Below are 72,089 nucleotides of genomic sequence, written 5' to 3' on the forward strand. Positions count from 1 at the left end.
TTCATGAACCAATTGGATTTCTACAGAAATCTGGCAGCTTCACAGTTATGGTTATCAGATTTTTTAAAAAGTGAATTAAAATTCTCAAACTGCCATAGGTGGAATTTGAAAACATTCTCTGGATTATCAGTCCAGGCTCCTGGATTACCAGTTCGGTAACATAAATATCTTCTACTTCCTTATACTATCACACACTATACCAGAACCATAGTTGATGGTGTAACTTCCATTCAATTAGCCTCTTAGGGTTGCATGGCTTTGAAGAACGAGGTTTAGGATCAACAAAGAGTGAAGTTAACCAAAAGGAACCATTTAGCCCCTCGAGGTTGTTTCACCATTCAATTAGGTCATGACTGATCTGTGTCTGAGATCCATTCCAAACTCACCTTTGCCCAGCAAACCCGTTTAAAGCTGAGGGACTAGATTTATTTCTAAGAGTGGAGTACATGAAAAAGGTGCTAATGCTAACATCAGGCAGTTTGAAAGGATTCAGACAGGAATTTAATGTCAATGCATCCAGAGGAATGGATGCTAGGAATCATGTGATGAGTAACTCACCTCCTGACTCCCCAAAGCCTGTCCACCATCTACAAGGCACAAGTCAGGAGTGTGATAGAATACTCCCCACTTGCCTGGATGAGTACAGCTCCTACAAAACTGAAGAAGCTTGACACCATCCAGGGCAAAGCAGACTGCTTGATTGGCACCACATCCACAAACATTCACTCCCTCCACCACCGATGCACAGTGGCAGCAGTGTGTACCATCTACAAGATGCACTGCAGGAACTTATCAAGGCTCCTTAGACAGCATCTTCCAAATCCACAACCGCTACCATCTAGAAGGACAAGGGCAGCAGATCGATGGAAACACCACCATCTGGAAGTTCCCCTCCAAGTCACACACCATCCTGACTTGGAAATATATCGCCGTTCCTTCACTGTCGCTGGGTCAAAATCCTGGAACTCTCTCCTTAACAGCACTGTGGGTGTACCTACACCACATGGACTGCAGCAGTTCAGGAAGGCAGCTCACCACCACCTTCTCAAGGGCAATTAGGGATGGGCAATAAATGCTGGGCCAGCCAGTGAAGCCCACATCTCATGAATGAATAAAAAGAAGGAAATTATTGGGCCTATTTTTCCCTTGTTTGAAAAAAAGTCTTAAAACAGACTTGCATTTATATAGTGCCTTTCATGACCTCAGGTTGCCTCAAAGTGCTTCAAAGCCAATGAAGTGACTTTGAAGTTTTATCACCGTTGTGCTGTAGGAAACACAGCACATTGTGCACTCAAGCCCAACCATCTTCATCTGCTTCATCAATGACCTTCCCTCCATCATACAGTCAGAAGTGAAAATGTTTACTGATGATTGTACAATGTTTACCATTCGCGGCTGACTCCTAAGTTACTGAAGCAGTCCATGCCAATATGCATCAAGACCTGGACAACATTCAGGCTTGTGCTGATAACTGGTAAGTAATATCCGTGCCATACAAGTGCTAGGCAATGACAATCTCCAACAAGAGAGAATCTAACCATCTCCCCTTGACACTCAATGGCATTGCCATCGCTGAATTCCCCCATTATCAATGTTCTGGGGGTTACCACTGATGCCTGAAACTGTACCGGACCAGCCATATAAATACTGTGGCTACAAGAGCAGGTCAGAGGCTGGGAATTCTGCAGCGAGTAACTCACCTCCTGACTCCCGAAAGCCTGTCCACCATCTACAAAGCACTGGTCAGGAATGTGATGGAATACTCTCCACTTGCAAGGATGAGTGTAGCTCCAACACTCAAGTGACTTGGTATTATCCAGGAAAAAGCAACCCGCTTGATTGGCACCCACTCCCCATTCACCACCATCAACATTCACTCCCTTCAACACCAATGGACAGTAGCAGCAGTGTGTAACACCTACAAGATGCACTGCAGGGAATTCATCAAGGCTTCTTTGACAGTACCTTCCAAACCTGCAACCTTTACCATCTGGAAGGACAAGGACAGCAGACATATAGGAATACCACCACCTGAAAACTCCCTTCTAAGCCAAACACCATCCTGACACGTGAAATATATTGTTCTTTCACTGTCGCTCGGTCAAAATCCTGGAACTCCCTCCCTAAAAGCACTGGAGGTGTACCTACACCACATGGACTGCAGTGGCTCAAGAGAGAGAGAATCACCTCCTCAAGGGCAACAAAAAAAAACACAGCAAGCTGCCACAAATAACAATGTGATGAAGACCAGATAATTTGTTTTCTTAGTGATGTTTATTGAGAATTACACATTGTCCCAGGATACCAGGGGGAGGACTCCTCTGCTCCTCTCTGAAATAATGGCTGTGGGATCCTTTACATCTACCCAAAGGTCAGATGGAGCTTTGGTTTATCATCTTATCTGAAATGTGGATGTGCTCTAGCGGTGCAGAACCTTGCATGCTGAGAAATACATTGTGGGAAAAGATGGAGGCAGCTCAATTTCCTGGTGTATGCTTCTCAGAAGTGAGTCTCATTGCATATTACACGTACTACAATCTCGCCACCGAAAAGAGGTTTGTTTCCCCAAGTTTCCAAACGCCTTCCTGTAGTGCCAAGAGCCAGATGTTTTGGTACAACAATGGCAGATTTGGGAATGTTCCATCAACCACCACCTGGCTTTTGAGAAAGAATTTGTGGTGCCATCTGATGAAATGCCCTGGGGTGTTTTCTTTTATCAAAGATGCTATATAAAATGCAAGTTGTTTTTGTTGATGATGAGAAACCACTTGTTCACTCAATTTTTCTTCTGTCTTTGTTTTTCTCCCTTTAAGATACCCCCAGGGGAAATTCAACTTGGGAAGGGGGCTCAAAATGGACATAAACTCGTTATACAACCACAACTGCCCTCCCCCCCCCACCCCACCCAAACACACACACACACATGGACAATCTCCTGAAGCCTCATTCCAGCTACAGTTCTAGATCATCAGAACCCCTCAGATATCCTGTCCAACTGACCAGCCTTCATTTGAGAGCCTTAACAATGGACATGGCTGGGTTATTGCAATATATAGGGAGGGTGGGGTAGTGTTGGGCGGAGTATATATGTAGGGCATCATATCCATGCCTGATCCCCCAGCTCAGACCAATGGACCTTAATTGTACTCTCCTCACCATTTACATACCAAAAGGTTGGAACCAGGACTTTCCTGGTCTATTCAGCTCAAAGCCTTTACATCCCTGATTCGATATCATTGCCTAAATCAGTCAGATGAGTTAGGAGATTCACTCCTAACCTGTTCTAAAAGTGTGTCAATGGCTGTTTATGTGTGTTTATGGTACCAGATTAGCAAAACAAAGGTTAAATTATAATGGCCTGTTGCACAGACTAGGCTTGTATTCCTTGGAAGATGAAGATGTTTAAGGTGATTGAATATGGTCAGTAGAGAGAAACTGTTTCCTCTGGTAGGTGGAGTCCAGAAAAAAGGGGGAGCACAATCTTAAAACTAGAGCTAGGTCTTTTAAGGGTGACATGACGAAAGACTTCTTCATTCAAAAGATAGTGGAAATCTGAAACTCTCGAAGATCCATCAATGCTGGAGATAAATTGAAAATTTCATGTCTGAGATAGAGTTTTGATGGGTAAGGATATGAATGGATATGAAACCAAGATGGCCAAATGGAGTTAAAATAAAGATTAGTCATGATCCAATTGAAGGGTGTAACAGACTCAAAGGGCTGAATGACCTCCTACTGCTCCTATGAAAGTGTGTTTGTATGCTTTTATATTCTTCTGATCCTATGTTTCTATAACCTATGTTCTTATGCACATCAAGTTCAAATTCCACCAGGGCCTGTTATGCATTCCCTGCTTTGAATCAGCTCGGCTTTCAGCCCATTTCTAGCTTGAAGTTCCTGAAAGCAGGCTTTGGAGGAGCAGTCTGGAAAATTTGCAGTTTGGGAGTGGAACGTTTAGGCCACTGTATTCATTTCCTTTTTAAAGAAAAATGGGCACTTATGAGTTAAATTGTGTTAGCAGCTCTTTGAAAACATACAAAGAGACAGAATTATCACAAGTGCTTTAAGTGTGCACACACCAATAATCACACAGCCACATGACAAATCACTAGTGTGGTTACCCATCTGTTGAGTCAGTGCTAGGGGGAATATTATAATCAAGTTCAGAGACTCCGTGCGGAGGTGAGAAACAAAGACCAACCATTCAACTTGATTGCCATTCAACAAGCTCCAGTCATCCCAAAGTGATTGGGAATTGGGTGTAATCAGGAATGGACTGAGCTGCAATGCCCCACATTTGAACAACCTACTCATTCTCATTAGCAAAACCAGCTTCAGAGTAGGAAATCAGAGGCAGGGAACAAAACGAACTAGAATCTAAACGAGAAAGGAAACACAATGGGGAGGAATCGGGAAGCTAATTTGACGTGTGTAGAGGCCAGAAACGTAAAGCCTAATCTCAGTTCAATTGCTCACATCAATATGATGCACAACGAATCAGGTGGTGCTTGGGTGAGGATTTGCTGAGGAAGTCTCTCCTCGTGCTTGCAGTATTTGAGTTCTGGCAGTTTTGAATTTTCCATCATCCATGCCACATCCACAACACAGTGCCAGTTATCCTCCCCACACTGGGACAGATTCTCTTGGCCCTTTGGGTCTATAAGATCACCCGGATGCAGCCAACACGGGAAAATTGAGCGCAGGCCTGCCTGATTTAATGAACCTTGCTAAGGATGAGCACTCCTTTCTGCCAGATCTTCCTGAAATCCCAAAGCATGGGTGACCCAATAGACGCCAACACAGGACCAGGAAAAACCTGCTTCTTATTTTTCCCCCATTTACAAGTGAGGGCCTAAAGAATGAACCATCACAGTACCATTATGTGTGTGTGCGTTTGTGTGTGTGTATGTGTGTGTGCCTATGTTTAATTCTGAGAGGGAGACAAGTGGCATTTGGTGAATTGATACAAGACATGATGTTGAATTTCAGTGGATTCTAACTTCAGGAACAGTCAAAAAAATAAAACTTTAACAATTTGTACCATTTATTACTACGGTGTCTTGCCTGTTCATTCCAGCAAAAACCACAAAGAGGATCAGGGAACCTGTAACTCCTCCAGCTGAAAGATGATAGACCCTCACTTAAGACTAGATGATCTCCTATGACTGCTCACAACTGTCAATCTAATAAAGATATGGTTACTGCATTACTCATTGATCACCTGTGGCATTGCTCATGGAGAGTTCATGAAAATGACTGAAGTCCGATGGCCAAGGTGTAACAGAAAGTAATTGTGATATTTATAGGAAGTGTGTGCTTTACACAAAGCTTTTGAATATCTTGTAGATATTACTATACCGTTTTTATCTCCTGCTATTCCATCATGCATTCGCTTGTATCGCATATTTTATAATTTAATAAATGGGAAGAAAATCTTGAACCCTTTCCTCCCATTTTATGTTCTATTTCTCAAGAATGATACTTGAACTGAGAGTTCATAACTATCAGGAAAGCTAGGACAGGCTAAAACAGAGAAATTGAGATGTGGCCAGATAGAAATCTTTAAAATAGTGGGGAGGTTCAACTGGATAGATGCAAAGAAGATGTTTCCACTTGTGGGTGAGCTCTAAATGAAGGGCCATAAATAGTCAATAATAAATCCAATAGGGAAGGCAGGAGAAACTTCTTCACTCAGGGAGCAGCAAGGATGGGGAGCTCACTACCACAGGGTGTAGTTGAGGTGAATAGTATAGTTCTATTTAAGGGTAAGCCAGACAAACACATGAGGGAGAAATAAATAGAAGGACCTAGTGATGGAGTTAGATTAGGTAAGATGGGAGGAGGCTCATTGGGAACATAAATGCTAATATCGACCAATGACCAAATGCCCTGTTTCTGTCCTGTAATTGCGATATAATTGGATATTACCCAAGAGGAATTAGATGAATCTGTTCCATGATGTCACCCTGTTAGATCCATGTCATGTGATAACCAGGGACCAATGGAAGATGGGATATTTCTCGTTTCCACAGACCAATCGCAGTGCTTAAACAAGCATTATCATGGATGCAGTTTCATTGCCAGGGACCAACGGAGCCATCACTTTGTAAACTTATTCAATTGCTATCTGCCTCTGGCCCACCTTTTGGTCCTGAGTCAAATCGCAAAAACAATCAGCTCATTCACATGCTTGGCAGAAGCCAAAGAGATTGATCGGATGTGCCACAAATGGAATGGTGCTCAGGTCACTATTAACCAAATGGATGGGTTAAAAGCATCACTTAGGAGTTCAAAGATCACATAATCAGCATTGATCAATGGGATAGGTAGAAAGTCTCACTCCTGGGGTGAGAGCAGATGATTATTATTGGTAAATCAGATTGTTTAAAATGAACACACAACCAGCTCTTTTAAATTGTGCAGATAAACTTGCCTTCACAGTGATGGCAAATGTTCATGTTGGCATTAAAACACTTTTTACTTGTAGCTAACAGTGTCAGCATCAAGCATGGCTAAGTCAGATGTACTACAGCCAGATGCAGATAAATGCTCCATTATCCTGGCCCATCTGGACCCCTTCACTTCAACTGCTAACAAGTATTGTCTGTCGCATTGGAGTAACATACTTCTGTTATTCTCAACAAAAAACTATGTGGCATTGTTTCATTGTTGAAAATTTTCTACCTCCCTCTCTTCTTTCCCCTTATCTATACTACTCTGTTAGAAATGAATTTGGAAAAATGAAAATCAATGACAAAATTAATGATGCATTCTTAATGGGAATCAAATGATTAGCAATTCCAATTTCAACCATGCCAATTACTACACAGAGTCACTATAAAGATTTAATGGTGGCCTGCTGGGGCCTCTTGTCAAATCCGTAGGGAATTGTGATTGATGACATTAATCAATAGACTGCCTCATGCAATTACATCACGAACGGCAATGCCTGCCACACAATTACATCATCAACAAATGACTTCAGGCACAAGTACATCATCAAAAGTGACACCTAGCAAGATTAAACAATCCATAGGTGCCTCCTTGCACAATTACATCATCAAGACGTGACTCTGGCACTTTGACATCATCAACAGGTGACCTGTAACACTATTGTCAGCATCTTCATCAAGTGCCTTTTCTTACTATGACATCATCAACAGTTATACTCCCATACTGATGCGCTATTACATCATCAATATGTGCCCTCTCAGACTCTCACACTATTGCATCATCAACAGGTGACCTGTTGCACTATTACAACATATGTAACATCTCTGCCTCTTGTAGGCTTGCCCTGGGATTCTCGGCATTCCCTTAGGGGGAAGAGCAAGACTTCCATGTGTAATCGGCATCGCTGATATCGAGAGGTGAAGGCATCATACCCAGCCTTCTGCATCCCTTCCTTTAGATTGTGGTCCTGGGCTACACAATCATAGGGGCATTCTAGAACATGGTGTTGTTGCTGGAGGTTGCACCAAGAGTTCCCTCAGAATGGAGAGTCTGAGAGGGTTCAACAGAAAACTGAAGACATGCTCAAAACCAATTCCTAGGTTGAGAACAGTGAAAAGGCCCCCAGTTTTGGAGAGCTCACTTGTGGTGGTATACTCTGGCTTCTCCATCAGAAGGTTATGAGTTCAAGCCCCAATCCAACGATTTGTGCACATAATCCAGGCAATGTTGAGTGTTGGCTGTACTGTCAGAGTTGAAGTCTTTTGGATGAGATCTTTGTCCTGTCTGGAAATATGAGATCCAACACCACTATTCAAAGGAGAGTAGTGTGTTCGCTCTGGCCATTTATTTACCCTTCAATTATTAAAATCATTAAAAATGGCAGAATATCTAAACATTTATCTCTCTGCAGTTTGTGGGAGCTTGCTGGGTGCAAATTTCTACTGTGAAATATTGGTTTCATTTCAAAACTAGTTCAGTGACTCTCAATGCCCTGAGATCATGAACTGGTATGTATATATGCAAGTTCTTTCTTCAAAATAAGATGACTCAGAATTATTGAAGAATATTGGATATCAAAGACAAAAGCAAAGAGCAAACTGCAGCAATACACTGAATCTAACCTACTACAGTCAGAAAGCAAGCTAGTCAAGACCTGGGATCGAATAGAGAGGAGTAGAGGTTGCCCATGATCTCTGTGATAGGTCCAGTGTTTTTTTTTCTCTGTGGGCAGATGAGCTAACATGGGTTTGTCTTCATCTGTGTTAATCTCATAACCTGGCCTCAGAGAGGGGAGGGGAAATATCAGTGAGTTCCCAATTCTGATTATCGTTCAGTATAGATCATCAGAGCAGAATGAGGTTTGCCTGTGATTTCCCCGTTGGCAAATAGTACAGGCGGTCTGTTTGTACTGTTCATGAGGAAATGGTCCGAAAATAGCTGTCGGTGGAAACCATCACATTACAAGAATGAGATCTTCATAGATACATTCTGTGACAGGGCACTATATTACTTAAGCACTCGAGTGGTTAACCGTTTCGTCAATTACTCAAGTGATGTAATTGGTGAAATCCAGTTAATTTGACCATGGCAGCTCTCACCATCACTGACTGAGAGCACTAATAATTGTCCTCTCTCCCCAAGTCTCAGATGTATGCTAAAGGGACAAGGAATCAGCTGCATAATAATCTACTGCCTAACTGACATAGACACTAACGTGCAGATAAGGGATCTCAATAAATCTAAATATCGAGTATTAATTGGTAAAATAAATTCTGCTTATTACTTACGAGTTAGTCTGGCAATAGAACAAGAGAAAACATTTCAATTATAGCTGTGTTCAAATGTTTTAAACAGATCTTAGCAAAACCATCTTTGATATCTGATATTCTTCAATAAAAATAAAATAATGTCGTTTCTGAGACATCTTATTTTGAAGAAAGAACTTGCATATATACCAGTTCATGATCTCAGGGCATTGCTGGCAAGGCAAGCATTTATTGCCCATCCTTAATAAATGTGAAGTTGCCTTCTTGAAACCACTGCAGTCATCTCTGTAGGCATGCAACAGTGCAGTTAGGGAGGGAGTTCCAAATTTTTGACCCAGCGACAATGGAGGAATGGCGATATATTTCCAAGCCAGGATAGAGAATGACTTAGAGGGGAACTTGTAGGTGGTGGTGTTCCCATGCATCTGCTGCCCTTATCCTTCAAGGTGGCAGAAGTAGGTAAAGAGCAGGTTATCACAGGTAAAGAGCAGATAAGGATTATGACACAAAACAAAAACAGAATTACCTGGAAAAACTCAGCAGGTCTGGCAGCATCGGCGGAGAAGAAAAGAGTTGACGTTTCGAGTCCTCATGACCCTTCGACAGAACTTGAGTTCGAGTCCAAGAAAGAGTTGAAATATAAGCTGGTTTAAGGTGTGTGTGTGGGGGGGCGGAGAGATAGAGAGAGAGAGGTGGAGGGGGGGTGTGTTTGTAGGGATAAACAAGCAGTGATAGAAGCAGATCATCAAAAGATGTCAACGACAATAGTACAATAGAACACATAGGTGTTAAAGTTAAAGTTGGTGATATTATCTAAATGAATGTGCTAATTAAGAAGGATGGTAGGACACTCAAGGTATAGCTCTAGTGGGGTTTTTTTTTTTAAATAATGGAAATAGGTGGGAAAAGGAAAATCTTTATAATTTATTGGAAAAAAAAAGGAAGGGGGAAACAGAAAGGGGGTGGGGATGGGGGAGGGAGCTCACGACCTAAAGTTGTTGAATTCAATATTCAGTCCGGAAGGCTGTAAAGTCCCTAGTCGGAAGATGAGGTGTTGTTCCTCCAGTTTGCGTTGGGCTTCACTGGAACAATGCAGCAAGCCAAGGACAAACATGTGGGCAAGAGAGCAGGGTGGAGTGTTAAAATAGCAAGCGACAGGGAGGTTTGGGTCATTCTTGCGGACAGACCGCAGGTGTTCTGCAAAGCGGTCGCCCAGTTTAAGTTTGGTCTCTCCAATGTAGAGGAGACCACATTGGGAGCAACGAATGCAGTAGACTAAGTTGGGGGAAATGCAAGTGAAATGCTGCTTCACTTGAAAGGAGTGTTTGGGTCCTTGGACGGTGAGGAGAGAGGAAGTGAAGGGGCAGGTGTTGCATCTTTTGCGTGGGCATGGGGTGGTGCCATAGGAGGGGGTTGAGGAGTAGGGGGTGATGGAGGAGTGGACCAGGGTGTCCCGGAGGGAGCGATCCCTACGGAATGCCGATAAGGGGGGTGAAGGGAAGATGTGTTTGGTGGGAGCATCATGCTGGAGTTGGCGGAAATGGCGGAGGATGATCCTTTGAATGCGGAGGCTGGTGGGGTGATAAGTGAGGACAAGGGGGACCCTATCATGTTTCTGGGAGGGAGGAGAAGGCGTGAGGGCGGATGCGCGGGAGATGGGCCGGACACGGTTGAGGGCCCTGTCAACGACCGTGGGTGGAAAACCTCGGTTAAGGAAGAAGGAGGACATGTCAGAGGAACTGTTTTTGAAGGTAGCATCATCGGAACAGATGCGACGGAGGCGAAGGAACTGAGAGAATGGGATGGAGTCCTTACAGGAAGCGGGGTGTGAGGAGCTGTAGTCGAGATAGCTGTGAGAGTCGGTGGGTTTGTAATGGATATTGGTGGACAGTCTATCACCAGAGATTGAGACAGAGAGGTCAAGGAAGGGAAGGGAAATGTCAGAGATGGACCACGTGAAAATTCTACATTCAAAAACAGTTCCTCTGACATGTCCTCCTTCTTCCTTAACCGAGGTTTTCCACCCACGGTCGTTGACAGGGCCCTCAACCGTGTCCGGCCCATCTCCCGCGCATCCGCCCTCACGCCTTCTCCTCCCTCCCAGAAACATGATAGGGTCCCCCTTGTCCTCACTTATCACCCCACCAGCCTCCGCATTCAAAGGATCATCCTCCGCCATTTCCGCCAACTCCAGCATGATGCCACCACCAAACACATCTTCCCTTCACCCCCCTTATTGGCATTCCGTAGGGATCGCTCCCTCCTGGACACCCTGGTCCACTCCTCCATCACACCCTACTCCTCAACCCCCTCCTATGGCACCACCCCATGCCCACGCAAAAGATGCAACACCTGCCCCTTCACTTCCTCTCTCCTCACCGTCCAAGGACCCAAACACTCCTTTCAAGTGAAGCGGCATTTCACTTGCATTTCCCCCAACTTAGTCTACTGCATTCGTTGCTCCCAATGTGGTCTCCTCTACATTGGAGAGACCAAAAGTAAACTGGGCGACCGCTTTGCAGAACACCTGCGGTCTGTCCGCAAGAATGACCCAAACCTCCCTGTCGCTTGCCATTTTAACACTCCACCCTGCTCTCTTGCCCACATGTCTGTCCTTGGCTTGCTGCATTGTTCCAGTGAAGCCCAACGCAAACTGGAGGAACAACACCTCATCTTCCGACTAGGGACTTTACAGCCTTCCGGACTGAATATTGAATTCAACAACTTTAGGTCGTGAGTCCCCTCCCCCATCCCCACCCCCTTTCTGTTTCCCCCTTCCTTTTTTTTTCCAATAAATTATAAAGATTTTCCTTTTCCCACCTATTTCCATTATTTAAAAAAAAAAACCCCACTAGAGCTATACCTTGAGTGCCCTACCATCCATTCTTAGTTAGCACATTCGTTTAGATAACATCACCAACTTTAACTTTAACACCTATGTGTTCTTTTGTACTATTGTCGTTGACATCTTTTGATGATCTGCTTCTATCACTGCTTGTTTGTCCCTACAACCACACCCCCCCCTCCACCTCTCTCTCTCTCTATCTCTCCGCCCCCCCCCACACACACCTTAAACCAGCTTATATTTCAACTCTTTCTTGGACTCGAACTCAAGTTCTGTCGAAGGGTCATGAGGACTCGAAACGTCAACTCTTTTCTTCTCCGCCAATGCTGCCAGACCTACTGAGTTTTTCCAGGTAATTCTGTTTTTGTTTTGGATTTCCAGCATCCGCAGTTTTTTTGTTTTTTTCTCAAGGATAATGACACCATGTTTAGAAAGAAAGGCTTGCATTTACATGTCACTTTTCACAATGCCAAGACGCTCAAATAAATTTGCAGGATTAAAATATAGTTATAATGAAGAAAATGTGGCAACCAACTGGCCGACAATATTAATGAGGTAAATAACCAGACAATCTGTTTTGTAATGATGATGGCTGAGGTGTAAATATTGGCCAGCACAAGAGAATTACCTTAGCTATTCTGAGAAATAGTAGTGTAGGCTCTTTAAAGTCTAACAGAGGGGAGGGGCGGGCTGGGAGGAGGTGGGGGGTTGGTGGGGGGTGGGGGTGCCGGGGTGGGGGGGTGTGGGGGGAGGGTGCAGATGGGACCTCGGTTTGACATCTCAACTAAAAGACAGCACCTGTGGCTGCGCAGCACTTTCTCAATACTGCTCTTTGACATGACACACATATCCCACACTCACATGCACATAAACGTGCACACACACACACAACATATTATACAGTATTATATGGCTGATGATAATGCCATTGTATGTCAAGGGGAGGTAGGTAGGTTTTCCCTTAGAGTTAGAAAGATAGAAACATGGAAATATTTACTGCACAGAAGGAGGGCATTCAGCCCATTTTGTTTATGCTGGCCTAAAAAAGTCCTAATCCATTTAATCCCACCTTCCAGTTCTCGGTTCGAAACTCTATGGTTAGGGCACTTCAACTGCATTTCCAAGTGTCCCTACCACTCTTCAATACCACTATTCCACCCACCTCCCCATTATGGAGTATAAAATCCAAACCCACACGCAGTGAGTTCCAGGCCCTCACCAACCTCTGGGTGAAAAAGATACACCTCAACTCCCCTCTAATACTTCCACCATTATATTAAATCAATGCTACCTGATTATTGCCTTTTCTGCTAAGGGAAATAGGTCCTTCCTATCCACTCCAAACTAGATCCTTCATAATTAGATACACCTCAATTAAATCCCCTCAGTCTCCTCTGTTCCAAAAGAAAACAACACCAGACTATCCAATCTTTCCTCATGGCTAAAATTCTCCATTCCTGACAAAGCCCTTATTAATCTGTAATGCACCCTCTCTAGTATGATCACATTCTTCTTATAATGTGGTAACCAGAACTGTACACAGCATTCTAGAGCAGTCTGGCTAGAGTTTTATACTGTTGCAGCATAACTTCCCTGCTATTATCCTTTAAACCTCGGCCAATAAAGGAAAGTATCCCTTATGCCTTCTTGACCATCTTATCTACCTGTCCAGCTCCTGTCAGGGATCTGTCCACGTGCACTCCAAGGTCCCTCTGTTCTTCTATGCTTTTCGGAATCCTACCTTTTATTGTGTAATCCCTTGTCTTGTTTGTCCTCCTTAAATGTGTTACCTCAGACTTCTGTGGATTGAATTCCATTTGCCGGTTTTTTCCCACCTGACCATTCCATTGATATCTTCCTGCAGTCTACAGGTTTCTTCTTCACTATCAACTATACAGCCAATTTTCATGACATCTGTAACCTTCTTAATCAACCCGTCTATATTTAAGTCTAAATCATTGATAACATGATCACTACCATTATAATACTCTCCCACTGAGACCCCTTACAACTGCCCAGATTCATTGCAAAAACTATGCCCAGAATTGCGTCTTCTTGTTAGGCTTGCTATGTACTGGCTAAAAAGGTGTTCTTCACATCCCCAGATCTCTTGGCCGAAACCTTAAACCTGTGTTCCCTAGTCCTTGTATTGTCAGCTAATCAGCAAAGCTTCTATTTGTTCACCTCCTCTAAACCTGTCATAATCTTGTACACTTCCATCACATCTCCCTTCAATCTCCTTTGTTCCAAGAAGAACAAACCCAGCTTCTCCAACCTAACCTTTAGTTAAAATCCCCATTCATTCTGGTTAATCTCCTCTGCACCCTCTCAAAGGCCCTCACATCCTTCTGTGGGATCGGAATCCCCTCCAATTATTTTTATTCATTCATGAGATGTAGGCGTTGCTGGCTAGGCCAGCATTTATTGCCCATCCCTAATTACCCTTGAGAACTGAGTGGCTTGCTAGGCCATTTCAGAGTTAACCACATTGCTGTAGGTCTGAAGTCACATGTAGGCCAGACCAGGTAAGGATGGCAGATTTCCTTCCCTAAAAGACAAAAGTGAACCAATTGACAATTGTTTCATGGCCATCATTAGACTTTTAATTCCAGATTTTTTTTAATTGAATTCAAATTTCACCATCTGCCATGGTAGGATTCAAACCCTGGTCCCCAGAGAATTACCCTGGGTACCTGGGCTACTAGACAATAACACTATGCCACCCACCTCCCCATTATGGAGTATAAAATCCAAACCCACAGACATGCTTCGACCTCATGTTTATTACCACAACATAGAAACCAAACTGCAGCCAGTAGCACAGGGCTAGGCAATAAAGGGTTAATTCGAACATTTAGTGAAAGACAGTGGCTCATCAAAAGGGTTTGGACATTGACTGATTGCTATCATGGGGCAATGGTAGGAGTGAAATGCCGCCTGCCATTGAAAAATGCAATTAAGAGACTGATCCCAATACATTGATATTCAAACCTTCATTGACCTTGAAGTCAGATGCTGTAACTGCTTTGCTTCAAAACAGCAGGGAATGGTTTAAACAATGTGAGAGTTGATATATTCGCCTGGGATATATTTTCCATGGAAAGACTATTGTTTCAACCAGCATGAGCAGATCATATTTGTTTGGACTATGCATAGTATAAACTAAGAGTGCTAACTACTGGATATTGAAACAAGCTGGCCAGGCCAGCAGCGGAAATGGTAAAACTGGAGACTGAAATCGTAGGACTTTATTGTTTTCTGCAGGTGGTCAAGGAAGCTGGTCAAGTCTGGCCAACTCCACCGAGGGACAATACCAACCGAGGGGTGATTGTAAATATTAAATTAGGATATAAAGATAAGTATTAAGTTAGGAGCAAGGTTTAGCCTCTGATGGGACAGGGTTCAGGGTAATTATAATTGTAACCGCATTTCATAATTGCCCTTTGCTGAGGACTGTGTGTAATTCAATAAAGCAATCGTGAATTATCAGAAGAAACTTGTCTTGCTGGTCATTCTGTTCAAGCCATACACTTGTGAATCTGATGTCACGAACTTGAGTGTGGGGAGGTCCTCTGAAGGAGGAAAGGGGGGCACCCCTTACACTTCCATGGCGACCAGAACTGGATGCAATGCTCTAATTATGGCCTAACCAGAGCTTTATAAAGGTTCAGAATAACTTCCTTTCTTTTGTACACAACGTCTCTATTTATGAAGCCCAAGATCCCGTAAGCTTTTCATCATACTCTCTCAACATGTCCTGCCACCTTGGAAGATCTATGCACATGAACCCCCAGAACCCTGTACACTATTTAGAATCTGCCATTAGGTATATATTGCCTCTCCCTAACCCCTCTTTCAAAACCTATCACCTCACACTTCTCTGTATTAAGTTCCATCTACCAATTGACTGCCCATTCTGCTAGCTTACCCATGTCCTGTTTTAAAGTGAATCTTCTCAAGGTTAGGGATGGACAGTAAATACTAGCCTTTCCTGTGATGCTCATATCCCATGAATGAAAATAAAGCTATGGGTTGTAGGGCAAGTCCTGCTGGATCAGTGGGTTGGAAGTATCATTCCAACACTGGCAGACTGTATGAAAGGGTTAATATTGCCCATTAACAACAGGCCAGTGACTGATTGCAAATAGAAATAAATGGTTGAATGAGTTGTCAACATCAGGGGCAAGCTAAGAGAGACATGTATGATTAAAATGACACAGATTAGAAACCTATTTTCTTTTAGTTTTTCTGTGACTGTTACATTTAACCCATTCGTGTGACATTCCTCAAAATGGCATCTTAACATAGTCATTAACCAGCTTATTTTAAATAGGTCAAATCCTCCCTTTTTCTGTAATTCCCTCCATTCATTCACGTGTGCTGTGCCTGAAGGTAGCTCCTTGGCTCATTGTCTGCCTCTGCTTCATCCTGAGCCATTTGCTTGGTTGTTTTTCAGTGGTGGCTTGCCAATGTCTTCAACTCTCAGGAGCAGGGCAAGGAGGCAGGTCCTAACTCTACCTCAGCACAGAGTCACAGAGTCATTTACAGCACAGAAGGAGGCCATTCGGCCCATCGAGTCTATGCTGGCTCCCTGCAAAGACATCCATTCAGTCCCACGCTCCTGATTGATCTCTGTAGCCTTGAAAGTTTCATTGCTTCAAGTGCCCATCCAATTTCCTTTTGAAATCGTTAATTGTTTCTGCTTCCACCACCCTCATGGGCAGAGAGTTCCAGGCCGTTACCATTCGCTGTGTAAGAAAGTTCTTCCTCACATTTGCCCTGCACCTTTTGCCCAAAATCTTAAATCTGTGTCTCCTAGTCTGTGTACCATTAGTTAATGGGAAGAGCTTTTCCTTTTTCACCTTGTCTGGGCCTAACATATCTTGTTCACCTCTATCAAATCCCTCCTCAATCTCCTTTGTTCCAAGCTGGAACAACTCCAGCCTTTCCAGCCTAGCCTTGTAACCAAAAGCCCCAATCCGTAGAAGTATTCTGCAAAATCTGCTCTGCACCATTTCAAGGCAGGGAGATGGGATCCTGACAGGAGGTTCAGCAGGGGGAGATGCACAGCCAAAATTAAAAGAAAGAGCAACTGAGTCTGGAAGGCATAGAAATTATAGGCCAGTTAAGGCACAAGGGAGTTTGGGAAGGTTGGAAAATATTTATTTTAACAGAAGGAGTCTAACAAATAAGGCAGATGAGTTGAGGGCACAAGTTAACACATGGAAGTATGATATCATTGCTGTCACAGAGACATGGTTGAGAGAGCGGCAGGATTGGCAGCTCAATATTCCAGGATATAGGGTCTTTAGCTGAGACAGGGAAGGAGGTAAAAGAAGAGGGGGTATTGCAATATTGATCAAGGAATCAATAACAGTAGTAAGGAGGGATGACATCTTAGAACACTCCTCAAATGAAGCCATGTAGGTAGAATTGGAAAATAAAAAAGGAGCAAACACATTGCTGGGTGTGTACTATAGGCCCCCAAATAGTCAGACAGAAATAGAAATGGAGATATGTAGGTAAATTTCAGAGAAGTGTAAAAATAATAGGGTAGTAATAATGGGGCATTTCAACTTCCACAACATTAACTGGGTTAGTCATAGTGTGATAGGTTTAGAGGGAGCGGAATTCTTAAAATGCATCCACGAGAGCTTTTTAAGCCAGTACGTAGAAGGTCCTACAAGAGATGGAGCGGTCCTGGACTTAATTTTAGGGAATGAAGCAAGTGGGGGAGGTATCAGTGAGGGAGCATTTTGCAGATAGTGATCATAACTGCATTAGATTCAAGGTTGGAATGGAAAAGGACAAGGATGGGCCAAAAATCAGAGTTCTAAATTGGGGGAAGGCCGATTTTAATAAGATCAGATATGATTTGGCCAGAGTGGACTGGGAGCAGCTACTTTTAGGTAAATCTGCATCAGAGCAATGGGGCTCATTCAAGAAGGAAATAAGGAGAGTTCAGGGCCAACATATTCTGGTAAAGACAAAGGGCAACCAACAAATCCAGGGAACCTTGGAGGTTGAGGAATATACGGCATTGGATAAAGAGAAAAAAGGAGGCTTATGGCAGATACCGAGGGCTCAAAACAATGGAAGCCCCAGAGGAGTATAGAAAGAATAGGGGGGAACTTAAGAAGGAAATTAGGAGTGCAAAAAGGGGGCATGAAAAAACATTAGCAGGTCAAATTAAGGAAAATTCAAAGTTATTTTACAAGTACATTAAGAGTAAGAGGGTAACTAGGGAAAGAGTAAGGCCCATAAAGGACCATAGCTGTAATTTGTATGTGGAGCCAGAAGATGTAGGTAGGGTTCTAAATGATTACTTTGTTCATAAGTGAGAGGGATGATGTGTGTATGGAAATCAGGCAGAAGGACTGTGATAGTATTAAAGAAATTAACAAAGAAAGGGAGGAGGTTCTAAGTGGCCTGACAGGCTTAAAAGTAGATAAATCTCCAGGCCCGGATGAAATGTATTCCAGGCTGTTCAGTGAGGAAAGGGAGGAGATAGCAGGGGCGCTGGCAATAATTTTCAATACCTCTCTGGCCGCAGAAGAAGTGCCAGAGGACTGGAGGGCAGCCAATGTGGTACCATTATTCAAGAAGGGAGGAAGGGATAGACCAGGGAACTACAGGCCAGTAAGTCTAACCTCAGTGGTGGAGAAACTATTGGAAGCAATTCTGAGGGACAGAATTAATCTACACTTGGAGAGGCAGGGATTAATCAAGGACAGTCTGCATGGTTTTATTAAGGAGAGGTCGTGTCTGACCAATTTGATTGAATTTTTTGAAGGTGTGTAGATAAGGGCAATGCATTTGACGTAGTCTACTTGGACTTCAGCAAGGCTGAGATCCCGCATGAAAGACTTATAATGAAGGTAAGAGCCCATGGGATCCAAGGCAATTTGGCAAATTGAATCCAGAATTGGCTGAGTGGCAGGAAGCAGTGGCTGAAGGGTGTTTTTGTGACTGGATGCCTGTGTCCAGTGGGGTTCCACAGGGTTGGGTTCCTTGCTGTTTGTGGTATATATAAATGATTTAACTTGAATGTAGGAGGGTTGATTAGTAAGTTTGCAGATGAAACAAAAATTGGAGGGGTGGTAAATAGTGAGGAGGATAGCCTTAGATTACAGGTGGATATAGACGGGCTGGTCAGATGGGCTGATCAGTGGCAAATGGAATTTAATCCGGATAAGTGTGGGGTGATGCACTTGGGCAGGACAAACAAGGTACAGGAATACACGATGAATGGTAGGACCCTGGGAAGTACCGAGGCTCAGAGGGACCTTGGTGTACGTGTCCACTGGTCCCTTAAGATAGCGGGACAGGTAGATGAGGCGGTTAAGAAGACATATGGGATACTTGCCTTTATTAGCCGAGGCTTAGAATATAAGAACAGAAAGGTTATGCTGGAACTGTATAAAACGCTGGTTAGGCCACAGCTAGAGTATTGCATGCAGCCCTGGAATCCGCATTATAGGAAGGATGTGATTACACTAGAGAGAGTGCAGAGGAGATTTACCAGGATGTTGCCTGGGCTGGAGAGTTTTAGTTATGAGGAGAGATTGGATAGACTGGGGTTATTTTCCCTGGAGCAGAGGAGGTTGAGAGACAACATGATTGAGGTGTATAAAATTGAGGGGCATAGATAGGGTAGAGAGGAAGGAATTTTTCCCCTTGGTAGAGGGATCAATAACCAGGGAACATAGATTTAAGGTAAGGGGTAGGAGGTTTAGAGGGGATGTGAGAAAGAATTTTTTCACCCAGAGAGTGGTGGGAATCTGAAACTGCCTGAAAGGATTGTAGAGGCAAAAACCCTAATAACATTTAAGAAGCGTTTAGATGTGCACTTGCAATGCCATGGCATACAAAGTTTTGGGCCTAGTGCTGGAAAATGGGATTAGAATAGTTAGGTACTTGTTTGACTGGCGCAGACTCGATGGGTCCAAGGGCCTTTTTCTGTGCTGTAGACCTCTACAACTCTATGACTCTACGACCTTCACATCTTTCCTAAAGTGTGGTGACCAGAACTGGACACAATAATCTCATTGGATCCTAACCAGAGATTTATAAAGGTTCCACATTACTTCCTTACTTTTGTACTCAATGCCTCTATTATGAAGACTAAGGCTCATGTGTTTTGCTAATCACTCTCTTAATGTGTTCTGCCACCTTCAAAAATTGATTCACGTGTACCCCTGTCAGCAACCCCGCAACACCCCAACAACTCCCTCACTGCTTGTCTCTACTCCCGAGTTTGGTATCATCATCAAATCTTGAAATTTTACTCCGAATTCCAACGTCCAAATCATTTCTATATAGTAAAAACAGCAGTGGTCCCAGCTGTGAACCATGGGAAACACCTCTGTCTACCATCCTCTAGTCTGCAAAGTAAACATTTAACACAGTTCACTGCTTGCTATCCTTAAGCGAATTTTTTCATCCAATGGGACACTGACTGTCCTATTCCAGAAACCAGCCTTTTATGTGGTACCTTGTCAAATGCATTCTTAAAATTCATATTGCCAACAGCCATTTAATTCCCTTCATCAATCTTCTATGTTACATCATCAAAAATTCCATTAGATTAGTCAAGCACAATCTGCCTTCGATAAACCTGTGTTGGCTCTCCTTAATTAACTTAATCCTCTCCAAGCGCCTGTTGATATTTTCCCCTGATTATGCATTCTAAAATCTTACTTACCGCCGATATGAAACTAACTGACCTTCAGTTACAAGGACTGTCCTTACACCCATTCTTGGAGAAGGGTGTCACAATTGCCACTCTCCAATCCCCTGGCACTTCACTCATATCAAGGGAAGATCGAAAGATTAAGGCAAGCCGTCCTTCTATCTCCATCCCCACTTCCTTTAGCAGCCTGGGATGCAAGCCTTAATACCAGATGACTTGTCTATCCTAAACGTAGCCAATTTTCAATTTAATTTTTACACTACCCATTCAACTCTTTCCCCTTCCAGCCTTACAAGCCTCTGAAATATCTCAGCTCCTACAATTCTTGACTCTTCCACATCCCCGACTTTAACTATTCCAGCATTAGTGGCATGCTTTCAGCTGTCTAGGCCCTGATGTCTGTAAGTCCCTCCCTAAACCTCTCTTTCTCCCATTAAGACACTGTTAAAACTTCCCTTTAACCTCACTTTTGGCCGCCTGCCCTAATGTCTCCTTATGTGGCTCGATGTCAAATTTTGTTTGATAAAGCTTCTGTGAAGTACTTTAGAATTAGAAGCACTGTATAAATACAAATTACTGCTGCTAAAATAATACAAAGGGAAATTTCATGCGACTGCTTTAATCATTTGATTGATATCAGTCCCCAATCAATTCTATGCTAGGTTACCGTTTAGTGATACACAGTGAAATAATATTCAAAAATCAAGATGAATAATGGTAAGACCGAATAAGTGACATTTGGCACGGCTGACTGATTTAGCTGGGCGTCTTGCTTTGTACATCAGCTGAAGGAGACCCCACACAGCAGCCACCAGTGTGTATCTTACTGGGACCTCTTGGTGGGGGAGGCAAAGGGTTAAAAGAGACAGCCAGTACAGTGTAACCAACAGGAGAGAAACAACCCTCCTAGTGATTAATGTAGTGACGGAGCAATCAGAAAGGGCGAGTTACCACAGAGGGCGCGTCCTTCTGTTTTTAGCACCAATGAGCAGGAGCAAGGAGAAGGCGGGACAGATAAGAGATGCGGTTGCCAGGCGAGGTTGAGGGAGCAACTATGCACAGATCCAACTGATAGAAGATGGGTACAGAAAAAGCAGTTCATTTTACCAATTTAATTTGATGATTGTTTTTTTTTTCCTGTTCAGCCTCTGTTCCAACGATTACGAGGCTTCCAGCATCTTTTTAAAATTTTGTTTTAGCACACAGACCATGGCTACTGAAAAAGCAGGTAAAATTGTTTTCCCTTATACTAGTGACGCTGGCTCTGTTACAAACCCAAATTAATCTTCTTGCTTTGGATGTGCTGCTGGGCTTAGCGGAGTGGGGAGATGTATGTTGAATTATTACAGGAAGACTCCTAATTATGTGGCAGTTTAAAAATGCGACCTGTCAGTCAAAGCAACGCGGTGTTCATCGTATTATAATCGCAATTACCGTTAACGCTTTGATATAAAGAATTAGTGCGCTGATGTTCTGGGATTAGCAGGATATGTGCTTTCCCCGCTGTGCAGTCACTACTTTTCCTGTTTTGTTTCTTTTGTATTGACATTTGGGCCACAACCTGGCTGTTTACGTCCAGAGGGAAGTTCTTCAGAGCCACACTAACTCCTGGTGCTTTGCCAGAATACCAGGCTCCTGTCCACCCTTATGCTTTCTCTGTGTCTTCGCTTTGGATGCACTGGGCGAGGAAGCACTTCCCCATGACCTGCTGTGAGAAAGGGGGTGGACAGGATCCCTGTGCATCTTTGCCCCGGCCTCCCTCCCAGCTCTGACATTCTATCAAACACTCCCAAGCAAAGGGATCTTCATCATCTCTCCCCCTGCCAGCAGTAATGGGATAGGACAGCCCTGGTTAAGGAGCAGGGCCAGCCTCCCCCCTTCCTCCTTTAGTTCATTTCAGTTATTTGCTTGTTTGCCAATGAACCGGGGCCTTAACCATCTCTGTGGCCTCGCTGCCTCAAGCGAAGCTTTATTCTCAGATTCATTGAAATCTGGCCCACCGAAATGGATGAGCATCTCTGATATAAAACAGACAAAGGATCATTACTCAAGCAATATGTGGAGTTTAGTTGCAGGACATGGGTGGTAAGGGATTTAAATCCACTTGTTCGTACATTTAGGTTCCTGATTTTGTGATTTTATTTTGCACTGCAGCTCCGTGCTCGCACTGTTGTTAAATCCGGCAGGCAATGGGTTTTTTTTTTCAAATAATGGAAATATAACGGTACAGGCCAGGCATCTGCATTTTGATGCAGGGGTGCAGTCATGTAGAAACATGCCAGAAGCTACAATCAGTCTGACGTGGGGGGATACGCAGAGCCCATGTGAGTAACAGCTCTCCCGCAAATGGATGGGCTTCGTGAGGGGGAGGACCGTGATGTTCAGAGCCAGAGGCAAACTTCAGCCAGATATGCATCAGGAGATGTGGTGCAGGGAGAGAGAGCGACTTTAGATAAATACAGAAAGAGACATAATGCAGAGAGAGAGAGATTTTAGATAGATACAGATTTATATGCTGCAGGGAGAGAATGACTTTAGATGCAGAAAGATATACTGCCGAAAGAAAAAGATAAAAGATGCAAATAGCAGAGAGACTTTAGATGTAATAGGAGAAAGGTCGACAGGCTAGGTAAATAACAGGTAAGGTATATTGCAGATAGAGAGAGTCTAGGTAGATAGAGAGGGGCACACTATAGAGAGAGGGAGAGTTAAAGAAACAGGTATTTATTGCACAGAGTGAGAAAGGGACTTTCATTAGATACAGCTAGAGAAACACTGTGGACCAGAGACAGACAGACCTTTTAGAGATGTAAATAGGGATTTGCTGCTATATGACAGACACATTTTATACCAATGCAGTTGGGGATATTCTGCAGAAAGGCAGGGATAGAAAGGTTGAAAGTTCTGATAGATACAGATATGTCCATATTGTCGGGAGACCGTTGGGGTCTTGAGCAGTATGGGTGCTAGCTAGCAACAGGTTCTCTTTTACCATTGAAATGAAGAATCAGTGCGGAAAAGGCATATCTTGTGCAAAGAGAGAGGGATGAAAATGATTTTACAGACAGAAGAGGAAAGAAAAAATTCTGATCAATACTGATAGTTGTATACTGCACAAAGCCAAAGGCAGAGACAATCTAATAAGAGACAAGAGGCAAACTTCCAGTGGAAACTTCCAGTGGATTAGGATTGATATTTGCTGGAGAAATAGAGAAAGGAACTTCATTTGGATCCAATTTGATACCTATATATCCAGAGACAAAGAAATAGACTCAAGAGAGATACAGGTCTCTACACCCTGCAGAAAAGCAGATATCAATAACATTATACAGCACCAGAAGGCCATTTGTCCTGGCATGCCTGTGCTGGCTTTTTGAACAAGCTGTCCAATTCGTCCAAGCCTCCCACTCTTTCACCGTAACCCTGAAAATGTTTCCTTTTCAATCATTTATCCAATTTTATTTTGAAAGCTACTATTGAATCTGCTTCCACTGCACTATCAGGCCGTGCATTCCAGGCCACAACTCACTACGTAAAAGAAAATATTCTCCTCATTTCCCCTCTGGCTCTTGATAAGAGAGAGAGACATTTCAGGTGGATGTGCTTTGCAGAGTGAAAGAGAAGCAGAGAGAAAAGTGCTGATTTTCAATTCCCAGGCTTAATGCTGGTGTTGTGGATTGACTACTTGTAGAAATTTCCTGATTATTGGTTTACATTCATTTCAGCCACAATGAGCTTTGGATGGTTTCAGTCATGGGTGGGTGATCAGTGATGCCATATTTATAACTGGGCAGTACATTGAAAAGTTACCCAAGACAGAGAGAGACACATTTAGCTACAGGCTTTATATAAATACAGACAGGCTCCAGGCACACTTGAATTAGTTGATTGAAATGGGCACATGTATAATTGTATCTTTTAGTGCAACATACAGGTGCACAATGCTGCAGAGCTTTCAAATTGTCAACTGAAATGTTGAAGCCAAATTTTAACCCCCTCTTATTTCCCATGATTTTGTATTGAAATGACGGGAGGATTTACACCAGTCTGCTGTGTCCACCCATAGAATGGCAAAAACCATGCATCGGTTGTTTAATAGGTCAGGGCCTTCAGCCTCACTTGGCTCTCATTCATGAATCAGTTCACCATGTTGGGAATCACAGGATTGTCGAAAGGAAATCTTTACTTGCAGTTGGTACGGTCATTTCCAATGAGATTTTAAAACAAAGCCTCGTCTGCCTTCAGGGGTGGATGTAAAAGATCCCACGGCCACCATTCAAAGAAGAGCAAGGACGATCTCTCAGCTGTTCTGACCTATATTTACCCCTTAAACAGCATCCCCCAAAAAATCAGATTACCACCTTGTGCACAGCAAACTACACAAACAGCAGAGTGGCTGCTGCATTTTCCACATTACAAAAATGACTACACTTGTTATTTGCAATTTGCTTTGGGACATCCTGATGTCGGGAACAACACTGGAAAAGCAACTCTTTCTTTATCAATGAATGTTACATTTTCCTTTTTTTTAGTTGTGCCAATATAAATTAAATATTTTTCTAATGGAACTATTTCACCAGTGTATTTGCAGGCACAATTCCATCCACTTCACAATGTTTTAATGACCATGCATCCAAAATAATTTTGAAGCAACAAGTTTAGGAACCAATGAGATGAACTTATGATATTTCTCAATTAGGGATGAAGGTGCAACTTGTGACAAACGTATTAGCTGTTCAAGCCCCTTTACGGAGACTTCAGCATGTAATCCAGGCTGACATTCCTGGTGTAGCACTGAGGTAGTGCAACATTGTCAGAGGTACCATACTTCGTATAAGGCATTAAACCAAGAACTCATCTGCCCTCTCAGGTGGTACACTTCAAAAGTACCTTACAGGCTGTAAAGCACTTTAGGAGGGTTATGAAAGGTTGCTGAAGATGCTATATAAATGCTAGTTCTTTCTTTCTTAGATATAGATAAACAACTCCATTGATTTGCTGTGGTGTTGATACACATACACAACCAGGGATACCCAGGATTGAAGTAAACATATCTTGACCACATCTCCAATGGTTTATTCAGGGTGATATACTGGAAACTGCAACAACACCGTGTAAATCGGGAACCAGGCTAAAATGCTGTTACCATGTTGGCATCATCATAACAACAGCAATTCATCAGTAAGATGAAATATGGTAGGAGAGACAGTATCCCCATTCTTGCTATCTCTCTTGTAGGATCCTACAGAATAAAAAGGAGGCCATTTGGTCCATTACATGTGCAATGGCTCTTTCAATGGACTATCCCAATTAGTTTGCATAGTCCTTCAATTCCCCTTTGAAAGATTTAGGAATGTTTTATGATGTTAATGGCATGATTTAAATTCAAGCTTTTGTTGTTGATTGCATATGGAACCGGTAACAAGGTCCCCATGAAGATACTAACCCTATTTCAAAGTGCATTAATGCTTCGATTAAGATTGCTGTGAGGGCTTGATGTGAGTGACTGACACTAATTTCTTTGAATGACACAGAGACCCATCTGGAGCATTTGTACAAATGTAGAGGAATAGGTAAAGAATAGTTGGAACAATAAGAAGAATGAACAAAAGAGAGAAATACATGAATAGATGTGGTTGGGTGGTAAGGTGCAAGGCAGGTAATAAATCAGTTAAGACCTCAGTTGCAGTTCAGTGCACAGTTTTGGTTTCTATATTGAGGAAAGGATATCAAGACCATGGAGATTCACAAGGATGATAAACAGAACTTGGAAGATTTACTAATCCGGAAAGACTGGATAAGCTCTCTCCCTAGAAAAGATAAAACTTGGAGAAGACATGGAGAAAATTTTTCCGCCTGTGGCAGAATCCAAAACTACAGACCATCAACATAAAACAACCTCCAGAAAATTCAATAGTGAATTCAGGAGAAACTTCTTAATTCAGTAAGTTGTTAGAACGTTAAACTCGCTACAACATGGAGTAGTTGAGGTGAATAGCATGGATGGGTTTAAAGAGAGGATTGATAACCACATGACGGTGCAAGGAATAAAAAGGTATGTTGATAGAGTTAAATGAAATAAGGTAGGAGGAGGCTCACAAGGATTTTAAACAGCAGCATGGGACAGTTGGGCCTGTTTCTGTGCTGTAGATTCTTTGGAGGACATTACAGAGGAAGGAATAATTGGAATAAAACGTTTGTCCAAGTGTGCATCTTGACTGCTGCCTAAAAGCACAGGAATTACCATAATAGTTCAGCAAACCTCATGAGGAGCCCATTGTTCAGGTCTAATTTCAGCTCTGTGCTAATTCTCTCAAGATCAGATCTGTCACTGGCATATCAGAAAGCTGGACTGGTACAGCCTGTTCCATCTCAACAACCAAGATCTCCTCCATTAGGAATATGCATCGGGTATTGACCTCATCCCCACACTTACACCATAAGCATGCCTGGACAGACACGGAAATCTCCATGTCATGCTCAATGCTATAACAGTGACTTTTTTTTAAAAAAGGTTGGGACTTTGGAGAGGAGTAGGAGAGGAGGCTTTAACTTGGCATTTAATCGCACACTGACCTGGGTCCTGAATGTGGGTCAATGTTTTCTTCTCTAGCCCTGAGCTCCCACTGTTTAATTAGCACCAAGATCCAGCTACTCAAAAAAGTCAACGCACAGGAAATGTATTCATGAAGACTTGTTTGAATTCACAGCTAATGGCACCTAGTGTCCCAAAGAAATAGTTTAAAGTTATGGAATTGTAGCAAAAAAGCTTATTTCATAATGAATGGAAGATATAAAATGTATATAAGATTTGAATGGCATCATTTGTTGACCTGTTCCCTGTATTGCTTAACGTTTTGAACTTCCAAATGACTGAATGCATCTTGTACAGTGTGTGTGTGGATAGCTAATCTTCTAACTAACCTAAGCCATATATGCAAAATTGTCTAATTAGCATCATGAGCTAATATATCAGACCTAATAACCTAAAAAATTTACTCTTATTATTTGGTAAAGTATTGATGAAAATCTAGGACAAGATTACAAATTCAATACCCCTGCAACACTCAACATCGTCAAGTGTTGCACTAATAGTGAAGGCGGTTCATGGCCTTATATATAGTCCAGTTTAAAAACAATTGGCTTGAGATGTCATTTGTGATGCCTGATAGAATTATTGACCTGTAATTCACTGACAGACATTCGAGAACTGGACCTAATATTCTAGTTGTGATCGAACCTGCGCTTTACAAAATATCAGCATTACCTCCCTGCTATTATACACAATATCTCCTATTGATGAAGCCCAAGATTCCATATGCTTTGCTAACTACTCTCTCAATATGTTTTGTCATTTTCAAGGATTTGTGCACATTGACACCAGGCCCCTTTGTCTTGAGGGAAATAAACTTGCAGGGCTATAGTGATAGAGCTCTGTGCTAATTGTCTCATTATCGGATCTGTCACTAACATATCAGGGAGATGGGCAGGTTCTGTGCAGCCTGCTCCATCTCAACATCCAAGATCTCCCCCATTAGGAATATGCATCAGGTATTGACCCCCCCCCCCCCAACCCCCCCCCCCCCCCCCCCACACACACACACACACTTGCACCATAAGCATGTCTCGATTGCTGTACAGAGAGCCTGCATGGGTTCAATGGCCAAATGGCCATCTTCTATGCCATGATGATTCTATGACTCTAGGCAGATTTGAGGGGAGATCTAATTGAATAATTTAAAATGGTTAGAAAAGGTGGGAAGTGAACCCTTCCCCTTTTAGAATTCAAGAGATCCAAGAAACCTTCTTTCCAGAAATGGTTGTGAGAGTGGAACAGGATCTCAGAGGAATTCCTAGAGACCTTAGTCATGGGACAGAAATGTGTCTCTGGCAGCAGGGCAAAGTGATCATTATTGAATCGACCGCTCATCGTATGCCTGATATCCAACTCCATTGTCATTGCTCAAACCGAACACCGGAAATGGGAATGCAAATGATTCATTCCAAGACAGATTCCAACCACTGTAAGCCCATTCTGCTGATGAATGAGGCTATATTTAAACTTGTCAAAAAAACTCACATCTCATGTCGTATGTGAGCAATGCAGCTTTGTAAAATCAGTCCTTAAGACTTCAAGTCAGTGAGAGTTTGTGAATGGTAGGTAAATCCTTACTTTGGAAGTGGGATTATAGAGGCACATGGAGGAAAGATAGGGAAGCAATATTCAAACAGTAACAGTGCCATGTCTAACAAAATGGGAGAGCACTGCTATAGCTTGGGTAACCTATATCTGCTCCTGTGTTCCCAATAGACTGTGGACTAAAAATTCACCTTGGGCAGTAATACAACATGGGTGGTTTGACAAATGATTCATTATAATGCTTTGAATCATGGTGACCACAGTCAACTCTTGCATCTGGGTCAAAAGGACTGTGGTGTGAAGTCCCACTCCACTCATTGAATCTAGGGAGACACTCCCACTGTCATACTGAGGGAGTGCTACACTGTCAGAAGTGCTTTTTTTTGGGGTGAAAAATCAAACTGAGGGTCCAGGCTTCCCTACCAGCTGGACATTAAAGATTCCATATCATTATTGCAAAGTTGAGGAAGGGGAAGGGATTTTAACTACCCAAATATTAACTGGGATAGTTTCAGTGTGCAAGGTAGGGAGGGAACAAAATTCTTAAGTTGCATCCAGGAGAACTTTTTTAGCCAGTACGTAGAAAGCCCAACAAGAGAGAGGGCAGTTCTGGACCTAATATTCGGAAATAAGCCTGGGAAGGTAGAAGGCATGTCAGTAGAGGAGCACTTTGGAGATAGTGACCATAACTCAATTAGATTTAGGTTAGTTATGGAAAGGTATAAGGTTGGGCTGGGAATAAAAGTTCTAAACTGGGGAAAGGCTAATTTTACTAAGATGAGATACGATTTGGCCCAAGTGGACCGGGAGCAGCTACTTGCAGATAAAACTGTATCAGAGCAGTGGGAAGCATTCAAGGAGATAACAGCGAGAGTACAGGGCAAATATCTTCCCGTAAAGACAAAGGGGGGAACCAAATCTGGAGAACGCTGGATGTCATGCAACATAAAGGTTAGGATTAAGGAAAAAAGAGAAGCTTATGGCAGATACCTAGGGCTCAATACGGGAGAGTCCTGAGAGGAGTATAGAAAGTGCAGAGGGGAACTTAAAAAGGAAATTAGGAAAGCTAAGAGAGTGCATGAGAAAGGATTGGTGGGTAGAATGAAAGAAAACCCAAAGGGGTTTTTAAAGTATATAACGAGCAAGAGAATAATTAGAGAAAGAGTAGGGCCAATTAGGGACCATAGAGGTAATGTGTGTGTGGACCCAGAAGACGTGGGTACAGTCCTCAATGAATACTTTGCGTTGGCCTCCACAATGGAGGTGTAGACATAGATTGGAGGACTGTGAAATATTAGAGGAAATTAACATAGAGGGAGAGAGAGGAGGTACTAGCAGGTTTAGTGGCCTTAAATTGGATAAATCCACAGGCCCAGATGAGATGTATCCCAGGTGTTGAGGGAAGCAAGGGAAGAAATATCAGGAGCCCTAGCAGTAATTATCAAAACCTACCTGGCCACAGGTGAGGTGCCAGAGGACTAGAGGACTTCTAAGATTGTCCCATTATTTAAAAAATGGAGGAAGAGATAGACCAGGAAATTACAGGCCAGCCAGTCTAACCTCGATGATGGGGAAGTTATTAGAAAGTATTCTGAGGGACAGAATATATCTGCACTTGGAGAGACATGGATTAATCAGGGATAGTCAGCATGGATTTGTAGTATTGTTGTTGACATCTTTTGATGATCTGCTTCTATCACTGCTTGTTTGTCGCTACAACCACACCAACCCCCTCCACCTCTCTGTCTCTCTATCTCTCCGCCCCCCACACACACACCTTAAACCAGCTTATATTTCAGCTCTTTCCTGGACTCGAACTCAAGTTCTGTCGAAGGGTCATGAGGACTCGAAACGTCAACTCTTTTCTTCTCCACCGATGCTGCCAGACCTGCTGAGTTTTTCCAGGTAATTCTGTTTTTGTTTTGGATTTGTTAAGGGAAGGTCATGTTTTGCAAATTTGATTGAATTTTTTGAAGAGGTAACCAGGAGCTTTGATGAGGGTAATGCATTTGATGAGGGTAATGCATCTGATGTGGTCTACATGGACTTTAGCATGGCTTTTGATAAGGTCACTCATGGCAGACTGGTCAAGAAAATAAGAGCCCATGGAATCCAAGGCAATGTGGCATGTTGGATCCAAAATTGCCTGAGAGGCAGGAAGCAGAAGATGAAGGCAAAGGGATGTTTCTGTGATTGGAAGTCCATTTCTAGTGGGGTTCCACAGGGCTCGGTGCTGGGGTCCTTGCTGTTTGTGGTGTACATAAATGACTTGGACTTAAATGTAGGGGACATGATCAAGAAGTTCGCGGATGATACGAAAATTGTCAGGGTGGTCAATAATGAGGAGGATAGCCGTAAACTGCAGGAGGATGTCAGTGAACTGGTCAGGTGGGCAGAGCAGTGGCAAATGGAATTCAATCGGAAAAGTGTGAAATAATGCACTTGGGGAGGGCTAACAAGGCAAAGGATTACACTGTGAATGGTAGGACCCTGGAAAGTACTGAAGGTCAGATGGACCTTGGTGTGCATATCCATAGATCCCTGAAAGTAGCAGGGCAGGTAGATAAGGTGGTTAAGAAGGCATATAGGATACTTGCCTTTATTAGCTGAGGCATGAGGGAGATAAGGCTGGAATTGTATAAAGCACTGGTTAGGCCACAACTAGAGTACTGCATACAGTTCTGGTCAACGCGTTGTAGGAAGGATGTGATTGCGTTGGAGAGGGTGCAGAGGAGATTTACCAGGACGCTGCCTGGGCTGGAAGGTCTGAGCCAGGAGAAAAAATTCGAAGAGTTAAAAAGTATTTAGATATTCACTTGTGTTGCCATAGCCTCCAGAGCTATGGGCCAAGCGTTGGAAAATGGGATTAGTGTAGTTGGATCTTTGTTGACTGGCATGGACATGATGGGCCAAATGGTCTCCTTCTGTGCTGTAAACGTCTGAGTCTATGAGCCTAATATTCATCCCTCAACCAATATCACTAAAAACAGATTATTTGACCATTGCGTTATTGCTGAGTTCAAATTGACTGCTGCGTTTTGACTACAATAATTTGTACTTATATAACACCTTTAACATTGTAACATGTCGCAAGGCACTTAATTGTTCTAGTTAGAATAATGACTACATTTCAAAAGTACTTAATTGACTGTGAAGTGCTGTAGATGTCCTGTGATTGTGAAAGGTGTTATATAAATGCACATTTAAAGGTTAAAGGTTATCATCGGCTGCTTCCAATTTCAAAGTGACATCAAAATAAGCACTCAAATAAAATAAATAAGCATCAAATCTGCTCACATAGCGTAATAGTGTAAAATTGACAGAGCTTACTAGCAAACAAATGGTTCATTCCTTCTTGTAAGGAACTTGATCTGGAGCCTCACTAATTATCCCACAAGTGGGCGAGAAAGCTAATGACAGATTTTTACAGTTTTATTTTTGTTGTTGGTAGGCTTCATTTAACACTGAACAAACTGAGTTCATGTTACATTCTATAAAATTGTATGAAATGTATGAAAATGGGTTGCTCTGTTTTTCCCATTTTTTTTGGCTTCATGTCTTGAGGGCACTGCTTAATGCTGAAAGCAGCTCCACAGGTCACTGCCATCCTAAAATGGTAAACTCTTTGTGTTTGGTCCTTCACACTGAGTGTCACAGTGTCACGGTGAATGAGGTCATTCTTAGTTCATCTATCCAAGAAAATGCTTGTTACACAGAAGCCTTTCAATAACCTCAGGACATCTCAAAGCACAGCCACTTTTCTAGTGTAGTCACTGCTATAAGAAACATAGCAGTCAATTTGCAAGCTCCCATAAACAGCAGAGTAATGATCAGAAGACTTTTTTTTAAATGATATTCATTGAGGGATAAACATTGGCTTGGACAGCAGGGAAAACTCCCCTGCTGTCCTTTGAAAATTCATTCACAGGCCATGGACATCACTCAGAATGCCAGCATTTATTGCCCATGCGGGGCTATGTGGCTTGCTAGGGCCATATAAGAGTCAATCACATTGCTGTGGTTTCAGAATCATACATAGGCCAGCCCAGTATATTCTCCTTCCCTAAAGGCCGTTAGTAATGCCAGATGGGTTTTTGCAGCAATTGTTTCATTAGACTTTTAATTCAGATTTTTATTGGATTCAAATCCCCCACCCCAATGCTCCCCAAAGCATTATGATAAAAGCAACAAGCTGTGGATGCTGGAAATCCAAAACAAAAATAAAAATACCTGGAAAAACTCAGCAAAAACTTTACGAACCCAAGTCCCCAAAGCATTACACTAGGTTTCTGAATTAAAAGTCCAGTGACAATACCACTATGCTACTACCTCCCCACAACTGTAGGATCTTTTACTTTCTGAAAGAGCAGATGGTACCTTGCTTTAACATCTCTGAAAGACAGCACCTCTGACAGTGAGGCACACACTCTCAGTAGTGCACTGGAAGTGACAACCTAGATTTAAAACAAGCAGAGGTAAGACCTACAGGGTCCCTTCCCTTCACTGCGCCACCTTCACATTGTCCAACAGGCTGTTAAAGAACTGTAAGGGTTTTAACCTCCACTGTAAAAGCAGAAAGTGCTGGAACTTCAGCAGGTCTGGCAGCAACTGTGGAGAGGGAGCTTTGAAAAAAAAAGTCCCATTCAATTCAAAATATTCTCATGTTGGCAGATTTCCTTTCCTAAAGGACGTTAATGAACCAGTTGAGTTTCTATCAATAATAATAAAAACAAAAAAACTGCGGATGCTGGAAATCCAAAACAAAAACAGAATTACCTGGAAAAACTCAGCAGGTCTGGCAGCATCGGCGGAGAAGAAAAGAGTTGACGTTTCGAGTCCTCATGACCCTTCGACAGAAGGGTCATGAGGACTCGAAACGTCAACTCTTTTCTTCTCCGCCGATGCTGCCAGACCTGCTGAGTTTTTCCAGGAGTTTCTATCAATGATAGTTTCATGGTCACCATTACTGAGGCTAGCTTTCAATATCAGACAGCTTTTTTGGATTAATTAAATTTAAATTCCACCAACTACCGTGGTGGGTTGCCCCCGCCCGAGCATCAGTCTGGGCCTCTGGAATACAATTTCAGTGGCATTGCTGCTACACTGCTATCTTACCCATCATCAGTATCCTGGGTGTCATTATTGACCAGAAACTGAACTGGACTAGCCATATTAATACTGTGGCGGCAAGAGCAGGCCAGAGGCTGGGAATTCTGCGGCAAGTAACTCACCTCCTGACTCCCCAAAACCAGTTCACCATCTACAAGGCACAGGTCAGGAGTGTGATGGAATACTCTCCACTTGCCTGGATGAGTGCAGCTCCCACAATGCTCAAGAAGCTTGACACCATCCAGGACAAAGCGATCTGCTTGATTAGCACCACATCCACCACCTTGAGCGTCAACTCCCTCCAACACTGATGTACAGTTTGTGTGATATACAAGATGCATTGTGATAACTCTCCAAGGATCCTTTGACAGCCCCTTCCAAACCCATGACCTCTACCATCTAGAAAGCCAAAGGTAGCAAAGACATGGAAACATCGCCACCTGCAAGTTCCTCTTCAATCCATATACAAGCTGACTTGGAACTACATCACTGCTCCTTTATTGCTGCTGGGCCAAAGCCCTGAAACTCCGTTTCTAATGGCACCTACACCAAATAGACTGCAGTGGTTCAAGAAAGTGGCTCACCATTACCTTCTCAAGGAGGACTAGGGATAGACAACAAATGCTGGCCTTGCCAGCAATTTGCGCATCCCACAAATGAATAAAAATTGCTGATTAGAAATTTAGAATTAATGGAATTCATGAAATTAATATACACATTGATACAGTGGAATGTTGATAATGCAGCATTAAAGAATGCACATTTCTATATAAAATATCTTTTGCCAAGTGAAGGGGGAATAATAGGGAGCGAATGTGAGTTATGACAGGATTCATCCTCTTGTGTGATAAGCGGACTGAATGTGCACCAGCTGCCATGTGGCTGCAGTGTGAGGCCTCCCTGGTTTTCTCAGAAGGTGATGGCAGTGCCTGCTGTTAGTGGAAATTAGCCAGCAATGCAGAGAGGTGATAATTGATTAGAGGATCTTGTATCCAGAGAGGAGCTGTGGGAGATGACTGGCTGAACCATAATCTAATTACTTCCCTGTTGGGTTCCAAAACACACACACAACATACGGAGCAGTGAACTCCAACGCACTTGAAGATCCCTTTTTAAATGATAATATTTATTGATCATTCCAAAACAAAACTGTATTTCTGTCCACCAACCATCTTTGTTTGTCTTTCTGACATGAATATGTTTGTCTACATAGAAAGAAATGCTTGCATTTCTAAGGCACCTTTTACATTCATTTGACATTCAAAGTGCTTTTCAGCCAATGCAGCACTCTTGAACTGTAGACTTTGTTGTAATGTAGGGAACACAGCCATTTGTTTGCTGACAGTAAACTCATACGAACAGCAATGTCACAATAACCAGAAGATCTGTTTTTGTGATATTGATTGAGGGTAAAAATTGACCAGGACACCGAGGAAAACTCCCCTGTTCTTATCCGAAATAGGTTGTAGAAAGAAATTTATAGAAGTTTACAGCAGGGAAGGAGGCCATTCGGTCCATCATGTCCATGCAACCAACAAGTAGCCATCCAGCCTAATCCCACTTCCTAAGTGCATATGCAAGTACTTTTTGTCTGTTGTGAGGAATCCTGCCTCTACCACCCTTTCAGGCAGTGAGTTCCAGATCCCCACCCACTCTGGGTGAAAAGAAATTCCTTTCCATTTCCTTCTTAACCTCCTAAATCTACAGTCCACTGGCTATGGACCCCTCAACTATGGGGAATAGGGCTTTCTATCCACTCTATCGAGACTCCTCATAATTTAATACCCTTCAAATAAATCTCTCCTCAGCTTCTTCTGTTCCAAAGAAAATAACCCCAGCCTATCCAATATTTCCTCATAACTAAAATTCTCCAATCCAGGTGATATCCTCCATAAATTTCCTCTGTTCTCTCTCTAGTACAATCACACCTCTCCTGTAGTGTAGTGACCAGAACTGCACACAGTCCGTCAGCTATGGCCAAACTAGTGTCACCTCCCTTTTATATTCTATGCCCACTTAATAAAGGCATGTATCCCACATGCCTTTGTGACCACCTTCTCAGGAAGTATCATGGAGCTTTGACATCCACCTGAAGAAAAAGACTGGTCTTCAGTTTAAAGTTTCATCTAACAGAGGGCACCCATAGCTGTGCAACACCAAAGTACCCAGTACTGGACTGGGAGGATCAGCAATGCAGGGGCACACGTTGACCTGTGCAAGTGGCCTGAAGACGGTGAGGGTTGAGGATGCAGTCTCCAGAGGAGGTGAGGGCAGGTGGAAGTGTGAGGGTGTGTGTGAGAGAGTGAGTGGTGATGTCACTGGACTTGGCAGTGAGTGAGGTGCCAGTGAATGTGCGATAGCTTTGTGAGTGTGTAGGTTTAGAGTGATGAGATGATTGCTTTACCCTGGTTACATGGATGAGATCATACATCTTTTTGCACTGGAAGGCCAACCTCTTGTGTTCCTGTGTTCAAGAATAGAGGAGCCTCAGCTCTTGACCTTGTCCAACAGGTACTTGCTCCCTGTGTGGATGAGGAACAGGGCTGTAGGGAAGATGAGCCAGCTGACCACGGCACTGTGGCACAGGAGGCCATTCAAGAGGGGGGAGCAAAACGACAAAAAGTAGTTGTAGGGGATTCTATAATTAGGGGAATTGATAGCTTCCTTTGTAAGCAGGATCGAGAGTCCCGCATGGTATGTTGCCTGCCCGGTGCCAGGGTGAGGGACATCTCTGACCGGCTTGAAAGGATATTGGAGAGGGAGGGGGAGGATCCAGTCGTTGTGGTCCACGTCGGGACAAGTAAAATAGGTAAGACTAGGAAAGAGGACCTGTTTGGGGATTATCAGGAACTAGGAACTAAATTAAAGAACAGGTCCTCAAGGGTAATAATCTGTGGATTATTACCCGAGCCACGTGCAAATTGGCATAGGGACGCGAGAATAAGGGAAGTAAACACATGGCTGAAGGAGAGCTGCGGGAAAGAGGGGTTCCATTTCGTTGGGCACTGGCATCAGTACTGGAACAGGAGGGTTCTGTACTGTTGGGATGGTCTCCATCTGAACCAATCTGGAACCAATGTTCTAGTGAAAAGGGTAAATGGGGTGGTCAACAGGACTTTAAACTAGAAAGTGGGGGGGAAAGGAAAGGTAAAACTCCAAGAAGTATCACTATTGGGAAACAAAGCAGCAGGTTGGCATGTGGGGGGCAGGGGGTGGATTCAACTTCATGGAAAATTATGAAAAAACTGAAAAGAAATGAGAGCCCAGGAGAGGCTATTAAAGTCTCCAGAACACAAGATAGGACAAGAGTGTTTGGAAAGGGCTAGGAATCTAACTTCAAGCACATCAGATAAAGGGATGACAATGACAGAGGGGACGGGAAATGCAGGACTGAAGCTGTTGTATCTGAATGCACGCAGTATACGAAATAAGGTAAATGAGCTTGAGGCGCAGATTGAAATTGGCAGGTATGATGTGGTGGGCATCACGGAGACAAGGCTGCAAGGGGATCAGGACTGGGAGCTAAATATCCAAGGATATACATCCTATTGAAAAGATAGGCAGGCTGGCAGAGGGGATGGGGTTGCTTTGTTAGTAAGAAATGAAATTAAATCGATAGCAAGAAATGATGTAGGGTCAATGATATAGAATCTGTGTGGGTATAGTTGAGGAACTGCAAAGGTAAAAAAACCATATTGGGAGTTATGTACAGGCCTCCGAACAGTAGTCAGGATGTGGGGCACAATGTACACCAGGAGATAGAAAAGGCGTGTAAGAAAGGCAAGGTTACAGTGATCATGGGGGAATTTCAATATGCAGGCAGACTGGGAAAATCAGGTTGGTAGTGGATCCCAAGAAAAGGAATTTGTGGAATGTCTACGAGATGGCTTTGGAGCAGCTTGTGGTGGAGCCCGCTAGGGAACAGGCAATTCTAGATTTAGTGATGTGGAATGAAGCAGATTTGATAAGGGAGCTTAAGGTGAAGGAACCCTTAGGAGGAAATGACCATAATATGATAGAATTTACCCTGCAATTTGAGAGGAAAAAGCTGGAATCAGATGTAACGGTATTACAGTTGAATAAAGGCAACTACAGAGGCATGAGGGAGGAGCTGGCCAGAATTGGCTGGGAGATGAGCCTAGCAGGAAAGACAGTGGAACAGCAATGGCAGGAGTTTCTGGGAGTAATTTGGGAGACACAGCAAAAATTCATCCCTAGGAAGAAGCATACTAAAGGGAAGACGAGGCAACCATGGCTGACAAGGGAAGTCAGGGACAGCATAAAAGCTAAAGAGAAAGCATGCAATGCGGCGAAGAGCAGTGGGAAACCATGGGATTGGGAGGCCTACAAAGACCAACAGAGGACAACTAAAAAAGAAATAAGGAGGTAAAAGATTAAATATGAGGGTAAACTAGCCAGTAATATAAAAAAAATTGCAAGAGTTTTTTTAGATATATAAAGGGTAAGAGAGAGGCAAAACTGGACATTGGGCTGCTGGAAAATGACGCTGGAGAAGTAGTAGTGGGGAACAAAGAAATGGCGGAGGAACTGAATAGGTACTTTGCGTCAGGCTTCACAGTGGAAGACACGAGTAACATCCCCAAAGTTCAAGAGAGTCGGGGGTCAGAGGTGAGTATGGTGGCCATTACCAAGGAGAAGGTGCTAGGAAAACTGAAAGGTTGGAAAGTGGATAAATCACCTGGGCCAGATGGATTACACCCCAGGGTTCTGAAGGAGATAGCTGAAGAGATAGTGGAGGCGTTAGTGGTGATCTTTCAGGAATCACTGGAGTCAGGGAGGGTCCCAGAGGACTGGAAAATCGCTAATGTAACCCCCGTGTTTAAGAAGGGAGTGAGGCAAAAGACGAGAAATTACAGGCCGATTAGCCTGACCTCAGTCGTTAGTAAGATTTTAGAGTCCATTATTAAGGATGAGATTTCAGAATACTTGGAAGTGCATGGTAAAATAGGGCAAAGTCAGCATGGTTTCATCAAGGGGAGGTCATGCCTGACAAATCTGGTAGAATTCTTTGAGGAGGTAACAAGTAGATTAGACAAAGGAGAGCCAATGGACGTTATCTACTTGGACTTCCAGAAGCCTTTGACAAGGTGCCGCACAGGAGGCTGCTCAGTAAGATAAGAGCCCATGGTGTTAGAGGCAAGGTACTAGCATGGATAGAAGATTGGCTGTCTGGCAGGAGGCAGAGAGTGGGGATAAGGGGGTCCTTCTCAGGATGGCGGCCGGGGACTAGTGGAGTTCCGCAGGGGTCAGTGTTGGGACCACAACTTTTCACTTTATATATTAATGATCTAGATGAAAGAACTGAGGGCATTCTGGCTAAGTTTGCAGATGATACAAAGATAGGTGGAGGGACAGGTAGTATTGAGGAGGCAGGGAGGCTGCAGAAGGATTTGGACAGGTTAGGAGAATGGGCAAAGAAGTGGCAGATGGAATACAATGTAGGGAAGTGTGAGGTCATGCACTTTGGTAGGAAGAATAGAGACAGGGACTATTTTCTAAATGGGGAGAGAATTCATAAATCTGTAGTGCAAAGGGACTTGGGAGTCCTAGTCCAGGATTCTCTTAAGGTTAACTTGCAGGTTGACTTGGTAGTTAGGAAGGCAAATGCAATATTGGCATTTATTTTGAGAGGACTAGAATATAGAAGCAGGGATGTGCTGCTGAGGCTTTATAAGGCTCTGGTCGGACCACATTTAGAATATTGTGAGCAATTTTGGTCCCCGTAACTCAGGAAGGATGTTCTGGCCCTGGAGAGGTTCCAGAGGAGGTTCATGAGAATGATCCCAGGAATGAAAGGCTTAACATATGAGGAACGTTTGAGGACTCTGGGTCTATACTTGATGGAGTTTAGAAGGAGGAGGGGGCATCTGATTGAAACTTACAGAATAGTGAAAGGCCTGGATAGAGTGGGTGTGGGGAAGATGTTTCCATTAGTAGGAGTGACTAGGACCCGAGGGCACAGCCTCAGAGTAAAGGGAAGACCTTTTAGTACAGAGATGAGGAGAAACTTCTTTAGCCAGAGAGTGGTGAATCTATGGAACTCATTGCCACAGAAGGCTGTGGAGGCCAGGTCATTGAGTGTATTTAAGACCGAGATCGATAGGTTCTTGATTGGTAAGGGGATCAAAGGTTATGCGGAGAAGGCGGGAGAATGGGGTTGAGAAACGTATCAGCCATGATTGAATGGCGGAACAGACTCAATGGGCCGAGTAGCCTAATTTCTGTTCCTATGTCTTACCGTCTTGTGGTCTTGTGTTCAGCCTTGGCACTGACCACCACTGCTACCACCTCCCAAGCCAGAATGGTGAGACTGATGTGCCTCATGTGGCCAGAGCAGAGTTCGAGGTTATAGCAGTGGGCCTCCACGATGTCCAGAAGGTGTCCCAGGGATGAGTCACTGAATCAGGGAGCTGCACTCTTCTTTGCTTTTGGGGCTATGTCTTCACCAGAGCATTCCTGGACTGCAAGCTTTGAGAAGTGTGTGTGTGTGCAGCTGCAGTTTAAATACAGCACCCTGCATAAGGAAGCAGCAAGGTAATAGCATGGCGGGCAAATCGGAGGCTACCTGCCAGCGCCTGTGGCTGCACAATTAATGAGGTGGGAATGGGATGATATGGTGCGAATACCTGCCTTTGCAGCCGGCGGGTAAAATTACATTTTTCCCGCCTACTACCACACTTTGTGCAAATCTGGGATGATTTCCTCCTTGTATGTTCTTGTATTCTTGTACTGTCTGTCTATCTATTCATCAATCTCATCTAACTTGCCTGGTGATTTTCACCTGCCAGCCAGGCTTTAGCATTCAAGTACACAAAAATGCAGCAAAATGTGATCCTGAAGTGTATGATTCCAGCTCAGTATAGGAGAGTTGGCAGTGGCTTTGTGAATGGTGTTTTCCACTAACAGGATACTGCTGTCAGCCCAAAAGGATATTCTGCCTACCATATAATTGAGCAATGTCATGTTTAAATTTCACTGCCTGATCCATAGCCTGTACAACTCAGCGATTGGCCGATTGAATCAAACAGCATGTCCCTTAGGTTGTTCGTAATAGGCAAAGTACAGACCATACTTAACCAGCCTTGCGCTTGCAAAACCCAAAACAAAACACATACTGTTAGGTATGATTCTGCGATTGGGCAGCACTTGGCTGAGGGGAGGTGGTGGCATAATGGCATTGTTCATTATCTAATATTCTGGGGACCTTGGTTCAAATTCCACCACAGAAGATAGTGAAATTTGAATTTAATAAAAACCTGGAATTATAGCCATTGTTGTTAAAAACCCATCTGGTTCACTAACGTCCTTTAGGAAAGGAAATGTGCCATCCTTGTCTGGCTGATATGTGACTCCAGGCCCACAGCCAAGGCTCAGTGAGCAATGCCACATCATATGAATGAATTAAAAAAAAATTAGTTGCACTAGCTAACAATAAATTTAAGAAACATGAAAATGCTGGAAAAACTCAGCAGGTCTAACAGCATCTCTGGAGAGAAAGACAACCTCTGAAGAAGAGTCATATGGACTTGAAACGTTAACTCTGTCTTTCTCTCCACAGATGCTGATAACTGCTGAGTTTTTCCAGCATTTTCTATCTTTGTTTCAGATTTCCAGCATCTGCAGTATTTTGCTTTTAACCAGTTTAAGATAATCAGTTGAACTCGTAACATGGCTCATTTATATTTGCTAGATTCAGGGATCTATTCTCTGCAAACAAATGGAATATGTTCAAGTTCAAGCCTTGAGCCTTTTTTGACTTACCCAAGAACTTGGGGATCCTCTTGTATCCCTGTTGCTTCCTCTAAGGCAACACCTCAGTCAATCAGAGTCAACTTGACAACAAATCAGCACTTTTTCTCTTGTGGTATAAATGTTGTCACCATTTGAACTTTGGCATTCTTACATTTGTCCTGATGAGCGCAAGATGAAAAGCTTCATCAACATGTCTGTCCTTCCAGTAATCTTAGAGTTGGTAGTATTGGCATTCAGCATGCGCGTTTGTGTTTGGGGTATGAAGTATATTGCGTTTAGTAATAAGCCTTGGTTGTTCATGAATTATTTCCCCTTTCCTTACATTTTAGGTTCATCAGATGGGCTAGCACAGCCCTCCTCACCTCCCCCCTACAACCAAGTGATCGAGACGCGTCACAATGCCTTGTCACCAGGGTATTCTGTGCCGCCACAGCTGCCTCCTCTTCCCCTGGGCATGCGGGGCTACATTCAGGAGACCCAGTTCCATGGCAGAGCACCAGGATACACTGCCCTGCTGCCACATGGACCCGTGGGGCCAGGAACCTACATCTCGCCACCTCCCCCAGGCTATGCTGTACAGCTTCAACCCTATGCAACCCTTGTCCCAGTCTATCCTATTGGAAATGTGAGTACTCAGCAATCTTCCAATTATAAAGCATCCTTGCTATGGTTATTTGCTTTAATTTTGGATATCAGCCAAATTAATACTATATGATTCCTGTAGATTGGAGTTTCAGGGCTGGTGATAGCAACGAAGCATAATTCAGGCCCCTTCTTAAACTTGAATCTTCCACTAGCCATGGTTTCATGGGCAGTACTCTCGTGCGTGAGTCAGAAGCCCCACTTCAGGGATTTGAGCCCATAATTCAGGCTGACATTCCCAGTGTATTACAGAGGGAGGATTGCACTGTCAGAGATGCTGTCTTTTGGATGAAACATTAAATGGAGGCCTTTTCCACCCTCAGGTGAATGTAAAAGACCCCATGACACTAATTGAAGAAGGGCAGGGAGTTCTTCCAGGTGTGCCGGCCAATATTTATCCCCCAACCAACAATGGTTAATAAAAAAATGGATTATCTAGTCATCACTTCAATGCCGTTTGTGGGCTCTTCCCTGCATGCAAATTGACTGCCACATTTCTTAAACTGTAACAATATCTCCTGGCTTCTGTCATATTTTCTTTAATAATGACTCCTGTGAAGCGCCTTTGGACATTTTACTTCATTAAAGGTGCTATATAAATGCAAGTTGCTGTTGCTGTGATGAGGGGTCTCTCCTGGGTTAAAGCGGGGGAGTTTTATTCAGCATATAACCATCCAGCTAGTGTGTTTGTGCTGGTGTTCAAAGCATTTGCTTTGCTGGTGCTAACGTTTCATCATCTTGTTAAGTACAAAATTTACACTTTCGCACTTTGTATTGGACAGTGGTGAATGGGAGTGAGTAGGCGAAGAGTGCATGGGTCATTTCTGCACCTGAAATCCACTCAGCACCTTATTTGATTGATAATTGCTTATACACAATTGAAACGAGGGTTTATTTGGTTCTGTTTTCCAAATGTCATTGCTCAGGAGGTTAACTCTGGGTGGGAAACACTGAATTGTTCATCAGTTATTTGCTTCTGATTGTTGGCAGTACTTCGTACTCTCCTGTGATTGTTCTCTCTCATATAAAATATATATATATATATATAATACATACATATCAGTGCTCCAGGCTGCACTCCTACTGCTCAATGCCCTTCAGCCTTGTAAAGTTCATAACTGCAATTTTCCTCTCTAATACTCCTAGTGCACAATGGGAGTGACTATCATCAACAACTTACATTTATGTAGTACCCGCAATGTAGTAAGATATCCCACTTGGGACTTGAGTGTAATCTACAAAATTTGACACCGAGCCACATAGGGAGATACGATGACAAGGTTGGTCAAAGAGGTGAGTTTTAAGGAGCATCTTAGAGGAGGAAAGAGAACTAGAGAGGTTTAGGGAAGGAATCCTAGAGCTTAGGGCCTATGCATCTGAAGGCACAGTCACCTATAGTGGAGCAATTAAAATTGGAATGTTGAAGAATCCAGCATTAGAGGGGCTCAGATAGCTCAAGAGAGTTACAGAGCTATGGAGGGACAAAGCCATGGAGGAATTTGTAAACAAGAACTTAAAAATCAAGATGTTACAGGAAATTCTGTACTCCCAGCCTGTGATTACCCCAGTGGCAAATTGAATTAGAGGAACTGGGGTGTGGAGCTTCCTGATACAGGCTCCTGTCTTTTCCCCCTGTGTGCTCAAGCAGAAAATGTTGTCCCGTATCTCTTGGCCTGTAATGAATTGGAGGCATAGAACGCATATTGGCACTAGGGAACAAGAGAATGATTTTCCTATGGTTTGGGAAGCCTTGGGATTTGTTCTGTGGTATCTGGTGATCTGAGCTCAGTCGTGATTTTGGATTCAATTTAATTGTTGGAAGGTCGAATCTTTCGCAACGGGTGAGCCAAACTAAGCAAATAGGTTTTGGAACAAGCAAGTGTGAAGTGCTGGCAAATACGTGAGGTGGGGAGGAGGAGGAGGAGGGGAGGGGGTGGTGGAGTGGGGGGGTGGGGGGGAACAAATGAGCAGTAGAGGTTTTCCATGAATGGTGCCAAAATAGCCAATGGGCTGCTTGAAACATATCTCAGGGGATTTTAGTAACCTGTACTTTTACTACATTGAAATGGCTGGCCATTTATTCCCCTCACCCAGAACAATATCATCTGAGGTAGTACGGTACAATAGTGGTACTAGATTAACAATCCAGATGTTCAAACCACACACTGGCAAGTTATGAAAGTGAATTTAATAAATCATTAACAACAGCCAGATTGTCGGACAAGACAAACTGTGTCAATAATGTCCTTCAGGAATGGGAAAGCTGACAACTCTACTTAGTCTTTCCTACATAACACTCCAGTCGAACAATCTCACAGTTGATTCTGAAAGCTCTCTGAACTGACCTAGCAAGCTGAGGGGCTGTAAACCAGCTGCTGCACAACACAAGGGCTGCAGCTGTTCAAGAATAAAGTTTGCCACCACTTCTAATGGAAACACAATTTTGACAAATGGGAAAACCTTGAATGCAAATCCCTCACCCTCCCACATTAAGAGGAAAGGTAGCTAGGGAGGGAACAGGGTTCCACTGCTTCCTAATTCAATTTGCTGCATGTCTTGTTTGAACAAGCAGCCTGTAGGTTCTGTCTGGATTTCATCGGGCAGCAGATGCCAGAAATTACTGGTGAGTACGAGCTGCAGGAAGGCACACAGGCACTGGGCTCCTTCACTATGAATACAGCCGGAGCAGGGAAGACACTCACATCTTTGAATGCCTCAGGTTGACATTTTAACAGACATTTGTCATCTCACAAAGGGACTTCTCTGATCACAGATGCCCACAGACTATCAGCTCTGCCAGTCTAATGGGTTGTAAAGTTGAACTGTCTCCGGAGAGAAGTGAAATCATTCAGTTCAGAAAAGGCCAACAAGTATTTCTCTGTCACCTATCCCTTTACTTAAGAAGAAAGCCAGATGTAGGGCTAAGGTCCTTTGTAGCAGGGCAGCCTACAAGATGCACTACAGGAACTAACTTGGGCAGCAACTTCCAAACCCATGACCACTACTATCTAGAAGGACAAGGGCAGCAGATAGATGGGAACACCACCACCTGGAAGTTCCCCTCCAAGCCATTCACCATCCTAACTTGGAAAAATATCACCATATATCATCATTCCCTCACTGCTGCTGGGTCAAAATCCTGGAACTCCCTCCCTAAATGCACTGTGGGTGTACCTACGCCACAGGGACTGCGGTGGTTCAAGAAGGCAGCTCACCACCACCTTCTCAAGGGCAATTAGGTATGGGCAATAAATGCTGGCCGAGCCAGCAATGCCCACATCCCATAAATGGATCTTATAAAAGTAGGAGATGGTGTGATGGGAGATGTAAACAGGTATGGACCGTCTCATAGAAGGGGCTTGATTCACATTCAAATATTTCTATAAAGGTTCAATTCAATTTAAAAAGGGCTTTTTAGGACAGTTTGTGGGATCTAGTGGGTGCTGGGATCGTAGACTTTAAGTTTGTTTTGCTCTTGCAAGTTGCCTTAATTTTGGGTTCATGGCTGTAGATATTGCTAGAAATTATGACAGAATAGGTTTCCATTTGTTGCAGCCAGCAAGGGTGGGGGCTACTGAAACAGGCATATCATATTGCCAAGGGTCCCTGTACCAAGGGGGCAACTTTTCATTCAAGGTGACAATCGAACTGGGCCGCTTGGCTGGCTAAACCCCAGTCAAATTACAAACTAGGCTCCTGGTGAACCTTCAGCTTGCTTCACAGCACACCTTGACTTTCCTTCCACTGAATATACAAAATCAGCATCCAGGAAGAGGCAAATTGGTCCATCAAGACTTTGCTGGGCATGGTTGAAGTATCATGATGAAACACCAAAACCCAAAGAGTAAATCCAGGGCCAAAAGAGCAAATTTTATCAACAGGAGAGAGAATTGTGAGTTGGGTAAATTGGTTTGTAGATTCACTATGAAGCCATTTCACCCAACCCACATGTTGGGATGGGATTGGGTGCAATGCTGGCTTTACACCCTCGCTGATTTATCAATGACTCATCAGTGAAGTTACTGGAGAGTAATATTAGGCAGTGGCTTAAAACTGGGATACCACCAGTTCCCATCATATTGTTATAACTGACTGTGCTTTCAGCAGATGCATATGACTCCTGACATCAAGCCAACCACAGTGTTATTAAATCTGCAAAGGAACATAAAGCAACACTTTCTTATTTCATTCCAGCATCCCCCACCCTACCTGCCGGGATACACTGGGATTTCTCCAGGCACTCAGCAGTCTCAGATCCCTTCAGGATTCCGAATCCTGGAACCACAAAGGCCGCCTCATGACTACCTACCCATCGCAGTGCTGACCACAGTTTGCTGCTTCTGGCCAACGGGAATCATTGCCATTATTAAAGCACTGGAGGTAAAAGACTGCATTCTCAGTCAGTTCACTCACTCTGATTAAATCATCAGTGGATAAGATACTCCTATCAATTGGCCTTATTCCAGCTGCCTGAGATATATCCAAGTGACAGATTCAGTGATTTGAGTTTAATGGATTTTCCATGTTCTGTTTGCATGCTGTTAAAATCTAACCTCACAACATTCAAACCCAATATAAACCCAACACTAAAATTACAAAGGATATACAACACAGAAACAGGCCATTCAGTCCAACCATTCAATGCCAGTGTTTATGCTCCACTTGAACCTTCGCTCATTTTTTCCTCATTTAAATCTATCAGCCTAACCCTCTAGTCCCTTCTTCCTTAAATCTTTGTCTAGTTTTCCATTAAATGCATTTTTAATATTCTATACTATTCTATTTGCCTTTTCTGAACTAGATGATTTCAATTCTTTCCAAAGGTCAGTTTTCAGTATTTTGTATGTGTATCTGTGTCGCTTCTTAGATGTAAATATGTCTGTGCAAGAGACACTTCATGGGAAACAAGTGAACACATTTGCTAAAATAGCCGACAATGGAATATTATAACAGGCATTAAAGGTGTGCTTGCTTTTTAAGTTATCAGACTACTTATTCAACATTCAAAACAGGACAAACTGAAATTTCCTCCTGTTATATATTCCCTAGCTCCCAACTCCATCCCTCTCTTTGGCAACTGTCTGAGATTGAACTAAACTGTTCGCAACATTGGTGTCATATTTGACCCAAAGCGAGCTTCTGACCATATATCCCCATTGTCACTAAGACCATTTACTTCCACCTTCATAACATCGGCTGCCTTCATTCCTGTCTCAGCTCATCTGTTGCTAAAACCCTCTCTCATGCTTTTGTTATCTCTGTTTGTGACTGTTCCAGTGCACTCCTGGCTGGTATCCCACATTCTACCCCCTCTAAACTTGAGGTCATCCAAAACTCTGCTGCCCCTGTCTTAACTTGCCGTTCACTTCCTGTTCAGGTGAATTTCCTGTTCAGCTTTCACACTATGCTTGCTGGCTCACATTGATTCCAGTTAAGCAGCGCCTTGATTTTAATATTCTCAACCTTGTTTACAAATCCCTCCATGGCCTCTCCCTTCCCTATCTCTGTAATCTCCTCCAGCCAAACAAGCCTTCTAGATATCTGCCCTCATCTAAATCTGGCCTCTTCAGCATCCCTGATTTTAATCGCTCCGCTATTGGTGGCCATGCCACCAGCTGCTGAGACCCTGAGCTTTAATATTCCCTCCTGAACCTCTCAGCCGCACCATCCTGTTTTCTTCCTTTAAGATGCTCCTTAATATCTAGTTCTTTGACGAAGCTTTTGGCCATCTGCCACAATATCACCTTAATGTGACTTGGTATCTAATTTTGCTTTATAACGTTCCTGTGAAATGCCTTGGTATGTTTTATTGCATTAAAGATGCTACATTAAAGGTGCCTAGTGTCCTAGGCCCAACCATCTTTAGCTGCTTCATCAATGACTTTCCTTCGATCATAAGGTCAGAAGTGGGATGTTCGCTGATGATTGCACAATGTTCAGCACCATTTGCGACTTCTGAAATACTGAAGCAGTCCATGTCCAAATGCAGCAAAACTGGACAATCTCCAGGTTTGGACAGACAAGAGGCAAATAACATTTGCACCACACAAGTGCCAGGCAATGACCATTTCCAACAAGGGAGAATCTAACCATCGCCCCTTGACATTCAATGGCATTACCACCGCTGAATCCCCACTATCCACATCCTGAATGTTACCATTGAACAGAAACTGAACTGGACGATCCATATAAATACTGTGGCTACAAGAGCTGGTCAAAGGTGAGGAATCCTGTGGCAAGTACCTCACCTCCTGACTCCCTAGAGCCTGTCCACCATCTACAAAGCACAAGTCAGGAGTGTGATGTAATATTATCCACTTGCCTGGATGAGTGTATCTCCAATAACACTCAAGAAGCTTGATACCATCCAAGACAAAGCAGCCCACTTAAGTGGCACCCCATCCGCAAACCTTCACTCCCTCCATCACTGACAAACAGTGTGTATCATCTACAAGGTGCCCTGCAGAAACTCACCAAGGTTCCTCAGACAGTGCCATCCAAAAGCACAACCACTACCATCTAGAAGGACAAGTGCAGCAGATATATGGAAACACCACGACCTGGAAGTTCCCCTAAAAGCCACTCACTATCCTGACTTGGAAATATACCATCTTCCCTTCACTGTCGCTGGGTCAAAATCCTGGAACTCCTTCCCTAACAGCACTGTGGGTGTACCTACACCACAGAGACTGAAGCGGTTCAAGAAGGCAGCTCACCACCACCTTCTCAAGGGCAATTAGGGATGGGCAATAAATGCTGACCGAGCCAGCGACGCCCACATCCCATGAATGAATTAAAAAGATATAAATATAAGTTGTTATTGTTTGTCACAGTCAGTATTTTGAAGCTCATAATCTCTGTATTTCTGCTCCTCTCTGCTTATTCTGGTGTATCTGTGTTGAAGCTTTGACCCCAGTGTGTGACCCCCACATCAGCTTTAATGAGGCTTGATATGTGACAGGATGACCTACTGGTTATCCAATAGTGACTGTGAATAGAAACTCATGTCTCCACACATTTTCCTTCTAAACCAAAAGGGCGGAATTTCCTGTATGACAGCGGCAGAAATAATCACAGCTCGATATCCAACCAAGGTTGCAAACTATTTGTTCCTACTGACAGTGAATGTCATGGCCAACATATCACCAATGTTGACAGCTCTAGTGAAGAAATGAATCCCCCCTGCTTGACTACAGGCTGTACAGTGAATAACTATTCATTGGAAGAGACAGGTGTGAGAATCAACCCTTTCCAATAGGGGGGTTAACCCGTCTATGTCAGCCCTGCCTCGGTGAGTAATATTCTCACCTCCGAGTCAGAAAGTTGTGTGTTCAAGTCCCATTCTAGAGAGTTGAGCACTGCATCTAAGCTGATGGTCCCAATGTAATACTGAGGAAGGGATGTACTGCCAGAGATGCAGTTTTTGAATGTGAAGTTACAGCTGAAGCCCTTTTTACTCTCTCTCAAGTGGATGGACAGTATCCTATTCTGAAGGAGAGCAGGGGAGTTCTCTCCATGGTCCTGGCCAGTAGTTATCAATCAGTGAGTACAGGGTGGGCGTGAATGGGATTTGATGTGAGTTAGGACACAGGCGACAGATTTTGGCCAGACTGTGGTTATGGATGGTCTCTAAACCTACCTTATTCTTCTTTCCCCCGCAGACTCGGGCAGCAGTGACACGGGGCGACCAGCTATCAGCGGAGATCGCCTCTCGCCAGGCTCGCAACTATTCCTTCGTCAGCCTGGCTGTGGGAATTGCAGCCATGGTCCTCTGCGCTATCCTAGTGATCGTCGTGGTGATTGAGGCCAAACACCGTGATGCTGAATGGGACCCATAGGCTCACTGGGGGCAAGACAAGCAATTGCGGCTCCGTGGCGATAGGAATACCAGCGCTCCCAGAGTATTCTGGAGCCTCCAGGACTGAAAGATTAATCTTCTGGACACTGTGACAAGGAGCAAAAAAACATTGGGGTTTCCAAAACAAAATGGTTTCTCATTATCTAACAACACGTTCACTTATTAGCCCAAAAGTATTGGTGATATTGGAGCAGGATGGTTGAAGGTGGGCAGTCGTTGGTGAAACCTTGGACAGGGCTTACTGTTTGCAATGGGGGTCTTGGTTAGAGAACTGGTAAGTGCCTCATATGGCCTCCATTGGTGAAGGCCCACCAGTAGTGCCAATTAGATACTTAAATTTGGTCTTCCCCTGGATTAAAGACCCCAGGGCCTGAAATCCTTTCCCCCAAGAGCTGCCAGCCAATTAGAGGCAGCTTTTCATTGCCTCCATTCCGAGAGTGGTCGCAGCTGACAATTTATGCACTGGAGGCCCAGGATGAATGAGAGACCCCAGGCCAAAGGTGAGTGAGGGTAGGCTGGGGGTTATGGGGTGTGGGTCACAGGGAAGGCAGGGGAATTGACATCAAGGGCAGGTGGTGGCTCTCAGCGGGTTCCCCCCTTCCCAATGCCAAGTCCCTCGATCAGGGACTGAGTGCCTCTGAATGAGAAACTTCCGCTGTTACCCACCACTCCCCCACCCCTCCCACCCCCCCCACCTACAAATCCCCCAGAAAATCCGTTCAGGCTTCCCTGGTCCTCTGGTTGCATACTAGTGAGGGTGGGATGTGACTCCTATTAATGCCCATTTAAGGGTTTTAATTAGCACCTGGGTGGGAAGGCTGTCCATGAGCCTTCCTGCCCCAGCCTTAATCAGGTGGAGGTGGGAAGTTGACGGAGTTCTCAACCACATCCTCCTGCCTGATTAAGTGCCTCACTGCCTCCGAACTTACCATGGGAGGGCATTAAAATCCCCTCATGACCAACCAAATAATGTCCAACAGTAAACAGAGTCCATTTAAACAATGCCCGATGGTAAACAGAGTCTAATTAAACAGTGCCCGACAGTAAACAGAGTCTATTTAAACAGTGCCCAACATAAAACAGTGTCTAATTAAATAGTGCTCTGCAGTAAACACAGTCTATTTAAACAGTGACTGATGGTAAACAGAGTCTATTTAAACAGTGCCTGACAGTAAATAGAGTCTATTTAAACAGTGACTGATAGTAAACATTCTATTTATACAGTGCCCGATGGTAAACAGAGTCTATTTAAACAGCGCCTGACAGTAAACAGAGTCTATTTAAACCGCGCCTGACAGTAAACAGAGTCTATTTAAACAGTGACTGACAGTAAACAGAGTCTATTTAAACAGTGACTGATCGTAAACAATGTCTAATTAAACAGTGACTGACAGTAAACAGAGTCTATTTAAACAGTGACTAATGGTAAACAGAGTATATTTAAACAGTGTCCGATGTAAACAGTACCTAATTAAACAATGCCCTACAGTAAACAGTCTATTTAAACAGTGCCCAACATAAACAGAGCCAACTTAAACAGTGCCCAATGGTAAATAGAGTATATTTAAATGGCAAAACAAAAACAAAATTACCTGGAAAAACTCAGCAGGTCTGGCAGCATCGGCGGAGAAGAAAAGAGTTGACGTTTCGAGTCCTCATGATCCTTCGACAGAACTAGGTGAATCCCAGGAAGGGTTGAAATATAAGCTGGTTTAAGGTCGGCCTTCAGTATATAGAGTCTAGTTAAAGTGGGTCCTACAGTAAACAGAGTATATTTAAACAGTAACCTGCTGAAAACTCTCCATTTACTTAGCTGAACCAATTTAAATAAAACCCTATGAACTGCACAAAATATAACTCTCAATGAAACCCCAGCAGGATAAAAGCAGCATTATGTAGACAGCAAAATGCAGTGAGTGGAGGATAGTCCCATAATACAAACTATGCTCATAAAATGTTTCAATTACCTGCAGCAGTGTGGCCACCCGGCATGATCAACAGGGGAATTATCTAATCATCTCAATTTTGGCTGGGCATAATCTGATCACAATACACTAACCATTAATGCAAGTGGATAACATACAGCTACAGAACTCATGGGGAGCACTATATCCAGGATGCAATGCAAACAAGCATGGTGGAGTCATTGTCATGATGGCTAAAAGTGACTGAATTTTAGGATATGAGAAAGGAAACACTTTCACTTGGGCATTTCCAATGGAGGGGTGTGGGATTCACCCCATCTCCCACTGGAAACCCTGGAGAAATGGCATGTTAGCACCCTTTCTGTCAAGGTTCCAGTGGGAGGTTGGGGAACCCTCTTTGGAAATTGTACCCCCTTTTCACTTATCACTTCAAGAATGATATTTGCTTACAATTTGAAATATTCTTTGTACAATTCAATGTGTAATGGGAGAGCTGGGCCTGGACCTGCGATCCTTCCTTGGCACTCCCACTCATGATGGACTGGATGTGGTGGAGAATGGGGTGAAGGCCTATCATTGCCTCCTCCCTCACCCCCATTTCCAGCTGGAATCCTTGCTCCCATCTGGATGACCATTAGCTACCTCAGCTTCGCTCCATCGTGTACAAGGTAGGCCCCAGTGAGCCAACCCAGTTCCCTGCCTTCTGACCCACTGCATCTGCCAGGAGAGGAGGGAGGGGAGGGGTCTGGAGGTAAACATGGGGCAACAGAGGCAAGGCCTCCTCTTCGATGCACCTTTTTTTGGGGATGCAAGGTGGATACATCTCTCTCTCTACATTAGGACTTGAATCAACATCTATCAGCAAGGCTTTGACACATTCCAACAACTGGGTTTTGTTCAGAAGAAGCTCAGGCCCCTTGGTGTAACATCTGGTCATACTGGTCTTCGCTCCCCCTGTAACAGCCCCTCCCCTGTTGGGGATTTACGTCTGTGCTGCCTATCACCCTGGACATTGTACTTCCTGCAAAGCGAATGGTTTGCATTTTCCCTGTTTAGTGGATGGTTTACAGCAGAGCTGCAGCTTTGCAGAGCGCACTTACAGTCTCTGCACACAGCATCGTGTGAGATGTATCACAATGGCGAGAGTGCCCCTTTTAAAAGTTCTTAAAAGTGCAGCGACTGCTTGAGATATTTGCCTCCCGAGTTCCTAGGGATAGTGGCTTGGAACCCGCAAGCCCAATAGCGAGTGGTTAGCTCTTGAATCAACGTGTTTAGAGATACTTGTGAAAATCAATTATAAAACATAGGGCGGAATTTTACAGCCCCTCCCGCTCGCGGGATCTTCCGGTCCCACCGAATTTAATGGAATTTTGAATGTTCGGCCACGTTTTCAGATCCTACTCCTGCCATGACAGGGTTGTAAAATTCCGCCAATAAACTGTGCATGCACAAGACCCAAACCTTAACTGAAAGAAGCTTTTGTATCATATATATCCTTATGTTACAAAATATTTCAATCCTTTGGGAAGAATACAGTTCAGGTGTCCTGATCTACACTTGCATTATGCTAGTTTGTGTAGCAACCTCTTTGAACAACTCTCACTGAATGGGACACCAAAATTGAAGCAACACTGAGTTCAAATTTATTATTATAAAAATAGATTTAGCTTAGCTTATGTGCTCATGTAAATGGGGTGAACTTTCCATCATCGCACTGTGAAAACAACCCTTCTATGTGCTGTCAGTCCTATATCTCACACACACAGTTTCTGTTCTTATATTTCATTTACTACCAGGTCCTCTATGGTAAATCTAATTCCTGCTCTATATAGGATGCAGGGGGTCTGCAAGTAACTGAGGGGGGTTTTGCGCCAGTTCTTTGGTGTGTCTTGAAGTTTGCATTCTTACAGCAGTAGCGACTTGCATTTATGTAGCCCCTTTAACATGGTGTAGCACCCCCGCCCCCTCCCCCCACCCACCGCCAAGGTGCTTCACAGGAGTGAAGATTGATGTAAAAATAAAAAATATTGATGTAAAGGCAAGGGGATAGGAGGGTGGTTTACCAGAAAGCTGGTTGAAGAGATGGATGAGGATTATTGAGGGAATTCCAGAACTTTGGACCTAGATGACTGAAAGCATGGCTGCCAATGGTGGAGACATTTAAATTGGGAACGCTGAAGAGGCCAGAATTGCTGGGGAACCGAGATTTCAGAGGGTTGTGGAGCTGAAGGAGAAAGGGCCGAGACTCTGTGGGGTTGGAGGTGTTTTGGATACAAGTAGGAGAATTTTAAAATCGAGTGTTGCTGGACTGGGACCAGCAAGCTTGGGGGGCGGGGTGGGGGGGGTGGGGAACGTGGGGAGGTGGGGGCGTGATGGGTGTATGGGACTTTATTTGAGTTGGGACACGGACAGTGGTGTTTTGAATGAGGTCAAAAGAGTTCAAGGCTGGAGGCCAACCAGGAATGCATTGGTATAGCCGAGTAACAAAAGCAGAATCGAAGGAGCACGGAGTTCTTGGAGGATTAAATGATGGCAAAGAAATGGCCCTGTGTGTGGGTGGGGGAGAGGGGTTGCGGGGGGGGGTGGGAAGGGTGAAGCTGAGTGCAAGAACTCCCTATGCTGGAATGTTCCACGTCCTCCACCTCAGTACCTCAGTTGGTTCAGTGTAGGACTGGAGCAGGCACACCAAGTGAATAAGCTGTACCAACTATTCAGCGGCTAATGGGTAGATAGGCTGATGGATCAGCTATGATCTATTTGAATAGCGGAACAGATCTGAGAGGTGAATGGCCTCCTCCTGTTCCTACGTTCCTACCCAGGTCAGGGAAAAGCCTTGGAAGCCCCCGACCTCAATATGACCAGGCACAGGAATGGTCTGCTACGTAGGGTGGGCAGGCACCTTGTGGGACATGTGTTGAACTATGTTGGCATCGGTGGATATTTTGGCTATATTCTGTTATGCTATGTCACAAATTCAATTCCTTCTGTATTCTATATGCTGTCAGACCCTATATCATAAATTAATTTCCTCATTTATAGTATGTATACTGACTGATCCTATATTGTAAATCCAGTCCCTCCTATATAGTATATACTAACAGACCCTGTTGAATTGAATTCCTCCTATATTTCAATACTGACATCCTATATTACAAATCAAATTGTTCCTATATTTTATATAACATGAGCTTCTGCATCATAAGTTAATCTAATGCTATATTCTACAGTTCCTATGCTATAAATCTATTCTATACTGTGAAGTTGTTTATAATAAATCCAGTTTGACCCTACAATCAATATACTAGTAACTTCTATATAATAAATCTAATTGCTACTATATTTTCTATACTCTGAAACACTTCATCCAAAATCCAGTTTGTCCATCATTTTTTTATTCTGTCAGATCCTAGATCAGCAGGTCAGGGTGGAGATGGTGAGGTAATGGTAATGTCATTTGATAGTAATCCACAAACTCAAACTAATGCTCGTTCGTCATTGTTTTAAATCCCATCATAGCCAACTCATAAAATAAGGAACTAAAAGCTGGTTTTAATAATAGTGACCATGAAACTGTTGTCAATTGTCTTAAAAAACCATCTAGCTGCCTAGCCTTTAGGGAAGGAAGTCTGCTGCCATTACCTGTGACTCCAGACCCACAGCGATGTGTTTGACTCTTCACTGCCCTCTGAAATGGCATTGCAAGCTACTCAGTTCAAGGGCAATTAGGGATGGGTACCAAATGCTGGCCTCGTCAGTGATGCCCACATCCTGTTACAGAATTTTAAAAAAACAGAAGCCGAACTTGTGATGTTGGGTTTCTTTTTGTAATTTGGCTAATTGGATTAGCACCTTAATTAACATGGCAACAAAGAAAACAATTAAATGAGCAGCATGCTTCCAACTCTTCATGAGCTGATGAAAAGTCGTTGCCATGGTCATACGAGAAAAAAATGCGACATTTGGGATTTTTGGTATCAGTTTTCTACCCTTCTCTCCTAAAGTCAGGATTTGCCCTGTGGGCCATACCCCACCTTCAGGGTTAAATGGGGGTCAGGACACCGCACTGTGTGAAAACAGCCACAAAGTAATTTTACATGGAGCTGCAAATGAATACCCAGGCGGCAGGCTCACCATCTCATTAAGGACAGTGGGTGGGTTCTCAAAGCTAGAGTGACAAACAGAGACCTTCCAGCTTGAGAACAGCAGCAGCATTCCATGAAGTAAGTGAGGGGGGAGGATGCTTCAAAATAGAGGCATTCTCCAACTTTTTCAAACTTTAGCTTAAATGGCCTTTGCAGCCAGGCCACCATAATTTGTGGGGGAGGAGGGGTGGGGGGGGGCGGGGGTGGTGGTGGTGCGGTGGTGGTATGGGGTGCAGGTGGGGATCTGTAGGGTGAGTAGTGGGCAGGAATCCTCTACAGGGCGCTGGTGACTGCTGCAGCACCCAGGCTGGCAGTGAAGGCTTCAAAGCCTGCCTAGAGTGACGGGCTAGCCGTAGATCAGCTGGTAACACTCTCACCCCTTAATCAAAAGGTTTTGGATTCAAGGGAGTGCTGCACAGTTAGAAGTTTCTTCTTTTGGATGAATCACCAAACCGATGTCCAATCTGTCTGTTCAAGTAGATGTGGAAAACCCAATGGCACTATTTTAAAGAAGAGCAGGGGAGTTTTCCCCAGTGTCCTGTCAATATCTATCCCTCAATCAACATCACAAAATCACAGAATTTTAACAGCACAGAAGGAGGCCATTGTGTCTGCACCAGTTCTGCAAATGAGCATTATGACCTAGTGCCATTGCCCTGCCTTTTCCCCACACCCCTGCACATTGGTTCTACTCAAATAATCATCTAATGCCCTCTTGAATGACTCGATTGAACCTGCCTCCACCACACTTCCAGGCAATGCGCTCCAGGCCCAAAAGATTTTTCTCATCACATTTGCTTCTTTTGCAAATCATTTTGAACCTGTGCCCTATCGATCTTGATCCTTTTACGATTGAGGACAGCTTCTCCCTGTCTACTCTGTCTAGCCCCCTCATGATTTTGAATATCTCTATCCAAACTCCTCTTAGCCTTCTTCTCTCAAATTCCAAGAACAGTCCCAACCTCTTCAATCTACCTTTGTAACTGAAATTTTTAATCCCTAGAACCATTTTCATAAACCTCTTCTACACCCTCCCCATTGTGTTCACATCCTTCCTATAATATGGCACCTAGAACTGTGCACTATACTCCAGCTGAGGTCTAATTAGTGTCTTGTATAAATTCAGCATAACCTCCCCGTTTTTGTACTCTATGCCCCTATTAATAAAGCCCAGGATACCATATGCTTTATTAACTGCTCTCTCCACATGTCCTGCCACCTTCAATGATCCATGCACATATACACCCAGGTCTTTCTGCTCCTACACACCCTTCAAAGTTTCACCCCTTATTTTATATTGTTTCTCCCATGTTTTTGTTACCAAAGTGCATCAGCTCACACTTCGCATTGAACTTCATCTGTTACCTATCTGCCCATTCCACCAACTTGCCTACGTCCCTTTGAAGTTCTACATTGTCCTCCTAACAGTTTACAACATTCCCAAGCTTTGTATCATCTGCAAGCATTGAAATTGCTCCCTGCACTCCAGGATCCAGATCATTAATATATATCAGGGTCCCAGACACCCGCCCCTCCCCAACACCCGCACACGTCTCCAACAGTCAGACACCACCCCCCCCAACAACCCCCACCCCTCCTACACACAGATGCCCTCTCCAACACCTGGACATCCCCAACCCCCAAACTGATTCTATCCTTAACCCTCTGGGACATCCTCTTTCTCCAGCAGTGCAATGCTCTCCTTAACCAATACTACCACCCTTCCTCCTTTCCTATCTTTTCTGAACACCTTGTACCCAGGAATACTTAACACCCAGTTCTGCCCTTCCTTGAGCCAGGCCTCTGTTATCACTACAACATCATATTTCCACATGCCCAATCTTATTTACTATACTACATGCAGTCGCATACATGCACAGTAACCATGATTTAGATTTTGTTATTTTCTCCCTCACCCTAACTTCACCTATTAACTTGCTATTCTCTATACTAGTGCTCTCTGTTCCTCACAGTATTTTCTGCACCCTGTTATTCCTCTCTAATATTTTCCCTTGGTTCCCACACCCCTGTCGAGTTAGTTTAAAGCCCTCCAACAGCACTAGCAAAATGCCCTGCAAGGAACTCAGTCCCAGCTCTGTTCAGGTGTAACCCATCCAGCTTGTACAGGTGAAATCTCCCCCAGAGCCAGTTCCAGTGTCCCAGGAATCTAAAGCCCTCCCTCCTGCAACATCTTTCCAGCCACACATTCATCTGCCTTTTCTTCCTATTTCCATACTTACTGGCATGTGGCATGAGGTCCTGCTTGCTAATTTTCTACCTAGCTCCCTAAATTCTGATTGCAGAATCACATCCCCCTCCCTACATAAGTCATTGGTACCTATGTGGACCACGACCTCTGGCTGTTCACCCTCTCCCAGAAGAGTAACCTGCCGCCACTCTGTGACATCCTTGACCCTGGCACTAGGGAGGCAACATACCATCCTGGAGTCATGCCTACGGCCAATGAACACCTGCCTGTTCCCCTAACTAACAAATTCCCTATCACTATTGCTCTTTCTTTCTTCTTCCCTGCCTCCTGTACAGCCGAGTCACAAACTTGGTTCTGACTGCATTCCTCTGAAGGACTAGAGCCCTCGCCAGCTTCCAAAATGTTTGTGAGCGGGACCCCAGGGGACTCCTGCACTACCTGCCTACTTCTCTTGGTCACCCATTCCCTCTCTGTCTCCGGGCCCTTTAGCTGCATTGTGACCACCTCTCTGAACGTGCTATCCATGCAGCTCTCGGCCTGACGGATGCGCTGCAGTGACTCCAGCCGCCACTCAAGCTCTGAAACCTTGATTATCTGGTCATTATCACGTTGTTATCCACATTCATAAATGTTGGCAGAATCTAACTATTAGTCTGTAATGCTGACACAGCCAGAGCAAAAGGATGCTGCCTCCAGGCAGAAACTGTCCAACTGTAATGCTGACACAGCCAGAGCAAAAGGATGCTGCCTCCAGGCAGAAACTGTCCAACTCCAGGAACCTGGAGGCTGCCTGGAAAACCCAAGTTGGCCTCCATTAACAGGCATTTAATTCGGTCAGTTAGCCACCTGATGCTGGCCCTGCTGCACCCAGATTTCCACTTTATCTTTCTTTATCTCAGCTCAGGTCCATCCTGTGTGACCTTTCAGTAACTAGTAATAGGAAGGCGAGTGTTCTCCTTTTCTGATACCCTAAAGGTAATTGCACCATCCTCTCTGTCACATGTAGGGACAAAATGTGATGTTATACTGTAATATAGTTTAATTGAAATCAGTGGGGATTTATATGAGCATCACTGTGGGTGTACCTACACCACATGGACTGCAGTGGTTCAAGAAGACGGCTCACCACCACCTTCTCAAGGGCAAATAGGGATGGGCAGTAAATGCTAACCCATCCAGCGAAGCCCACAGCCCATGAGAGAAAAATAAAAGAAACATTTACTTGGATGTATCCTGTGCGATTCCTGCTTGGCAAGTTGGGTTACTGTCTGAGCTTGATTCTAGATAATAAAAGAACAGAGACATAGGGTTCTGTGAAGCTAAAAGTTAAACTATGAGATGAATCATGATTTCAATATGATGGGGATGAGGAAGAACAGTGTGCAAGATGCTATTTTTAGAGCTTAGGAAGTTTCAAGAGGAAATAACCAGCTAGTTTTGAGAAAACTGAAAGAGAAGAGAAAATTCAAGACAGAGAGAGAGAGAGAAAGGTTGAAAGCTGGAGATGAAGGAGAGATTGAAGCAACTGGAGAAGAAATGTGAGGAATTGAACAATATGGTGGATAGGGAAATAAGACTATAAGAAATAGGAGCAGGAGTAGGACAGATGGCCCCTCATTGCAACAAGCAAATAGGAAGGCAAATAGTATTTATTGCAATGGGATTGGAGTATAAGAGTAAGTAATAATCACAGTAACTAAGTTATCAGTTAACAAATAGAGAAATGGCAACACTGTTCCAACCTCAATATTGTCCACCCTGTGCTATGTGGGGACTCCAGGACTCTTCCTATGTCCTGGATGACCATTTGTGTAGGAAGTGCCAGTTGCAGCAGCTTGACCCCAGGTTGTGGAACTTGAGCAGCAGCTGGTGTCACTGCAGAGCATTGTGAGGTTGAGAGTTACATGGATAGTGTGTTATTAGATGTGGTCACTCCACATGCAGGGGGAGCATGCAGGGGGAGAGGGAATGGGTAACCTCCAGATGATCAAAAAGGAACAGGCAGGTAGTACAGGAGACCCCGAGTGCATCCCACTCTGCAACTGGTATTCAGTTCTGAATGCTGATGATAATTATTGTTTACCTGTGGAGTGCAGCCAGAGCCAAGTCCATGGCACCATGGGTGGTTCAGCTGCACAGGTGAGTACAAGGAAGTCTGGAAGAGCAATAGCAATAGGTGATTCGACAGCGGAGTTTCTGGTGTTTTGCCTGGGGGGGTAGGGGGAGGTTGTGTGAGGGTTGGGGAGGGTGAACAGCCAGAAGTCTCTGATACCAATGACATAAGTAGAAAGAGGGATGTGGTTCTGCCGCCTGAATTTAGGGAGCTAGGAAGAAAATTAACAAGCAGAACCACATGCAAGTGAGCACAGAAATAGAAGGATAAGACAGATGGATGTGTGGCTGGAATAATGGTGCAGTAGGGAGGGCAGAGATGGGACCTGCCTTGGCCAGACAGATTGCACCTGAACAGAGCTGGGCCAAAGTTCCTTGCATTTTGCTATTGCTGCTGGGGAGGTTTTAAACTAACTTGGCAGAGATAATATTAGAGAGGAGTACCAAAGTGCATAGAATAGTGGGAGAGATAGATAGCACTAGTAGGGAATGGTAAGGAATAGTAAGTTAATAGGAGGGGCCAGTGTAAAAAAGAAAGTAATAGAGTCTAAACCAGGGTTTCAGTGCATTTATTTGAATGCACGGAGTGTGGTAAATAAGATTGGTGAGTTACAGGCGCAGATTGCCATATGGGATTATGATGTGGCTATAACAGACCTGACTCAAAGAAGGGCAGGACTGGGTGTTAATTATCCCTGGATATAAGGTGTTCAGGAAAGATAGGAAAGGAAGAAAAGGAGGGGTGGCGGTATTGATTAAGGAGAGCATTGCAGTGCTGGAGAAAGAGGACATCCCAGAGGGCTCAAGGACAAAATCTATTTGGCTAGAGCTAAGGGTCAAAAAAGGTGCAATTACATTGCTTGAAGTAGTCTATAGACCAGTTAGTAGGAAGGATGTTCTGGAATAAACTTTCAAGGAAGTTACAGAAAGGTGAAAAAAATTATGGAGTACTTGTAATAGGGGATTTTAATTATCTAAGTATAGACTGAGATAGCAGTAGTGAAAAGAGCAGAGAGGAGCAAGAGTTTCTGGAATGTGTTCAGGAGAATTTTCTTCAGCAGTATGTTTCCAGTCCAATGAGGATGGAGGCACTGCTAGACCTGTCTCTTGGAAATGAGGTGGGCCAAGTAAATCAAGTGTCAGTAGAACATTTAGGGGACAGTGATCATTTTATCATAAGGTTTCGGGTGACGGTAGAAAAGGACAGACGAAAACAAGAAAAAATAACTGGGGAAAAAAACAACTTCAATGGGGCAAGAATGGATCTGGGCTGCATAAATGAGAGTCAAAGATTGGGAGGAAAATCAATATCTGATCAATGGGCTACCTTCAAAGAAGAGATGATTTGGGCACAGTCAAGGTATATTCCCTCAAAAAGGAAAGGTAGGGCAAATGAATCTAGAACTCCTTGGATGACAATGGAGGTAGAAATTAAGATAAAGAAGAAATAGTGGCTAATAACATGTATCAGGGAGAAAATACAATTCAAAAGCAAGCTGAATATAAAAGGCTTCAGAGGAGAGGTGAAGAAACAAATAAGAGAAGCAAGGAGGGAGTATGAAAAGAGACTGGCAGCTAATATAAAAGGCAATCCCAAAGTCTTCTATAGGTATATAAGATGAATAGGGCTGATCAGGGGCCAAAAAGGACATTTACATGGCTGCAGAGGGCATAGCTGGGGTACTAAATGAATACTTTGCATCTGTCTTTAGGAAGGGCGAAGATGCTTCCCAGGCCATGGTAAAAGATGAAGTAATTCAGACACTAGAAAGGATTGAAATTGAAAAGGAGGGATACTGGATAAGTTATCTGTACTTAAAGTTGATAAGGCACTGGGATGGATGAGATGCATCGAAGGATACTGAGGGAAGCGAGAGTGGAAATTACAGAGGCACTGACCATAATTTTTTACTCTTCCTTAGACTCATGGGAGGTGCCAGAAGACTGAAGACTTGCACACATTACACCCTTGATAAAAAAAAGTGTGTAAAGATAAGCCCAGCAACTACAGGTCAGTCAGATTAACTTTGGTGGTGCGGAAATTTCTAGAAACTATAAATCCAGATAAAATTAATAGACAAGTGGACAATTGAGGGTTAGTTAATGAAAGTCAGCATTGATTTCTTAGGGGAAAATCATGTTTAACTTGCCTGAGTTTTTGGAAGAGTTAACAGAGAGAGTTGATGGGAGCAATGTTGTTGCTGTTCTGTACATGGATTTCCCAAAGGTGTTTGATACAGTGCCCCACTGCAGACTTGTGAGCAAAGTTGTAGCTCATGAAATAAAAGAGATGGGGCAGAATTTTATGGCCCCATCGCGGCAGGAGCAGGGCCGTAAAATGCAGCAAGCCATTCTAAACCCCCTTGACTTCTGCGGGATTGCAAAATCCCACTGGCATAAAGTTCCACACTAGGAGGGAAATTCTGCCCTGAGCGACAGGAAACAGAGACTAGTGGTTAATGGGTGTTTTTCGTTCTGGAGGGAGGTTTGTAATGGAGTTCCCCAGGGGTCAGTATGGGGACCCTTGCTTTTCCTGATAAATATTGATGACCTAGAGCTTGATATACAGGGCACTATTTCAAAGTTTGTGGATGATATAAAACTTGGAAGCATTGTGAACTGTGAGGAGAATAGTGTAGAACTTCGACGGCACATAGACAAGTTTGTGGAATGGGCAAACAAGTGGCAGATGAAGTTCAATGCAGAGAAATGTGAATTGATTCATTTTGATAGAAAGAAAATGGACAGACAATATAGAATAAAAGGTGCAAGCCCAAAGGGGGTACTGGAGCAGAAGGACCTGGGTATATATGCACACTAATCATTGAAGGTGGCAGGACAGGCGAGAGTGCAGTTAGCAAAATATACAGTATCCTGGGCTTCTTTAATTAGGGCATAGAGTACAAGATCAAGGAGGTTATGTTAAATTTGTATAAGGCACCAGTTCTGCCTCAGCTAGAGCATTGTGTTCAGTTCTGGGCGCCACACTTTAGGAAAGATGTGAAGGTATTATAGAGAGTGCAGAAATGATTCACAAGCATGGTTCCTGGGATGAGGAACTTCAGTTATGAAGATAGATTGAAGAAGCTCAGGAAAAAGAGGGTTGAGTTTTGATAGAGGTATTCAAAATCATGAGGGGTCTGGGACGCAGTATGATAGGGCGAAACTATTCTCATTAGTGGAAGGATGGAGGACAATAAAAAAAAGTGATATGAGGAGAAGCTTTATGGAGCGAGTGGTTGGGGTTTGGAATACTCTACCTGAGTGTGATGGAGGCAGGTTTAATTGAAGCATTCAGAAGGGAATTAGACTTTTACCTGAAAGGGAAGAATGTGTAGGGGGAGAAGGCGGGAGAATGGTACTCAGTGCGTTGCTCATTCAGAAAGCCAGTGCAGACATGATGGGTCAAATGGTCTCCTTTGCACTGTAACAATTCTGTGATTCTGAGAAGTCTTGCTACTATTGTGCAGGATTTTGGTGAGACCACATCTGGAATTCTATATACAATTTTTGTCTCAACATTTAAGAAAGGATATACTTGCATTCCACGCGGTACAGCAAAGATTCAATAAATTGGTTCCTGGGATTAGTGAGTTGTCCTGTGAGGAGTGGCTGAGTAAATTGGGCCTACACTCTCTGGAGTTTAGAAGAATGAGAGGCGATCTCATTGAAACCTACAAAATTCTGAGTGGGCTTGATATGGTGGGCACTGAGAGATTGTTTCTGCTGGTCTGGGGATCTAAAACATAGGGGCACAGTCTCACTACAAGGGGCCAATCATTTAGGACCGAGATGAGGAGAAATTACTTCACTCAAGGGGTTGTCAATCTTTGGAATTCTCTACCCCAGAGGGTTAGGGATGCCCCATCATTGAATATATCTAAGGCTGGGATAGACAAATTTTTGGTCTCTCAGGAAATTAAGGGATATGGGGAGTGAGTGGTAAAATGGAGTTGAAGTCCGAAATCAGCCGTGATCGTATCGAATTGTGGAGCAGGCTCGATGGGCCATATGGTTTACTCCTGCTCCTATTTTGTGTTCTTGATTTCTATAAGACTATGGCTGATCGTCTGCCTTAGCTACACTTTCCCATCTGTTCCCACATCCCTTGATTGAAACACGGCGAATGTGGTGTATACGGACAGAAATCTTGGATGAGGTTGCTGCTGGCGAAAATTAAGAGGCATAGGATTAGGTGGAAGAGTAACAAAACCTGGCTAAAAGAGAATAGGCATAAGAAGGGTTAAGGGAAGAGGATTGTGAATGCACCACTGGAGTTAGCTGCTGAAGCAGTCCCTGACCCTTTTAAGACTAAATTAGATTGGTGTCTGAAAGAAAGGAGGATAAAATACAATGGGATCAGCGTGAGCACAAGAGATCAGAAATGTTGGACGATAAAGACCAACATAGATGGCTGGGCTGAATGGCCTGTTTCTGTTTTGTAACTTCCACCTAATTCCAAAATCAACTATCATTGGCAGATTTTTGGCTGGGATCGATGGGGCATGAATGCTTTGACAGTGGACTTTGATGAGAAGCCCAGGTAACTCTATGCTGAACAACAAGGGTCAATGTTAGTGAAAAATCTCTAATTTTTAAGAAATAAAAGTTAATAAATGCATGACGTTTTGTTGTTGCACTTTGACTTTCTCTAACATCAGCTCTAAGTAACTGGAACATTTTATTCAGTATCCTGGTATAAAGGCAGTTCCAAACATGCACAGATAGGTAACGCACCACCTGTGACCTGGATGACAAACTCACATTTCACTTTGGTTCAAACTGCACCCAGGACTTGCTTAATTTAAAAATTTTCCTTTTCTGCAGGTTAATCCTGTGATGGAATTAATTTATTCTATTTTGAAAAGCAGCAATAATTGTGTATATTTTCCTTGTCTGGCAATAAAGTTGAAACATTGCTAAATATTTCTGAAGTGTTCCTTTTTTAAAAAAATGTTTTGCTTTTTTTCTCAACTTGAGGATGGTCACATTTGGAACGTTACTGAAGAATCCGACCTCTGATTCAGCATGATCCCTTTTAAATGGAAGTCCCCATTTATGACCCACCTTTACAGAGGAACATCCATTCACTTGCTCCCCTTTTCAAAGAAGAGGCATTTTCACTATCAGGACCCTTTTAAGAGTGCCAGCCATGGTTCAATTAGTAACACCATTGTCTCTGAGTCACAAGGTTCCACTCTATGGTTGGAGCACAAAAATCAAGGCTGACACTCCAATGCAGTACTGAGGGAATGCTGCACTGTCGGGGAGGACTACTGATCTCATCAGCTGGGGAGTAGACGGTGGGTGGGAAGGAAATCAGCAGGAGGTTTCCTTGCCCATGTTTGACCTGATGCCATGAGGATTCATGGGGTCCCGAGTCAATGTTAAGTACTCCCAGGGCAACTCCCTCCAAACTTTATGCCACCGTGCCGCCACATCTGCTGGGTCTGTCTTGCTGGTGTTAAGGATACAAATCAAGATTCTATGCTGGAATACAAACAAAACCTGTCCTCCCTTTAACATATGACTGTCTTGGGTTGGTCAGGAGCCGTGCAAGGACATGTATGGTCAACACCATGGAAACATGGATGGTGTGGCTCTCTCAGGGTCAGTCGGAAGGTCACAGCCACACTAACAGCAGTCTGCAGCCTGCAAGTGAGCACTTCAGGACTGCATGGCATCTTGTAATTTAATACAATAATGTAGACCAGTTATATGAAATCTAACTTAATATCTGCAATAAAGCATGTCATCATAATAAAAGACTAGTACTTAAACCATAAGTAGAGTTATTGTCGGCCGATGAACGACCCTTTAATGTTGTGATGGTAATTAGAAAAGAAATTCATAACAACACCTTTCTGAGTTATTTTACCAAACTGTGCAGAGTTTCAGTAGTGAGCATGTCCTACCTTCTCTTCTGACAAGCTTCCTCCTGAAAGAAATGAATCACGAACAGTGAGGAGCATAGTAACAGATTTAGAATCAGAGAAAGTTTACGGCACAGAAATTGGCCATTTGGCCCATCGTGTCTGCGCCAGATGTAAAACAAGCCCCCCAGCCTAATCGCACTTTGCATCATTTGGTTCACAGCCCTTCAGGTCACAACACTTGATGTCAATATCCAGACAGCTTTTAAATGAGTTGAGGGTTTCTGCCTCTACTACCCTTTCAGGCGGTGAGTTCCAGATCCCACAACCCTCTGGGTGTAAAAGTTTTTCCTAATCTCCCCTCTCATCTTTCTATCCAACACTTTAAATCTGTGCCCCCTCGTCACTGACCTCTCTGGTAAGAAAATAGGCCCCTCCCCACCCACTATCAGGCCCCTCACAATTCTGTGTATCTCAAATCTCCCCTCAGCCTCGTCTGTTCCAGGGAGAACAGCCCCAGCCTTTCCAATCTTTCCTCATAGCTGCAATTTTCTACCTGGTCACATCCTCGTAAATCTCCTCTGTACCATCTCTAATGTAATTACATCCTTTCTGTAATGAGGTGACCAGGTTTGCACACATTTCAGGAGGACATAAACAGGGCGGCTGGTGAAATGAGCAGACTCAGAGCAGATGAGATTTAACTCGGGAGTGTAAAGTGATGCATTTTGGAAGGAAAATTGTGGAGAGTCAAATAAACTGGAACTCAACATCAGTCCCGCTCAGAGACACAGTGACTCCCACACACCGTACCAGACACACCCACACACACACACACAACATGAACAGTAACTGGATTACAATGGGCGTTCCAGGAGAAAATTAAACTTGGCAACATGGAAATAATTACAAAGCAAGTATTCTAGAAGTATTTGGACGTGCACTTGCGATGCCATGGCATACTAAGCTATGGGCCTAGTGCTGGAAAATAGTATGGTACTTGTTTGACCGGTGCATACTCGATGGGCCAAAGAGCCTTTTTCTGTGCTTATGATTCTATGACACACTATGATGTTTAGATGAGACATCAACCCAAGGCCCCATATGCCTGTTTAGGCAGATGTAAAATAACCCACGCCACTAACTCAAATAAGAGCAGAGGAATTACCCCAGGATGACAAACTGTCATGAAGAAAGTTAAGGGCAACTCTGGCCTGGGTGTCCATATGAGTGGCGGGGTGCTGCCAGAGCTGTGAGAGCGGGGTGGTAGCAGCGACCTTCCAGAGCTGCAGAGATGAGGTGAGCAGGATGAGAGTGGGTACTGTGCATATGTGGAATTTAAAGATACAAATTAGAGGGCACACAGTGTCACGACAACATGCAACCAGGACATGGGCAGCAGCCTTAAGTATTGGATGTCCCATATTATCAGGGACAGTCGGTCGCCCTGGTTAGCCCCGGTGTTCCTGGCCAATATTTATCCCTCAGTCAACATCACAAAAATCAGATTAACTGATCTTTATCACATTGCTGATTGTGGAAGTTTGTTGTGTTCAAACCAGCTGCTGTGTTTCCTTCATTACAACAGTGACTACAATTCAAAAAAATACTTCATTTAGTCATTTGGTATCACAGAACTTGAGTACTTGAGAGCTTGCACTCTTCAGGACAAATTCACAAGAATACCAATTGTCAAAGGAACAACAATTTATACTGCATGAGAAGAGAGAACTGATTGGCTGGCAAGTGGACTCTGTTTGGTAGAGGCTTTGCCATGGATAATGCACCAGGGAACAATTAACTGCCAAGCATTTGATTACATTCAAACCAGGCAGGTCAACTCTGAATGGTCAAGGTATTGCTATGGGGAATATACCAGAGAATGCCTGTCCTCCAAGTTTTGTTAGTTGAAAAAGGTGCAATGCATGGACACACTCCTTCTGTCTGCAAAGGACAAGACATTGGGTGTGAATATATATAGCTTCTAGCACACTTAAGTGGGCCACACTGCAAGCTCAACTGATAATCTTAAATTGATTGTCAGTGTAATTCTTAGCACAATCGGGATTGTTTAGCAAGTGCTGTCCAAATAATTAAATAAAAGCAAAATACTGCGAATGCTGAAAATCTGAAACAAAAACAGAAAATGCTCTGAAGAAGAGTCATACAGACTCAAAATGTTAACTCTGTTTCTCTCTCCACAGATGCTGCCAGACCTGCTGAGTTTTTCCTGCATTTTCTGTTTTTATTTCTGTCAAAATGCTTCATTCTTCCTGTGAGGCTTTTTGAGACATTTGGTGGTCATGAAAAATGTTAAATAAACGTAAATATTTTTAAAAGCTTATATCAATTTAGAAAAACAATTAGGAGCAACGTGTTTTTTAAAAAATAAATTTGCATGAATTTCATCACAAACAATTGTATAGTAGCAAAAGTGGCATTTTCATATTTGCACAGTTTATATAACCCTGGTTGTAGCTGTTTTTCCTTCACCTCCGGCCTGTTTAACTTCCTCTCTCATTATCCTTCCCTTCTCCTCATTCTCATAGTTAATGAGAAGTGAAGGGTGGCAGTCGTGAATCCACATTTTGCATTCACACTGGCTTTACCAAAAAGAGAAAACAATAAAGTGACAAAATTCCTGAGGATTCTTTGTGCCCTCATCTATTGCCTGGAACAACATTAGTACTGGTTGCTACAGATGAAATCAGAACTGCTGGGAATATAAATCGCCTGCCACTCCTTTCAACTAACCAATAGTGTTTAGCCAGCAAGATTTCAGGGGAACATTAAGGTTAGAAACATAGCTTGTCTCCAAAAGACAAAGAGAGTCTTTGTTTTTAAATGTGCTTAGTACTTCCTGCACCTGATTTCTAAATGCCTAAACAGCATGCAATACTAATGCAAAGAAAAGTCAAATGCCTCTTGAAATATTTCTGAGGTCATGCAGTAAACATTCAATGTATTTCACTGTGGTAATTTACTGATGGTGATATGGTATTGTGCCATTTTCTATACAATCACCTGTGAGAATATGCTATCTGTAAGAACAGAAGTAGGCTATTTGGCACTCTCCCATTAAATGAAATCATAGCTAATCTACTACTTCAGCTATCCTGGGTTTTCATGACAATGGTTTCATGCTTACCATCAGTCCTTTAATTTTGGATTTTTACTTAAGTCAAATTCCATCATCTGCTGTGGTGGGATTTGAACCAAGTATTATACTAGGAGTTATTACCACCGGAGTATTATACTAGGTCTCTGGAATACCAGTACAGTGACAATATCACTACACCACCATCTCCTCTTTAAAATAGGGGATTCACTATCACATGGAGTCTTTGAGGTGAAGAGTGTAGATGAGGGAACACTAGATAAATGCACGAGGGGGAAAGGAATAACAGGATATGCTGCTGGGGTTAGATGAAAAGGCTTATGTAGCTCATGAGAAGCACAAACACTGGTAAGGACCAGTTTGACCAAATGCAATTGTTGTGATGAAGCTCATGCAAATTTATTGAGTGGTGAGACTGTGGCGGTAAATATAGGGATGTATTCAAGGGGAAGCCAGATGAGCACATGAGGGGGAAATGAATGGATGGGCATGCTGATAGGGTCAATGAAGAAGGGTGGAAGAAACCCTAAGGACCATGAACTCCATGAAATAATTGTATGGAATGATCTGTTTCAGTGCTGTGCATTCTATCATAATAATATATAAAAGGACCAATGATATTTTACTGAGGCACTGGGTGGCATTTTCTAATAACTTACATCATCCGTGGGACCATGCATGGAGCTGGGAAGCCATTGGGAAGCTGCTTTGATGTCCTTGGCTGTCTCCCCACTGTTATATGTGATTCCACGATTGGGCAGCAATTGCTGAAAACTCCCAAGTGACCATAAGACGGTAAGACATAGGAACAGAAATTAGGCCATTTGGCCCATCGAGTCTGCTCCGCCATTCAATCATGGCTGATAAGTTTCTCAACCCCATTCACCCGCCTTCTCCCCATAACCTTTGATCCCCTTACCAATCAAGAACCTATCAATCTCGGTCTTAAATACACTCAATGACCTGGCCTCCACAGCCTTCTGTGGCAATGAATTCCACAGATTCACCACTCTCTGGCTAAAGACGTTTCTCCTCATCTCTGTTCTAAAAGGTCTTCCCTTTACTCTGAGGCTGTGCCCTCAGGTCCTAGTCTATCCTACTAATGGAAATATGTTCCCCACATCCACTCTATCCAGGCCTTTCAGTATTCTGTAAGTTTCAATCAGAGCCCCCCTCATCCTTCTAAACTCCATCGAGAATTGACCCAGAGTCCTCAAATGTTCCTCATATGTTAAGCCTTTCAGTCCTGGGATCATTCTCGTGAACCTTCTCTGGACCCTCTCCAGGGCCAGAACATCCTTTCTGAGATATGGGGCCAAAATTGCTCACAATATTCTAAATGTGGTCTGAGCAGAGCCTTATAAAGCCTCAGCAGCATATCCCTGCTTTTATATTCTAGTCCTTGCGAAATAAATGCCAACATTGCATTTGCCTTCCTAACTACCAACTCAACCTGCAAGTTAACCTTAAGAGAATCCTGGACTAGGACTCCCAAGTCCCTTTGCACTACAGATTTATGAATTCTCTCCCCATTTAGAAAATAGTCCCTGTCTCTATTCTTCCTACCAAAGTGCATGACCTCACACTTCCCCACGTTGTATTCCATCTGACACTTCTTTGCCCATTCTCCTAACCTGTCCAAATCCTTCTGCAGCCTCCCCGCCTCCTCAATACTACCTGTCCCTCCACCTATCTTTGGATCATGTATCATCTGCAAACTTAGCCAAGATGCTCTCAGTTCCTTCATCTGGATCATTAATGTATAAAGTAAAAAGTTGCGGTCTCAATACTGACCCCTGTGGAACTCCACTAGTCACTGGCTGCCATCCTGAGAAGGACCCCCTTATCCCCACTCTCTGCCTCCTGCCAGACAGCCAATCTTCTATCCATGCTAATACCTTGCCTCTAACACCATGGGCTCTTATCTTACTGAGCAGCCTCCTGTGCAGCACTTTGTCAAAGGCCTTCTGGAAGTCCAAGTAGATAACATCCATTGGCTCTCCTTTGTCTAACCTACTCATTATCTCCTCAAAGAATTCTAACAGATTTGTCAGGCATGACCTCCCCTTGATGAAACCATGCTGACTTTGCCCTATTTTGCCATGCACTTCCAAGTATTCTGAAAGCTCATCCTTAATAATGGACTCTAAAATCTTACCAATGACCAAGGTCAGGCTAATTGGCCTGGCTAGTTTACCCTCATCTTTAATCTTCTCCCTCCTTATTTCTCTTTTAGTTGTCCTCTGTTGGTCTTTGTAGGCTTCCCAATTCCCTGGTTGCCCACTGCTCTTCGCCTCATTGTATGCTTTCTGTTTAGCTTTTATGCTGTCCCTGACTTCCCTTGTCAGCCATGGTTGCCTCATCCTCCCTTTAGTATGCTTCTTCTTCCTAGGGATGAATTTTTGCTGTGTCTCCCAAATTACTCCCAGAAACTCCTGCCATTGCTGTTCCACTGTCTTTCCTGCTAGGCTCATCTCCCAGCCAATTCTGGCCAGCTCCTCCCTCATGCCTCTGTAGTTGCCTTTATTCAGCTGTAATACCGTTACATCTGATTCCAGCTTTTTCCTCTCAAATTGCAGGGTAAATTCTCTCATATTATGGTCATTTCCTCCTAAGGGTTCCTTCACCTTAAGCTCCCTTATCAAATCTGCCTCACTACACATCACTAAATCTAGAATTGCCTGTTCCCTGTGGGCTCCACCACAAGCTGCTCCAAAAAGCCATCTCGTAGACATTCCACAAATTCCTTTTCTTGGGATCCACTACCAACCTGATTTTCCCAGTCTGCCTGCATATTGAATTCCCCCATGATCACTGTAACCTTGCCTTTCTTACACACCTTTTCTATCTCCTGGTGTATCTTGTGCCCCACATCCTGACTACTGTTCGGAGGCCCGTACATAACTCCCATTATGGTTTTTTTACCTTTGC

General features: G+C 43.6%; 1 protein-coding gene across 1 annotated transcript; it reads left to right on the forward strand.

Moving 5' to 3' along the window:
- The first annotated feature begins 6,508 nt into the window (after positions 1–6,508).
- LOC121291315 (proline-rich transmembrane protein 1-like) lies at positions 6,509–49,947 on the forward strand. The gene is made up of 5 exons (XM_041212387.1): positions 6,509–6,597; positions 21,403–21,485; positions 41,609–41,904; positions 46,116–46,301; positions 49,583–49,947. The coding sequence occupies exons 1-5, from the start codon at positions 6,509–6,511 to the stop codon at positions 49,757–49,759; spliced, it is 831 nt and encodes a 276-aa protein (XP_041068321.1). The 3' UTR covers positions 49,760–49,947.
- Positions 49,948–72,089: the final 22,142 nt, after the last annotated feature.

This window comes from Carcharodon carcharias, chromosome 19, assembly GCF_017639515.1.
Source record: "Carcharodon carcharias isolate sCarCar2 chromosome 19, sCarCar2.pri, whole genome shotgun sequence".
Taxonomy (NCBI): Eukaryota; Metazoa; Chordata; class Chondrichthyes; order Lamniformes; family Lamnidae; genus Carcharodon; species Carcharodon carcharias.

Coding starts and splice junctions, on each gene's coding strand:
- LOC121291315 (XM_041212387.1), top strand. CDS start 6,509: ATGGCTAAGTCAGATGTACTACAGCCAGATGCAGATAAATGCTCCATT. Junction 41,905..46,115: donor CAGTCTATCCTATTGGAAAT/GTGAGTACTCAG, acceptor ATTTCATTCCAG/CATCCCCCACCCTACCTGCC. Junction 46,302..49,582: donor CCATTATTAAAGCACTGGAG/GTAAAAGACTGC, acceptor TTTCCCCCGCAG/ACTCGGGCAGCAGTGACACG.